General features: G+C 40.9%; 4 protein-coding genes across 8 annotated transcripts; 2 read left to right on the top strand and 2 right to left on the bottom strand.

The window, feature by feature from the left end:
- The first annotated feature begins 11,279 nt into the window (after nt 1–11,279).
- On the top strand, nt 11,280–14,576 carry LOC120727892. The gene is made up of 7 exons (XM_040022499.1): nt 11,280–11,440; nt 11,906–11,979; nt 12,170–12,225; nt 12,560–12,723; nt 12,819–12,991; nt 13,320–13,453; nt 13,792–14,576. Exons 2-7 carry the CDS (start codon nt 11,913–11,915, stop codon nt 13,966–13,968), a joined length of 771 nt encoding a protein of 256 aa, XP_039878433.1. The 5' UTR covers nt 11,280–11,440; nt 11,906–11,912; the 3' UTR covers nt 13,969–14,576.
- A 13,047-nt stretch (nt 14,577–27,623) lies between these two features.
- Nucleotides 27,624–32,202, top strand: LOC120727890 (interleukin-5 receptor subunit alpha-like). 2 transcript variants are annotated; one of them, XM_040022498.1, is made up of 10 exons: nt 27,624–27,747; nt 28,232–28,305; nt 28,611–28,663; nt 28,771–28,928; nt 29,013–29,182; nt 29,914–30,047; nt 30,625–30,781; nt 30,895–31,000; nt 31,347–31,428; nt 31,542–32,202. In XM_040022498.1, the coding sequence occupies exons 2-10, from the start codon at nt 28,239–28,241 to the stop codon at nt 31,620–31,622; spliced, it is 1,008 nt and encodes a 335-aa protein (XP_039878432.1). In that variant the 5' UTR covers nt 27,624–27,747; nt 28,232–28,238; the 3' UTR covers nt 31,623–32,202. The 2 variants fall into 2 exon arrangements, with proteins under 2 accessions (XP_039878432.1, XP_039878431.1); XM_040022497.1 differs by having other exon boundaries at nt 27,625–27,747; nt 28,608–28,663.
- A 4,095-nt stretch (nt 32,203–36,297) lies between these two features.
- On the bottom strand, nt 36,298–44,551 carry LOC120727889 (SH2 domain-containing protein 1A-like). Of its 3 annotated transcripts, none has more exons than XM_040022494.1 (6): nt 44,310–44,551; nt 44,165–44,209; nt 41,712–42,111; nt 37,553–37,613; nt 37,319–37,457; nt 36,298–37,154 (listed from the first exon to the last, which is right to left on the bottom strand). In XM_040022494.1, the coding sequence occupies exons 3-6, from the start codon at nt 41,861–41,863 to the stop codon at nt 37,105–37,107; spliced, it is 402 nt and encodes a 133-aa protein (XP_039878428.1). In that variant the 5' UTR covers nt 41,864–42,111; nt 44,165–44,209; nt 44,310–44,551; the 3' UTR covers nt 36,298–37,104. The 3 variants fall into 3 exon arrangements, with proteins under 3 accessions (XP_039878428.1, XP_039878430.1, XP_039878429.1); XM_040022496.1 differs by having other exon boundaries at nt 37,319–37,454; nt 44,310–44,545; XM_040022495.1 differs by lacking the exons at nt 44,165–44,209; nt 44,310–44,551 and adding an exon at nt 42,706–42,790.
- A 728-nt stretch (nt 44,552–45,279) lies between these two features.
- On the bottom strand, nt 45,280–50,749 carry LOC120727888 (uncharacterized protein CXorf38-like). 2 transcript variants are annotated; one of them, XM_040022492.1, is made up of 6 exons: nt 50,512–50,749; nt 50,158–50,289; nt 48,029–48,151; nt 47,677–47,826; nt 47,365–47,565; nt 45,280–47,259 (listed from the first exon to the last, which is right to left on the bottom strand). In XM_040022492.1, the coding sequence occupies exons 1-6, from the start codon at nt 50,713–50,715 to the stop codon at nt 47,128–47,130; spliced, it is 942 nt and encodes a 313-aa protein (XP_039878426.1). In that variant the 5' UTR covers nt 50,716–50,749; the 3' UTR covers nt 45,280–47,127. The 2 variants fall into 2 exon arrangements, with proteins under 2 accessions (XP_039878426.1, XP_039878427.1); XM_040022493.1 differs by having other exon boundaries at nt 50,457–50,559.
- Nucleotides 50,750–59,952: the final 9,203 nt, after the last annotated feature.

Here is a 59,952-nt window from a genome sequence, read left to right as displayed (position 1 = left end):
TGAATGACAGCAAGCTCACAGTTCATTTGTTTCACTAGTTTTTTCACATCGGCTGTGAGATGGGCACGCATAGAGTCACAGACAACAAGCGATGGTGATGCGTGGAAAAAACCACCTGGTCTCCTTACTACACCTCCCTCAGCCAGTCTTTCATCATTTCCTCATCCATCCAGCCCTTTTCATTTGCCTTATGATGTTCTGCTGGAAACTTCTCTTTAGGCAAAGTCTTTCGCTTAAAAATCACCATAGGCGCTTTCTGTCCATTAGCATGGCAGCCAAGCACAACAGTAAAAGAAGACTTTTCATACCCCGTTGTGCGTATCGCACCGTGCTGGTCCCCTTCTTTCTCCACAGTGTGACTCACCGGGATGTCAAATGAGGGCGGACCTCGTCCATGTTTGTGATGTGGCTGGGCTGGATTTTTTTGTCGCCGATGTGTTGCTGCAGTAGGAGCGGAAGATGGCCAGCTTTTCCTTATAATCCGCTGGAAGTTGCTGCGCTACCGTTCCTGGTCCGGATGGAAATGGCACCGTTTCATAAAACGAAAGCACCAAGACGGACCTCCTTGGAAATGTTCAATGTTCATCTCTTCAGCTAGTGAAACTGCTTTTAGCCGAATGGTGACCGTCGAAACGCTTCTCCGCTCGCTCTTTGCTCGATGATCCACCGCTCGAGTCTTTCCTCCAACTCGAGCCACCTCGCCTTATGTCCGCGGAACTCAGCTGCGTTTTCTTGACCTGCCGGAGCTTGTTTTCAGCTTCCTCCATTTGCGAACCATCGATTCGTTATCTTAAATTCTCTCGCCGCTGCTCGATTTCCATTTTCCTCCGCGTAGCTGATGGCCTTCAGTTTAAACTGTGCTTCGTAAGCGTGTCTCTTTGCCATTTTCAGGGTTGTTAAAAACGATGTCCTGCATAATGCACATACCTGTTCTTTTATACAGGTATGTGGATGTCCCGGTATATAAGTCAACGCCACACTTCACCCTTTAACGTTCTCATGGTGTTCTCTACTACGTCCTCCTTACAACACATAGGGCGCACCGCGCTATAGGGCGCGCTGCACTTTTTGAAGAAAATCTAAGACTTTTAAGTGCGCCTTATGGTCGTGAAAATACGGTAGACGTCATATGTTAATGAACCTATGCTTATTCATGTAACCTCAATAAAAGAGCAGTGTTACGGGGGAGCAGATGAGAGCAACTGGGGTCGAGCGAAGGAACGGCATTTGTCCAGTTCTCTCCCGTGCACGAGAAACATAAAGAACTTTGCCTACTCGTGTCTTGCTTTACTGTGTAATTAAATTATCTTGAACGTTCCAGCGAATAGGTTTAAGCTACAAACCTATCATTCTGTATCTCATTGTACAACTGTATAGTGACAATAAAGGCATTCTATTCTATTCTATTCTTTGAGCGAGCACTTTGTTGACAGAGGGGAAGGGAAAACTCCCTTTTAACAGGAAGAAACCTCCGGCAGAACCAGGCTCAGGGAGGGGCGGCTATCTGCTGCAACCGGCTGGGATCAGAGAAGGAAGACAGGATAAAAGACATGCTGTGGGACAGAGGCAGTGAAATAACAAGTATGATTCAATGCAGAGAGGTCTATTAACATGTATTGAGTGAGAAAGGCGAAGTGCTCTAATAGGGTGATATGATCCGAAACCATTTTTGGTCCTCCCCTCTTTTTCCCTCTTTTCTTTTTAAGTGTACGTAAGATAAGATTGGGGGCATGATTATTGTAAGAACTTAGTTCTGTGAGGAGAAAGATTTGGGAATGAAAATGAGGGAGGGAAATAGTGGTAGCAAAGTGAAGGGAAGAATACGATAGGAGGAAAGAGGAGAGCGAAGGGATGAACTGGAAGGAATTCCGGGAGGCCTGACAAAGGAACTCCAACCGCTGGACATCGGTGTGAACCGCCCGTTCAAAGTAAGGCTGCGAGCGGCCTGGGAGCGATGGATGACCGGTGGAGACCACAGTTTCACTAAGAGTGGAAGGCAGCGCCGGGCGAGTTACGCCACAATTTGCCAATGGATTGTAGATGCTTGGGCTAACATGTCTGCTGGCACTGTTGTTCGAGCTTTCGCAAAAGCCGGCATCGTTTCCGAGGAGCCGCACGGCACGGAAAGTGACTCTGACGATGAAGACAGTGAACCTGGCATGTTTGATGGAGATTTAGCGCAGCTATTCAATTCAGACACAGAGGATGAGGACTTCGATGGGTTTGATTGATGATAAAAATGTGAGTACCAAACTCAGTTTTGCTCCTGCTTTATTTTTAAATACGCACACTTGTATGCTTGTGTGTTGTTGATGATGACGATTACCGGCAATAGAAATGTGAGTACCAAACTCAGTTTTGCTCCTGCTTTATTTTTAAATATGCACACTTGTATGCTTGTGTGTTGTTGATGATGACGATTACCGGCAATAGAAATGTGAGTAAGGTACCGAATTCAGGTTTGCTCCCGCTTTATTTTTAAATACGCATACGGTACTTGTATGCGCCCTATGGTCCAGTGCGCCTTATGTGTGTGTTAAATACAGTAAGGGCACACATAACTGAGACTGCGCCTTTTAGCACAGTGCGCCTTATGGTCGTGAAAATACGGTACATACAAACAAAGTGTACCTTGCCTGTGTGTGTGTGCGTGTGGGGGGGGGGGTCAGAGTGTGACCCCATAAACGACTTCCCTAAACCTGCTGGTCTAGAAGTCCAGCAGTTCATCTAAACAAAAGGCACTTAGCCTAAAACAGATATAGCTATGTTTATCCTACCATAAAACAATAAGAGAAGGTATACCCTCTCCCATGCTCCCAGAATGTGGGTATGAATGCCAGAACACCCTGGAATGCGCACAAAGCCTTTGCAGACTGTTAAGGATCACACATCCTATCACTACACAATCGATTATACCCCTCTAAGCATATATGGTTAAACATTTCTAAGCATAAATGACAATAAACAATACAAATCTAACACAGAACATCTCCTACTCAGTGCAAACATGCTGGGGGGGGGGGCACAGTTCTGCAGCGCTATATACATATGGATAGTATTAACAGAGGGAAAAGATATATATATATATATATATATAAAAAATGTACAAATATACAAGCCGGTTTTAAAAAAAAAAGTAATATGTAATAAATAGTGTTGTGTATATAAAGTTGGGTTATTGCACATAGAATTGGTATTGCACAGTGGTGGTCCATAGAGGAAGTGGGGAGAAAAGGAAAAAAAGAAGGGGGGGGGGGGGGGCTGTGTTATCGGTGCATGTGTGAGTTCAGGGTGATTATGGCTTTGGGGAAGAAACTGTTTTTGAGTCTGTGGGTTTTTGTGTTGATGCAGCTGTAGCGCTTCCCTGAGGGAAGCAGGCTGAACATGTTGAAACCAGGGTGGGAGCTGTCCTTGATAATGTTTGCTGCTCTGTTGAGGCAGCGGGAGGAATAAATGTCCATCAGGGAGGGGAGAGGGCAGCCGATGATCTTTTGTGCTGTCTTGACCACACTCTGAAGCCTCACTCTATCCGTCTTGGTGCAGCTGCCGTACCATACCATGATGCAGTAGGTTAGCAGGCTCTCAATGGACGAGCGGTAGAAGGTCAGCAGCAGGTTGGAGTTCAGCTTATACTTCCTGAGGACTCTCAGGAAGTGCAGTCGCTGTTGGGCCTTCTTGACGACCGCTAAAATGTTGTCTGTCCAGGAGATGTCAGCAGAGATGAGGACACCAAGGACCCGGAAGGTGTGGACCCTCTCCACACACTCCCCGTTGATGTAAAGGGGGGCCAAGTCAGTGCTGTGTCTCCTGAAGTCAACAATGAGCTCTTTGGTTTTCTTACTGTTCAGTGCCAGGTTGTTTTCTGAACACCATGCTGCCAGCTTCAGAACTTCCTCTCTGTAGTCTGCCTCGTCTCCCTTTGAGATGAGTCCGACTACCGTGGTGTCATCAGCAAACTTGATGATGAGATTGTTGTTGTGGGTCGGACTGCAGTCGTGGGTGTAGAGAGAATACAGGAGGGGGCTCAGCACACAGCCCTGTGGGGAGCCGGTGCTCAGTGTGCGAGTGGAGGAGAGATGACGGCCGAGTTTTACAGTCTGGGGCCGGTTTGTGAGAAAGTCCTTTATCCAGGCGCATGTGAGAGGAGGGATGCCAAGAGTGACCAGTTTGGTGATGAGGATGTCCGGGATGATTGTATTAAAGGCTGAGCTGTAGTCCACGAAGAGCATTTGGACGTAGCTCTGCCGCTGCTCTAGGTGACTCAGCACAGCGTGGAGGGCTGTGGCGATGGCGTCTTCTGTGGATCTGTTTGCGCGGCATGCAAACTAGTGGGGGTTGAATTCTGGGGGGAGGTAATCCTTGATGTGCTGAAGGACTAGTCTCTCAAAGCATTTCATTGTGAGGGCCACAGGGCGGTAATCATTCAGGCTGGAGATGGGAGACTTCTTTGGCCCTGGGATGATTGTGGCTGATTTTAGACAGGATGGGATGGCTGCCTGATCCAGTGAGAGGTTGAAGAGTCTGGTGAAGATGAGGGTGAGCTGGTGTGCGCATGCTCTTAGTACCTTGCCAGGTACTCCGTCTGGACCGGCCGCCTTCCTGGGGTTCACTGCTAGGAGCACACGTCTGACATCGTGCTCTGTTACAGTGAGTGAAGCGGTGCAGGAACCATCACAACCAGAGTGCTGCTGTTGTGATGTTTCAAAGCGGGCGAAGAAGCTGTTTATTTCCTCTGCCAGCTGCACACTCAGGTTTTCTGTTTCCGCAGTGCTGCCTCTGTGGTTGATGATGTCTTGCATTCCCTGCCACACCTCCCGTGTGTTGTCGCTGGACAGGTGGGACTTGATGTTTCTTTTGTGGTCTGACTTGGCTTTTTTAATCCCCCTTTTCAGGTCAGCTCGAGCAGCCCTGTACAGAACTCTGTCACCTGACCTGAAGGCAGCATCGCGGGCTTTGAGGAGTGAGCAGACCTCGCTGGTCATCCAGGGTTTTTGGTTTGGGAAAACCCGAATGCTTTTGTCCACAGTCACATTTGCAGTACAGAACTTGATGTAGTCCAGTACTGATCCTGTGAAACTTTCTAGGTCCTGGTGTTCAAATATGCCCCAGTCTGTCTCTGTGAAGCAGTCCTGTAGTTTGGAGAGAGCATTTTCAGGCCAGGTAGTAACCGTCTTTGTGGTGGGCCTGGCACTGCGCCTGAGGGTGGTGTAGGCAGGGGAGAGCAGGAGGGAGAGGAGGGGGTCATTTGATTGTTGGGTTTTTCTCTGTATGTATTATTGTAGGGTCTACCTTTAAATATAAAGTGCCTTGAGGCAACTGATGCTGTGATTTGGTGCTATGTAAATTGAATTGAATTAAATTGAATTGAATTGAATCCATCTATCCATTTTCTTCCGTTTACCCAGGGCGGGAGTAGCAGCCTAAGTAAAGAAGCCCAGACCTCCCTTTCCCCAGCCACCTCCTCCAGCCTTTCTGGGGGAACACCAAGGTGACATATAATCTTACTAGCATGTCCTGGGTCTGCCCTAGGGCCTCCTCCGGGTGCGACATACCCAAAACACCTCAACCAGGCGGTGCCAGAAGGCATAGTCAGATGCCCGAACTACCTCAACTGGCTGGAGAGAGTTGTCTGGTCCTGGGTGGGGAACCAGACAAAGAGCAATTCAAAATCCCCTATGAGCAGAAGATCGAGGGAACCGTTCACCTGGATGAACAATTATACTGGGCGTACTGACAGTAGCCAGGCCTGGGGAGGGTACCCAACTGTGAGCGTCTGGTGGCTGGGTCTTAGTCCATGGAGCCTGTCTGGGCACAGCTTGAAAAAGGAACACAGACCCACACTTATGTAGGCCCAATGTGTGCTGGGCAGGGGTGGAGACCCTGGGGTGGAGACCCTGGTGGACCAATCCCCAGCTACCAAGACTAGCAATTGGGGCATAATAGTACATTATAATGGTTTGCTGTTGACCCCAGCAGTATATAAGCTGATGGAGCATGGCTCTATCAGTGAGTGGGGCAGCCTTAAGTGGTGAGCTGTAGTGGTATGGTCTGCTTGTGGTAACTGAGCTCTCTGTTTTCTTTGTCCTGTTAGTGAATAGCTGGTATGTGCTGGCAGCACAAGTGAACCTTTAACTTGGTTAACCGTCACCTTTTCTTTTTTCAGCATGCTTTAGTTTGTGGTGGTGTTTTTGTAATCATACCTTTGTTACTCCCATCATCCCCTAGCCCTTATTCAGGAATGTAACAAAGACAAATACAATATTTTTATTAGGGCATATTACTGTTTTAAGGAACACAAAATATAAGAAATTTCATAATGAATGTACATTTAAAAGCAGGTCTTTTAAATGTTTTGTATAAAGATCCATATCATATTGATGTTGAGTCTAACTTTCAAATGTTTCTTTTCATCCAACAGTCTGAAACTTGTTCCCACAAGTTTGTAATAACACTGTAGAACATGCCATTATTTATATTGGTCATATTGGTTGTCAGCTAGTTAGCTGAAGTGAAAACCCTCAGTGTTGCTATCATGGGCCTACGGCAAACCACCCTCCCTTTACTTCCTCACAAGCCAACCACTACAATCTATAAATTTAACACTTAATAAAACAATGACACACTTATGCTGAACTAAGAATTAGCAGTTATATAGAATTAAGTTTCTAATAGTTAAGAAACAGCCTTTAGATAAACTGAGTCTAACATTTTTATTTTTCTTTGTTTTTGTTTAATTAAGTCTATTGTCTGCATTTAATAATCCATCCATTCGCTTCTGCTTATCCTTTTCAGGGTCGCGGGGGGCACTGGAGCCTATCCCAGCTGTCATAGGGCGAGAGGCGGGGTACACCCTGGACAGGTCGCCAGTCTGTCGCAGGGCCAACACACAGGGACAGACAACCATTCGCACACACATTCACTCGTAGTGGCAATTTGGATTATCCAATTAACCTATCCCCACAAGCTGCATGTCTTTGGACGGTGGGAGGAAGCCGGAGTACCCAGAGGGAACCCACGCAAACACAGGGGAGAACATGCAAACTCCACACAGAAAGACCCCGGCCTGATGGTGGAATTGAACTAAGGACCTTCTTGCTGTGCGGCAACAGTGCTAACCACCGTGCCACCGTGCACTGGTTTAAGAATATTTCTGTTAAATTGTAGTTTTTAAAGTATGATGAACTAAGTGTATGGGGTTTTTCCTCAACTGAATAGTTTTTTGTGTGTCTTTTGTTTAGTTTTTTTTGCCATGATAGTATCCTGTTTCTTCTACTGCTAATGAAGTTGTTGTGACACTGAGGAAAAGCAGTGTTGTACTTTATAGATTGCAGAAGGATTTTTAAAACTTCAGAAATATTTCATGTGATCTTTATTCCTAAAGATGAGCATGAAAAGAAAAAATTACAAATTATATCAAAGAATGCTAAAACCCTTTTGTGTTACCTGCATGGGAGGAGCATGATGCCCACTGGGACCGATAGAAACACATGCAGCAGCCAATCAGCGTGTACAGAGAATGCCAGAGCCTGTATCTGATGCAGAGACATGTTGATTACTCACCTGGGGGTTTCAACTTGTCAGGACTGAAACACCATGAAGCATCATTGGCCTACCCTCACAGTTTGGAAGAAAATTATTACCATTTCCCTGAGCCACCAGTTGGCCAGCTAGCCGCACTGCACAGCATCATGATCATGGCTCCCAGTAGCATTCTACTCTGAGACACAATCATGCTGATCACTATATACACCCCAGGTCTCAAACATCAGAGTCCAGTGGGGAGTCAGGAGCATTACTAGAGGGGGCCAGCACCAACCATCCTAGATTTTGTACACCCACACCCACAGGAGTTTGCATGGTTGAGGATTGTTTGTGGAAAATACTCTTTCAGCAGATGCAACAGAACGCTTCAAACTCCAAATATTGGTGGATCATATTAAGGTGAAGGAGGCCCTGCTTGCTGACTTCTATAGCAATTCTAGGTACCCTCATACCCAATGGATGCCAGGAGTATAGACAACCACACCAACTGGCACTCAGCATATTGCAGAGTGATGGATGGGGCATCTGTCATGTAAAGAGATAACCAAGACCTTCAGGATGTTTGCTCTAAAGGTACGCTCACTGGTCAGTTTGCATAGACAGTTAGGGAGGAAAGGAATTGTAGAGCTGGAATGTGGGGCCCAGGTGTCAAGGTTGCTTGAAAAACTGCCACATGGTTTGCGGTCCAGTTTCCATAGATATTGTCAGCCTCAGAGTATTCCCTTTCCTACTGGCTCGAATATGAGCTGCAGGCGCAAGTTGATACTTCACTGTTCACGTCATGATCTGGAGGTATGACTGGAAATTCCATCAGGCATCTGAGTTCCTTGGTCTCCACCCCTGGGCGGAGCCATCATCTCTCCTGCAGTCCTGTACACCTGAAGCCAAATCTGGGTAATCAAGTTGAGGATTTAAGCTTACCTTGTTTTCCTGTGTCACAGTTTCCCTGGACCTTCTTCGCCACTGCCTTCAACCTCAGCTCCTTTTGGATAACCTCCACACTCTGGAAAATACAGAGAACCTCGCCTGCCTGCCCTCCAGCTATCACTCACCACCTCGGATGCAGTGGAACTCAGGTCACCTTTGCCAATACTCACCTGAATTCTCTCCACCTCTCCCTCAAAGCCAAGCTCACCCCAGCTGTCAGTAAAAAATATTAATCATACCCACCTTCCCTAGGTGTCCTGCGCCCACCACCTTCCTAACCACGTTTGCTTCTCTTCCAGATACACCCGCTCCATTCCCATCGCAACTGTCACTTCACAGTTCACTCTCGCTGACCCACGGCCGCATCACTACTCTTTGCTATGAATTAATCTGTTGTCTTAATAAAACACTGTAAAACTTACGAGCCGTCTCTGTTGTGGTTCGCTGCATTTGAGTCTAGTTTAGCTATCGGCCTGTGGCCATTGTGACAATTCAGCTCAAAGAAATCAGTATTTCAGACAGGAGAGGAAAGGAAGAAGTCATCCAGTAAGATAACCACTGCAGTGTTGAAGGGGTAAAAGGGCAGCCTGCAGAATTACCACTGAAAACCATGAGACAAGCTCTCCATGTCCTCTAAGGTGAGGCTGTCTCTTTTAGCATTTCTCTTGTTTTCCACCCAGGATGGATTTTCAAAATCCACCACGCTCTCACTGCCAAGACACTTGGGCTGGCAGAGCACACTCAGCCAGTGAATGCCCTTAAGCAGAAATCTTAAGGATCTGGCACTACAGGATCAGCCCACACACATGTGGTCACCCTGTTAGAGCCTGTCTGACTTGGCCCTACAGGTGTCAAGATGCACCTTGGCTGGACATTACAAGGTCCAGCTCAAGAGGTAATGCAGCAATTCAATTCAATTCATTTTTATTTATACAGGGCCAAATCACAACAACAGTCACTATAATGATAAGGATAAGATTTATTTGTCAGTTGCAGTTGCCTGCAGCTGACCATACAGACAATACCTAAAATATACAAACTTACATTGGGGAGAAAGATCAGGCCAGGCAGCAACAAAGGGATAGACAGTGAGATATGTAACATATAGGGGCAAAACAGGGTTTCTGCCTATGATGACTTCCAACAAGGAAGTCATCATGAGGAGAAAACAAAAAACTCCATAGCATATAAAGAAGCACAAATATCATCACACTATAACACCATGAAACACAGACAAGCCGCTTTACATTGCAAGGTAGATGCTACAATAATACATACAGAGAAAAACCCAACAATCATATGACCCCCTGTGAGCAAGCACTTTGGCGACAGTGGGAAGCAAAAACTCCCTTTTAACAGGAAGAAACCTCCGACAGAACCAGGCTCAGGGAGGGGCGGGGCCATCTGCCACGACCGGGTGGGAAGAGAAAGAAGGAAGACAGGTTAAAAGACATGCTGTGGAAGCGAGCCAGAGATGAATAACTCTTGACTAAGGAGCACTTGACTGAGGACCAGTGTTATTTCACCACCCGTCAGTCCCAGAATGCAAACCTGTTTTGAGATGTTGGAGAGACTATGGCAAATGGATGTGCTACCCTTTTGCACTGCCAAAGCCAGCACCAGGTCGTGACAAGACCAAGAAGCTATTAAGCTTCTTGAGACATTGGTGGAGTTAAGCTGTATGCAACACAGCTCCTACAGGCTTATAATATGTCTACGCTGTCTGCACCTAAGGAGGCAGTACAGAGCGCAGATTGTTGAAGTCACTGGAGCATGTCCTTGCCTACACAACAGAGATTCAAAGACTGGAAAGGGGAAGTTATGTTTTCAAACTATACTGTATCTTTGTAGGGTCTACAATATAAAGCGCTTTGAGGCGACTCCTGTTGTGATTTCCCGCTGTAGAAATAAAATTGAATTGAAATTAAAATTAAAATTGAGCTGAGAATACTCCGACTAGCTGCTATATCCCATGCCACATGGCGCAGCATAACGGCAAGAATTGACTTGTATCAGTGACTACCTTCTCCCTGGATGTACTTTGGGGCCACAACTCCTGGCAGTTCAGTCTCTTCTTCGAGACTGAAGAAGTCACTTGGATGGGTGACAAAACGTTTCTCCCAAAAAACGCTACATCCAGATCAACAGAATCAACTTTTTGGAGATGTACTTTCCTGGATGACTGAGAATGCATCAAGACGATGTTTAAATTATTTCCTACAATTTCAGAACCACTCCCCTACTGGCCAGCTACAGTTTGTGCTTAATGTGTGCCAATGATAAATACAGTTTTCCAGTGCTGTGACATCATCTCTGACTGGACATTATTACAAGAGGACAGCACTGAACAGCGTTCTAGTGATAGTGGGTTATTGTGTCTGCTATAACACCATGTATGAATCACATCATTTCCTGTCACAGTTACCCAAAAGGGGTTTTGGGGTCAGTTTACAAAGTGAGGTACAGTGAGGATTATTAAAAGAATAAAGAAAAGGAAAACACTGCAGTGGAGAAAATGTTCAGATCAAACACCAAACAGTTTTCTGAGGAAGTCTTTAAACCTTCCAAAACAAAGAACATTCCCTAACTCTCACATGTTGGCCTATCTCTCCCTGATAAGGAGAAGGAGTCTCACTATCTGTCTAATGTCACCCATGAACTTACAATGGCCCCACTGTATCAAGTGTGTGTAATGAAAGTGTTACTGGGAAAGGGATGTGTGGAATACTCGGTTCAGTCTGCGGCCATCATGACTGAGCTTTGGATAATTTAAAAATAATGATTGGATAATCAATCAATTGACTTGACTTGCGGTTGCAGCATACATAAGCGAAGCAGAATAAATTCACAGAAAGATTTCCAGGTTTCCTGAAACTACAGTGCGTGACGTCATGCTTCTTCTTTGTTCAGAAACGTGTCATTGTCCTCAGGCAGAGAATCACAGTCATTGACAGTAGAGGGACAACTGAAGGTAACAGTTTTTTATTATTTCTTTTATAGCATTGTTACTATAGCACAACCATGACAGGTGACTTTCTTATTCGATTTGATTCATATGAGAGCTTTAATCCAGAATAGTTAATCATAGTCGAGGCTATTTATCTTCTGAATGTATGAACAAAGCAAACGTATCATGTCCTTTCTTTTCTGTGGATAAAAGTAGTTGGTGGCAATGGAAAATTGCATTTATGTTGTTAAAATTCACAAGTCAGTGTAACTTAGTGAAGACGTAAAACTCGTATGAGGAAAGAAGTTTCTTTGTGTTTGATTATGTGACCACTGAGACGTCCCAACTTCCGTATGTACGCATGTAAAAAGGGGGAAGTAACACAGGAAAATGCTTTTTGAAAAGTGCTACAGCAGCGTCTCTGTGCTTTCTAATGAATGCTGCATGCTTATTGATACATGCGTATATGTGCACATTTGTATCACTCAGATCAGCCATGAAGCTGTTTCCACATCATCCTGTTATTTGGTCCAGTTTGTTGGTTTTGTGGTTCACACAATGTGGTAAGTGAAAGAGTAATCACAATGTACACAGACACTCTGTGAACAAATGGGCTATAAGGAATAGCTATGAAAACATTTGACCTTAAATCATTGGTGTTTTTTTTTAAACAAAAGATTTCCTTTAATATTACTTTAATCAGGGTGGTGTTCAGCCTTATTTCCTTTTCTTCTTCTTCTTCTTTCCCCCAAGAATCTGAGGGCCACACTTTGAATGCCTGTCAAGAGAAAATGGATGACCAGTACGAGGTGAAAATAAACCTATCCTTTTATCTTTGAAAGACCATACAGACATGGTGCTTGTACCATTAGGTCCATAAGTATTTGAACAGTGAGACAGTTATTGTAGTTTTGACTCTGTACACAACTACAGCTGATTTGAAATTAAACAATTAGGAAGTCATTGAAATCCAGACAGGAATTACAATTTTATGTATAAAAATGGCTGTAATGGCTTGCCACTCTTTACTCCAGCACCATTGTGTTGGTGTACAGAGACTGTCCAAAAATGTATGGCTCTAACTAATAAATATAAATATGGTGCGTTTTTTAATGTTTCAATGTTCTGATCTTGTATGTGAAGTTGGGTATGGTTCTCATACGGACTTCAGCTCAGCAGGATTCCTATGAAGACCTTACAGATATAAAGGAGAAGTTTATCTGCCTCCTCTACCCGACAAATGAGCTCAACTGCTCCTGGTCATTCAACACTTTAGAGAAGGATACTAAGCTCTCTGTGTTTATCAGGTATTCTTATTTTTAAATAGAGCTTTATTTACAAATAAGGTACAATAAGCTGAAACACTGCTTTGAGTCTGTATCTCCTCTGTCTCCCCTACCAGCATTTGTGATGATGAAATACTGGTTGAGTCACTAAACTATACTTCTGTGGAAAGAGCTGGATCAGCGTCTTTGATTCTCAGCAATAATATGGCAGAAGTCATCCTTCATTTGAACAAGTCCATGCAGAACAAGTGGACGTCTTACACCTACGTGTATGACATGGACATGCTGGGTAATATTTCAAGACTATTAAGTAGTTATAAATGATAATGCTATAGATCAGATTAAAAAAAAAAATACAAATATCTCTCTCGCTTTTGACTATTTTTCTCCATCAGTAATTTAAAAATTTCTGTCCTTTGAGATCTTGAAGGCTGTGACTAAAACTCGGGGTTAGTGCCAAGTACAGGGGGTATGGAGTGGTAACCTGAAGTTTCAGTTCAGACTCCAGTGTATTTCAGCCACAATCTACAGCAGATGTTCAGAATTAAATGTTTCCAGTTATTTTACTAATTGTGCATGTGTGTCTGTGTGTCTGTGTGTCTGTGTGTGTGAGACAGAGCTCCTTTCTCCACCTCCAAACATCTATGCTTCAGTCAAAGGTGGAGCCCTGGTTGTATCATGGGGTCTGCCTCGCACCAGAGAAGTCGTTAACCCTTATTGTTTTGAATACCAGCTGGACAAAGGTGATCAGGTACAGTATCTCTGATCACGGATCTTTCTCGTGCACATATGACAGGATTAATGAATGAGACAAACTTGGTGGAAAAACTCAACTCAGTGAGGACTAAAGTATTTTTAATGTTTTAATTAGAGAAAAACAAAAATGACTTTTTAAAGTAGAAAATGTGAACATCTTTTGATAAATGCTGGTTACATTTTTTTCCATTCTCAGAAGCAATAAATAACACATTCTGATAGGTTTAGCTGTACTCAATAGAAGTTGAAAGTCAGAGCAGTCTGAGGTACAGAGGAACATTAAGGTAAACCCAAGATTTATTTATTTATTTTTAATGGCTATTTTCAAAACAGGAACAGCCAATATACTTGATCGCCCAGCAGTCTTACAGAGAGCCAGTTTCAGATGCCACACGCACCTACAAACTGAGAATGAGGACACGAATAACAAACACCTGCTCTGGATCATCTCAGTGGAGTGAATGGAGTGATGGTGTTGTCGTGCAGAATGATTCAACCGATGGCTGGTGATCCAGTGTCAGCGACTGGTTGAAGGGCTAGTGTCTGAAAGCCTTAGTAAATGTTATTATTTTTGAAACTTTTCTTTCTTGGTCATATTCTTTCTTGGCCCTGTGAAACTGCATTTCGTTGCCCTGTACCTGTGCATGTGCAATGACAATAAAGTTGAATTCTATTCCAATTCTATTCTATTCTATAGGAATTGACAAAAAGAGATATTTTCTTTAACCATTTCACATATAGTGGCCACTATAATGGACAGCTATTCAAAGACTGTTTTCTTGTATTTGTGTCAGTGTTCATAGTTTACTTGCACATAAACACAACACAGTGTATATTATTTATTCGTTTTTCAAATTCATAACTCAAAACATATGTTGTCCACAGGTGGACATTTTAAAAAACATTTTAAAAAAGTTTAAAAAAAAGTTCAACAATCTTTTTTCATGCCTAAAGATGAATAAAAATACTTAAGAAAACAATCCTGATTGAGGTTGTCATAATTCATGCATGAAAGGGTTAAGCAAAGTTGGATGAAAGCTGCTTCCATGTAATATAATGTTTCTTTCTGTTGGTTTCTAAATACAGATGTATGTAAAGTCTTTCTTATCTTTAAAAATGGCAAGGTCTAAGACCCTCACCGTGCGATACTAATAGCTTAATATTAGGATTGTTATTAAAAAAAATGTGAAAAGCAGGTAGTGCTAGAAACCAAGTAACAGTGTAGTGTCCCCACCAAATAATGTGTTAGGGGGAAAAAACATGCTCCTGATTAAACAATCTTCTTCCCCTTTACTCAGGTAGAGCTTCCAAAGACCGAGAAATTAATTTTGTCTTTTGTGAGGACATGACTCTGAAAACTCTAATTCAAGCACTATTTATGCAATCTACATGAGTCCTACTGTACTGTCAAGAGGTCGTCCTTAGCTTTCCATGGTTGCCACATTTGAGGGGGTTAGACTAACAGAGCAATATTGTTTTCAAAATAATGAGAATTGCAGCTTTTATGGAAGTTCAGTTTTATTTATATAGTACTAAATCACAACAACAGTCACCTTGAGGTGCTTTATATTGTACAGTAAAGACCCTACAATAATACAGAGAAACCCCCAAGAACCAGACCCCAAGAACCCCTTTCAGCACATGACACTCTACATTGTCACACATCATTCAAATCTGACATTTCTCTGTGATGACCCACACCACCTTAACTTCTTTTTGGTCTGCTTGAGTGTCAGGTCTTATTTGCTGGCATTGGAAGGCTGATGTGACATGTTTGTGTGCCAACACTCTATAAAAGACCTCAGAGCTCAGTTGTTTTTATGGCTCTCCTCTCTGAGACACCTTTTTCGATTGTGTTCTTTCTCCAAACAACCTTGCATACACCATTTCTTTGACTGTGTGATGGTTTTGTGTATTGTTTTTGTAATTTGCTATTTCTAGTATTTAATAGAAGTTTAGTTCAGTGCATTTGAGTTTTGGTCTATGGATTTCCTGTTTTATTCTGAAAGTCTGTGTCTCATGTCAATGTCTCTAGTTTTATGTCTCCCTTTTAATTTGTATCAGCTGTGTTCCTCATCTGGTCCTCATTCCCTCATTTTCCTCTGGTATTTATTTTCTGTGTTTCCTTCTGTGCAGGGTCACGTCATTAACGTCTGCTCACCATCGGTCCTGCCTGTGTGTTCTGTTCCTGTGTCATTTTGAGTTTTGTAGTTTTGGTCAGCAATAAAGCTGAGATTATTCTCTGAGTTTACCTCTGCCTTCACTTCTCCGCCTGCCCGCACACAGAGAGCCTTGACAGATCGTTTACAGCACTGCTTGTATTGACTACACACCATGGTTACACTAAATTTTGATGAGAACTCTCTAAAAGAGTTTTTGAGAACTCTCTTAAACAGAATGCAACAAAGAAAGATTCCTTTCACGGGCCGGTGACCTGGGTGGCAGTTGAGGAACCAAATCCCACAGCTTCAGAACTCTAGCTTACACAATACTGCTTACTCATACTTTGGATGTCATCATTTTGTCCCTTCCAAGGCCTCGAGTAGGACTGCACTTTCACAATTCTGAGTAAAATCCTTTCTCACTCAGTCTCCCGTCATATCATCCATGACCATTATTACTACCATGGCGTATCGACCGAGTTGTATCTGACTTATAGGTGTGCAAAAAACCCACATCTCAACAATGAGAATTTATTTGTTAAAATAGTATTTTAGCATTCAGATGTGTTTCTATGCTGCTGTATAGGTGGTAATGATGTAATGATTCAACACCACAGTTACTAAAATCATCTCTGTGTTCACACTTTTCAGTTGTGTGATCTTGTTGAGCACATCATTGGTGCCTTGAGCCAAAGCAGGTTTGAAGGACTAACCTGTCCTAGTGATGCGCAGCAAATGTATTGTATTTGTTAAAATAGTGTTTGAGATGCATACAGTGAGACCCAAAGTTCTATTCTGGACAATAATTTGCATACAAAAGCCAGGTGCAGCAAAAATGAAAACTCATATATGCAAATTGATGTTTAATTTCTTTTTTTTTTTTTTTAATTGTCAGAAGGTTAAATGAAATCGAATTTTCTGGCAATTATTTCATGTTTCGGGCTTCACAGGTTTAAAGCAGATTTTTTAAGACTTTTTGTCATCTGGCATATAAACTTTCATCATTTAAACTTTTAAACTTGTTGCATGAGAAAGCCAAATAACAAAGTTAACCTCAACATCAGCACAAATTTAATGTGAGAAAATAGTTTAGAAAGAAGAAGTGGGGGTGGTTTGGTACCTATTTGTTAGAAAGTCATACCACAGCATCTACTTTAAACTTCCTTAAGCTGCAGACAGAGGTCCTCTGGGATTGGTCGCAAAAAAAGCCAAATAAGGTGAAAATCAAAAGAAAAAGGAAGAACATAAAAATAGATTAAGGGCAGAGGGCACCTTGTGACTCGTCTCTCTGGTTCTTTTACATTAATGTGTTTATTTTAAAATTATATAAGTGTAAACTGTACTATGTGTGTTGTTACTGTGAGTAAAAGAACACAATTTATTAGACTATAATGTGTTAAATTTGCTTAGATGAGAGGGTCCATCAGTAGATCAGAGGAATAGGGAGGGATTTGTCTGTGTGTTTCAGTTTGGCTTAGCTGTAGGCTTGAGAGTGTGTGTAATTGTGTAGAGGGAAAGGAATTTATTGCCACTGGGGGTCTGCCTGTAATGAAAGGAGACAGGAAGCTACAGTTGGGGGATGCTGATGCTGATGCTTGTACCTCATAATTGTTATAAGTTAGAAGTAGGTTTGCAGGAGCCTCTCCACATGCTTATCTGTAAATGTAAGACAAGAAGAAGCCAGTGGCCCAGTGGATGCAGAGTGGGGGTCTCAGTGTTTGTAATCTGTTAACTGTGTTTTGTATGTTTTGTAAAGGAATTTGGTGTAGCTTGGGAGAGAGGAGATTACTTTTATGACCAGCAGAAAGTCACGTACACAGAGACACACATACACAGTGCTTTAACTGTTACGACGCACCCACACTCACTCATGTGCACTCACACATACACACGGGTACGCGCACACACAGACACTCACATGCTCGCACATACGTACACAAACACAGAGTTTGCAACACACCATGGGGGTTTTATGATGGGTCACTTCTGTATAACTGGTTGTAGCAAACAAAGAAGTGGAGATCTGCAAAAACCTATGAAGGAGATTTTGAAAGCAGTTTTGTTTACACATTAAAGATCTTTGTCATTTCTAAATGCATGTGCTGTCAAGCATTTTTATACAATATGGAGTTCAGGAGATACTACAGATATACTGAAGTCATGCAAAGGTTGTGTTGATGTGTGTTTGGGTGGAAATTGTGGTTTGAACGTTGTCCTCGCCTGACTTTGATGACTCTGATAAAATGACCCATTGTAAGACAGCACACACACATCAACTGGAGACATGTTGTTGTTTCATAGTCGCATCACATCATTTACATCTGGATATGATATAAATATTATTCTGCATTTAAAAAACTTCCACCCCCAAAAGTATTTATTGTTCATTTATAAAACAACTGTTCAGCAGTACAAAAATATTCAGAATATAAAACAACTTAAATATATTACTTAAAAACAAGCTATTAAAAAAGAAGTAAAAATTTTATTTTTCCACCCCATGACAGATGTAGTGTGGGAGGATGTGCAGAGAGTTGGTGTGACAGAAGATGGCGTGGGATAGAGGTCGATGATCTGCTGTAACAGGAACAGCTGAAAGAAGATTTGACTTAACCAGTGTTTGTTTCCTCTTTCTTTGTATGTTAAAGAAATTCCAATAAACCCCATTTCATTAAAAAAAAAATCCTAAAATTCCTAGAAAAAAAATGTCATAGAAAAGATGAACTAAGCATTTTTATTACAGACAATGAAATGCCACCCACATACAGACACAAATAAAAGAGTTCTATGTCTGAGAGTTCATTGGAAACGCTAGTTTAATTCATGAAACCCTTTGATACGTCTGCCTTCTATTTACAAGACAGACACTTTTTAGTTAAGCCTTGTTGCTCATAATGCTCGTTAGTGCTTTTGTAACATGCTGGAAACATTCCTCTGAGATTTTGTCTGACTGTGGCAGCATTTAATATAATTACATGTAGATTTTCAATGTAATTTTGTTAGATATGTGTAACGTAAAATGCTAAATTTACTGGTTAGATGAAATGTAACTGTTTGGTATACATTCAGTTTTTGTTATGGCCATTTTCTTTCATGATTATTTGAATAGATAGAAATTGGATTTTATATATTTCAGTTGTATTTTGTTAAAAATGATTGTGTCATGTTTGAAGGTGAAAAGTAATTTCTTTTTGAATGTAGCCTTGGTTTGTTGTTCTAAGCTGCTATGAGTGCCAACTGCAGGTGGCTCCTGGAGTGGTCTTTTACTGCTGTAGCACTGCACCCCTCATCATCAGATCCCTATGATAATGGTGTGTGCTCAGCGATGCTATTCTGGAGAACCTGGTTGTAAACAGTGGTTATCTGAGTCACTGTTGCCTTCCTATCAGCTCACAGCAGCTTGTTCATTCTCTTCTGACATCAACAAAGTATTTTTACCCAGAGAACTGCTGCTTAATAGATACTTTCTCTTTTTCAGACCATTTTCTGTAAACACTAGAGATGGTTGTGCAGAAAATAATTCCAGTAGATCAGCAGTTTCTGAAATACTTAGACCCTACATCAGCAGCCATGGCATGTTCAAACTCAAATCACCTTTCTTTGTTGGTCTGAGGCAAAGTACATGCTTTTCTACATGCTTAAATGCATTGGAATACCTGGCATGTGATTGGCTAATAATACATAAATCAACTACTACAGAGTAAACAGGTGTACTTAATAGAGTTGCCAGTAAGTGTGAACATAAACTATAAACATAAGAATGTTTATATAACTATCAGTAAGTACATTAGCTGAAGTGAAATCTCTTAGTGTCTTGGGTCTATATTAAACCGAGCCTTTCTTCTTCACATAATTAAGCCACTAAATATTAGCCCTTGGTCAGGAAATGGCTGCGTGGAAGGCTGATTAAGACTCGAATGCAGGACGCAGAAGGCAGGAAGTGAACTCAAAGTCAGCTTTAATGCTAGAGACTTTCCAAAAACACAACAATACACCAACTCGTGTAAGATAAAAATCAGGACCTTACAATCTAGAAACCAGGTTATATAGAGAAGTGTATTACCTTTCCAAAAGACTTCTTAGATGCAGATTGACATTGCAACCTTAGCTCATTTGTTCCAGACACTCATCCAAACAGTCAGACACCAGTCATATTGGGAACAAACAGGCTTCGCGCAGATTTTCCTGTAAAACAAAGGGGGGCCTTGCAAAAAAAAGTCTGGGAACCACTACCTTAGTTGAACACCCCTCTCAGTCTTCCTTCCCTGGTGGCCTTTGTGTTAAAACTTGCTCGATAACACATCCTTCCCGAGCTCCACACAAAGTGCCTGTAATGATTACAAATGAAAAAGAACAAAGTGGTGAATCGTCGATTCCACAGGAGTGGAAAGAGAGGATAACCAAGCAACTCAGTGATATCCAGGAAGTATTCACTTTCAATATCTTGAGTTTGGCTGTACGAGCAAAGTGAAAGATTCCACCAAACTTAATGATCCAACTCCCTTCAAGCACAGTGCATGCCCTATACACCAATGTCAGTTCACCATAGTTACAGATAGTAACCCACTCACATACATATTGACCTCTGATAAGTTAGACACCCCTGGCTTTAGGTGGCCTGCAACTTTGGCTACATCCACACGTACCCAGGTATTTTTGAAAACGCAGATTTTTCTATGCATTTGCACCTTTCCTCCACACGTAAACGCCGTTTTCGGTCACTGAAAACGGAGATTTTTTAAAATTCCTGCCAGGGTGGATATTTTCGTAAACTCCGTTTTTGCATTTACGTGTGGACGAGGAAAACGGAGAAAACACAGCATCAAAGGTGTGCACCTTTTTTGACGCTACACTGTGCGCCACGTTATTGTTTCGGTGAAATGAATTTCTACAATGGGGGACTTAGACAAAACACTGTTACTGTTAATTGTACTCTCTACAGTCTTTAAATGCTTACATATACACACAAAGTTACTGTCCCTCCACACATAGAACTCAGTTCTGCTTCTATGCCCCATCTTTGTTTACTATTTCCCACCGAGGCTTCTAGACTTCTGATTGGCCAACATTTCTAGACATTTTTAAACACCTGGACCTCATCAAGGCCGCTGGATCGTTGTTAAACTCTCGTCAGTAACAAGTTCAAGCCAAGGTTTCTCTTGCCTGCGTGCTAGATATTAACGTGTGTGTCTTTGTACCTAGATTCCCTGACCCATCCCTGTGTTTCCTCGAGCAGTGTGTGGAAGGAGCGACTGGTCACTAGTGGAGAGAGAGGCCAGAGTGGAGCGTGTGTGTGATTCCCCTTTCCCCCGGAGCCCTGCCCACCTTACGTCTTGTATACAGCACTATCCCCCCACAGCCTGTAAATACACTTGGTGAAGAAATTGTAAATAAACTTTCATTGTTAACTCGCAACTCAAGAGTCCTGCGTGTGGATCCTCAAGGGCAACCCATGACAGCAGGAGCCTGTAAGCCGTTTTATAGAGCATCACCTAGCCGACACTGACACCATAAGGCTTGTAGGTAGTGATGTTGTCCAAGCGATCTGTCGAAACCACCTTGTTAAAATCAGACATGATAGTCAGGATAGTGGTGTTACACTTCTAGACCCTCTCAGCTGACATGATGCCAGACATCTATGTTTTAGAAGAACACCACGGCTTAACAATCATTCCTGCCTTGTCCCAATCGTAAATTTAGAACAAAGAGCGGACTCGACAGTCGGCCAAATTATCAAAAAAAAATTGAACATGGCCAGACACCCCCACCAGCTGTTGGAAAAGAACTTCCAGATCTCCCTTTTTTGCAACTCAGGGAACTCAGTCAATTGGAGAGTCACAATGAGGTGTTGTACAAGATGGAGACCAAATGACCCACCAGCTTGTTCTTCTGGAGGAGCTCAGAGATCCAGTGCTCCAAAGCTTGCACAATGATATGGGCCACTTAAGCACTGACAGAACCCTTGATCCTGTCAGAACATGATTCTATCGGCCACGTATGGCATGGTGATCGCTACATATGGAGAAAGAGTACTTCTGAAAAAGCAGCTAGACTGGTCAACATAACAGCCACCTGACCTTTAGAGATGGTCTGCATGGATTGTCTCAGTCTGACACCAGACAGCAGTAACACGCGTGACATCCTCGTAATAACTGATCATTTAACTAAATTTGCGCTTGCATTGCCTAACCCTAATCAAAAGTCAAGAACGGTCGCCTTGTGCCTATGGGACCAATTCATTGTCAACTACAGCATACCTAAGCGCCTGCACAGTGATCAGGGTCCTGATTTTGAGGCAAATTTAATAAAGGACCTGTGTGAGATCTGTGGGATAAATCCCATACCACCCACTTGGTAAACCCACTGAAGGATTCAACAGAACATTACTTAGTATGTTAGGAACGCATAATTCAAACAAAAGTCTCACAGGAAAGATTCTGTTATGCCATTAGTACATGCAAGCAAATGCACCCATAGTGATGTAACAGGTTCTACGCCCTACAAATTGATGTTTTGCAGAAAAGCCAGATTGACAGTTGATCTTGCATACAAACTTCTGTCAACAAAGATCAAAAAGTGACACATTTGCAAGCTGTTAAAAGTCTCAAGAATTGGCTAGAGGAAAGCTATAAGTTAGCTTCTCAAACCGCACAGAAAATGGGTTTGTCGGGGCAGTGAGCCTTTATTTATACTTTCCATGTAAACTTCTTTTAGGAAAGGGGTTAAGATATTGGAATTTTTTTTGGCTCATCAGTGATTGAGCCATACATTTTTAAATACTGAATTGAGTTATTTCTTGACTGATGCCTTTCTAACCTAAAAACGTAAGCAGAATTTAGCTCACGTTCTTCAAGCCATTGCCTGCGCGACCTGACAAAAGCTCCCTCAGCTCTTCGCTTGTAAATCTCATCAAGCCTATGCTGCTGCACAACAAGCTGAAATTTTTCAGACTCATTGAGAGCAAAGAGCTTGCTTATTACTTCCTGCTCTTCTTCTTTTCTCATTTTTGGCTAAATCACTACAGTACTTCCTTAGGAATTTTGCAATTTCATATTTTAACAGTTCCCAGTCAAGACCAAAGGAATTTTCGTTTATTGCTTTGCTCCAATACTTTCTGATCTCTGAACATACAGCAGAATGTTTAAGGATACTGCTGTTAAGCTTCCAGTAAGCAGGCTTATGAGAGAGGGGAGAAGATACTACAGGAATAAAAATGCGAATAGATTTGTGATCGGATAGAGGCGATGGTAAGATGTCTGCATCCACATTACTCAGATCTTTAGAGATGAGCCAATAGTCAATTTGAGACTGACTTGATAAAGATTTGTTACACCATGTGTATTCATTCTGACATGGGTGCGTGTCCTTCCAAGTATCCATTAAATACAATGCTCATAAACAGTTTTAGATTAGTCAGAACTTTTAGGAGGCCACCTGTCAAGACGGTTATTTAGTACAGCGTTAAAGTCTGTGCCACAAATAATGTGAGAATCAGGGAGTTTAGTTAACTAGTGAAGCATGAGTTCTTCTAACCTGCCAATAAGTGCATTATTTTCAGTATGGGAATTGAAACCACAGACATTTACAATTACAAAAGTCAGGTTAGCAAGCTCAAGCACTAATAGAATATAATGACCATCCTTGACACAACTCTCCAGGCGAGAGAGTTGTTTCTTTTGTGCTTCACGGGTTTCTTGAAATTTGGCAAGCTGCATCTCAAGGTGGTCAACTTTGTCCTTCACGGATTTAATATCAGCACAGATAAATTCAAAGGACTGTTTGATATATTCGATCTGCTTTGCATTTTCTTTAATGGTATCTTTCACCTCTACGATCACAGCGGAGTTTTGGCTGGCCATCTTTTCCAGGACATCCGACCTGTTGTTGAGCAGCATGGAGAGAGAGGAGAGCTGCGAGAGGACTGCTGTGGATTCTGCGTCATCAACCCTTCATCACTGTTTGATACAGTGATGATCCCATTACAATTCAACCAGTGAGACAATCAAAAAGAATCAAACATCCTTCTAAAAGACTTGATTATCCTGATTCAGGAAACCTTCCAGTGACTGTTGTAAAATCACTTTTCCAGGGTTTGAGCACAGCCTTTTCAGAATCCCTTAATTGCAAAGACAGACAGTATTGGCTACACATGCAACGAGACCTGCGTGGTATTTAGCTGGGGAGGGTGCAACCCAGTAGAGAAAACTTCTTTTTTTAAAATTTTATTTTCTCCCTTTTATTTGTATCAATGCATTTGCACTCTTTTACTTTGAGAAATATTTATTTTGAAAAGAGGAAGTGTAATCCTCTTTCCAATTTTATATGTTCAGAAGCAAAATTAGGCCTGCCTTCCAAGCGGTGGACCACCATCACGTATTAGCTAGTTCTTTTGCACTTTGATAAGTAAACAAGACAGCTACAGACGGTTGTCTTAGTGAGTTTAAATGCAGAAAAAGTGTTGTAAACAAGTGCTTGCACTGTCTGTAAGCTAAGATAAGATCAGATAAGATAACCTTTATTAGTCCCACACATGGGAAATTTGTTTTGTCACAGCAGGAAGTGGACAGTGCAAAAGTTATAAAGCAAAAATTAGAATACAATAAGAATAGATACAGTACACAACTGTACAGAATAGAATAAAATAAAATACTATATACAGTAGAATAAAATAGAATAAAATATACAATAGGATAAAAATAGAATACAAATGCTGTATACAACTGAGTAAAAATACAATGATGCCAGCAAAGAGTATTGCACTTAGTGTTATTGCACATGTGTGGATGTGTGTGTTTGATCAGTTGAAGTCTTTGTTGTGGAGTCTTACAGCAGTGGGGAGGAAAGACCTGCGAAATCTCTCTGTCCCACACCGTGGGTGCCACAGCCTGCCACTGAAGGAGCTGCTCAGTGCTGTCAGAGTCTCCTGCATGGGGTGGGAGATGTTGTCCAACAGGGATGACAGCTTAGCCACCATTCTCCTGTCACTCACCACCTCCACTGGGTCCAGAGAGCATCCCAGAACAGAGCTGGCCCTTCTGATCAGCCTGTTCAGTCTCTTCCTGTCCCCAGCAGAGATGCTGCCACCCCAGCAGACCACACCATAAAAGATGGCTGAGGCCACCACAGAGTCATAGAAGGTTGTTACGGCCCTAGCAGGGCCTCCTCCTGAAGGTGCCTGTGTGGGCGTGTCCCACCACCTCTTTTGCCTGAGGTGCCACCTTTCCCTGTTACACAGCTGACTCACATCAGTAATTAAAAGTATTTAAGCCCAGGGAAAGGTGATCTCTGGGCCAGAGTGCCAGTAGTGTGGTTACAGCTTGTGAGCTGAGTGGGTGGTGTGTTTGCAGCTAGTGAGCTGCTCTCTTTCTTTTTGGCTTACGTTTTACTTTATTGACCAACGCCTGAGTTTTGTTTGTTTTCTTAAATGGTGATAGCGGCTTGTCCGTCTCTTTTAGTTAGTATGAATTGAGACTTTAATAAAACTCTTTAATTTACCCTTTTGCCTCCTTGACTCCTTTTTCTGACCCGGTCACTTTTGTTACTTCCCCCTCCCCGCCTAGACCCCTCAGGGGAACGTAACAAGGTCTTCAGGAGTGGGCCCTCCACTCCAAACGACCTGAGTCTCCACAGCAGGTACAGCCTGCTCTGCCCTTTCCTGTAGAGGGCGTCTGAATTATAAGTCCAGTCCAGTTTGTTGTTCAGATGAACTCCAAGGTACCTGTAGCTGTCCACAGCCTCAATGTCCATACCTTGGATTTTCAGTGGTTGCAGTGGAGGATGTTTGTGCCTGCGGAAGTCTACCACCAGCTCCTTGGTTTTACTAGTGTTGATCTGGAGGTAGTTCAGCTGGCACCAGTCCACAAAGTGTTGGGTCAGTCCTCTGTACTCCCTGTCGTCCCCATCAGTGATGAGGCCGACTATTGCAGAGTCATCAGAGCACTTCTGCAGGAAGCACTGGGTGGAGTTGTGGGAGAAGTCTGCAGTGTAGATGGTGAAGAGAAACGGAGCTAGAACCTTTCCCTGTGGGGCCCCCGTACTGCAGAGGACCCTGTCCGACACACAGCCCTGAGTCCTCACATACTGTGGTCGGTCGGTGAGGTAGTCCAAAATCCAGGTAGTGAGGTGATGGTCCACTCCTGAGTTCTCCAGCTTGTCCTTCAGGACCGTGGGAAGAATGGTGTTGAAGACACTACAGAAATCAAAGAACATGATTCTCACAGTGCTCCCAGCGGTCTCCAGGTGAGCAAGGGAACGATGTAGGAGGTGAATGACGGCATCATCCACTCCAATGCCAGGCTGGTAGGCAAACTGAAGTGGGTCCAATGATGAGCTCACCAGGTGCCGAAGCTGAGCCAGGACCAGTTGCTCCAGGGTCTTCATCAGGTGGGATGTCAGAGCCACCGGCCTGTAGCTTAATTTGAAAATTTTAATGTTAAGCTGATGGGAGCACGAGCTAGAGAGGCCACGTGGCTGTGTCCCTTGCCTTGTTCATGCTGATACCTCATCTTGGCTAGGTTTTTTTTATTGTCTGCGTTGATAAAGCAACTGGAACTGATTCCTGAATTCTCTCCGAATGGAGATGGCGAACCTGTGCCCAGACAGCCTGAGCCCTTGTTGAAGAACGTCATTATTCTCTCTTGAAAAAAACCAAAGTGGTAACAACTCAAATCACCAAACCAAAACAAAAAAAGGAACTGAAATTAAAAGAAATCTTGACTTGACGAATGACCAAAAAGGACAAACTGAAATATTGAGCTCAATGGGACTGTGTTTCTTTGGTTTGTTTTTGTTAAGCCGGCTTATTATTAGTGTTATTGTGGATTTTGTAAAATGTGTCTTATTTTATTTTCACTTTTTCACAAAATAATAACTGTTGTCGCTCATTTCCTGCCTCCAGCCACTGTATTTAGCATTAGGTCTATACTTTTGAGTTGTCCTAGACTACTTAATATGTGTCAGGGATTACATGGACTTTAGCACTTATTTAATATACTGCCTCCATCAACAACAAACACTGTCTACAGGGAGATGTGTAGTCAGTGACTGCCTGCAGACTGTCCTCACACTTCCCCTGCTCAGGCATAAAACTGGGTGGGAAAACCCTGACAGGCATCCAACACACCAGTGAATACTTCAGGTATCAGGTGTTGGGAATAAATAATTTTTCAGTGCCTCAATAATGCTATGCTTTTTATTAATAATAAGTGTTATAAAGTTATATAGAGTAGTATTAAGTTGACACAGCCCTGAAAAATAAAGGCATGAAACCATGTTTCCTTGTGGAGTAGATCGCTGCAGACTCTCGCTTACGCTCGCCTGGGAAAAATGTAGATAAGAGGGGACCATCTCTAGTGGAAAGTTACTGAGACACTGTTGTTTAGATTAGAATGAGGGAATAATAAAACTCCGTAATAAAACTGTAATAAAACTGTCAGGGGCACACCACCATTTTGAGATCTGCAGCAACGTGCCTTGCAGGACGCATCTCCCTTCTAGAAGTAATGTGAAAGAGAAATAAAGTGTTAAATGGTCTACTGAGCAGTGTTTTGTCTTCCATCGGATGCCTCTGATGAATCAAAAGAACTTGGTGAAGTGTTGATATTAACACAGGATCTCTGCAGGGTCGGCTGAAGCTGCAGATTGTGAGCTAACTGATTCTAACATATAGAGAAAGAAAAGTGGAGGAAAGACAGAAAAAGCAGACTGAACCAGGGGGACAACATCTTATACAAAAAGATGTTATATGTAATTCTGTCTCGTTATTATATCTAGTTGTTATTGTTTTTACCTCAAATGTGGTTTAACCCAAATAAACTAAAGTAGATCAACATTATGTGGTTTGTATTAGAAAACCACATGATGTTGATCTACTTTAGTTTGTTGATATAGATCTGCTTTACTTTGTTGAAGCTGATAATATTTATGCATTGATGTTGACCTGTTTCACTTTGCTTGATCTGCTTTACGAGCAAATGAAGAAAAAAGAAGAAACAGAAAGAAAGTCTTGGTTTCCTGGATCTGAGTACAGTATGTGACGTCATGCTTCTTCTTTCCCCAGAAATGTGTCATTGTCTTCAGGCAGCGAGAGCACAGAGAGCCACAAGACACAGAGGAGGGACAGCAGAAGGTGAGGCTTTATTATTATTGCTATTTACACAATTTTTAATATAAAATAGCTGGTAGGAAACTTGGGAATTTACCTCAATTCATAAGAGCGCGTTACGCCAGCATAGTGAGTCATAGTTGGGTCCACTTGTCTTTTATTTTTGAGGGAGAAGATATAAACAGAGTGAATAAACCAAACCAAGTCTTTCTTTTTTGTATAAATAAGTGTAAAATGGACAAGTGACTGTAACCTAGTGAAGAATTAAGACTCATCTGAGAAAAGATGTTTCTTTGTGGTTGATTATGTGCCCACTTAGACGCCTTACAAGCACCCACCTTCTACAAGTAAGCATGTAAAAAGGGGAAGTATTAAACACAGGAAATTGCTCATTGTAAAGTGGTACAATGGCGTTCCTGTGTTTACTGTACGGTGGCTGAAGACTTTATGCTCATTAGTGTGTATCTGTGTCTCTGTCTTTCTATGTGTGTGTGTGTAAAACACTCAGGTCGGCCATGGCTGTGTTTCCGATCCGTCTTGTAATTTGGTCCACTTCGTTGGTTTTGTGGTTCCCTCAAAGTGGTAGGTGGATGATTAATCACAATGCAAACATGTCCTCAGGGGAAAAAAACGCTTAAGAAGAATGGCTTTTGGCAATGTGAAAATCAAAATATTTTTGCAGGAAATACCAGGAGCTTTATTTCAACAATGATTTTACTTTAACCTTTTTTAATCTGGGTGGTGTCTGACTTTGTTTCCTGCTTCCTTTACACAGTAAGCTAATCAAAACTGGACTCCTCTAAAACCCAGTTTATAGAAAACAAATACAAAATTCTGATCAGTTAAGAATTTGTGCTGCAGATTAAACGTGTGTTTTCTTATAGCAGCGACTGAAAGCCATGGTTTGGATCTCTGTCAGAAGTTTTCAGACATGGACGAGGTGAAAATGAGAATAAGCTTTTGTATAAACACTTTTGTTTTCTAATGACCTCACAGACGCAGTGCATGGTATTTAAATAAACTGTAAACTGTAAATTTTTGTATTAGATGGTTAACATAAAGAATTCAACAGAGAAGACTTCACATAAAAAGCTTTCAGAAATAAAGGAGACGTTTATCTGCCTCCTCGACTCAACAAATGAGCTCAACTGCTCCTGGTCATTCAACACCTTAGAGAAAGATACTCGGCTCTCTGTGTTTATCAGGTATTATGATTTTTTTAAAGGTTCATTTTAATGTGGAACAATGAACGCTACACATTGTTTTAACTCTGTACTTCTCTCTTCCAGTGTCTGTAATGAGGAAACAGTAATTAAGTCTCTAAGCCGTACTTTTGCGGAAAGAGTTGGATCGATGTCCTTGACTGTCAGTGGGGAAATATCAGGCGTAGTCTTACATTTTAACATGTCCCTGCACAACTGGATATCTTACACCTACGTGTATGACATGGACACACTAGGTAATTCTATACAAACAGTGTTGAGTAGTTATATGAACCCAATTCAAAAAAAGTTGGGATCGAAAGTTGTTGAGTAAAATGTATGTAAAAAAGGATGGAATGTTTGGAAAGCTCATAAACCCATATTTTATTCACAGCAGAGCACAGAAAACATCACATTTTTAAACAGATTTACTATTTCAGGAAAATTATTATCTGATTTTGAATTTGTTACCTGCAACACATCTCAAACTTTGGGATGGGGAAACAAAAGGCTGGAAAAGTAAGGGATAATAAAAAGAAACAGCTGAAAGAACATTTTGTTACTGGCAACAGCTCAGTGACAGGATTGAGCTTCTTAAGAGAGGTAGTGTTTCCCAGAGGTTTAGATGGGCAGAGGTTCACCAATCTGCAAAAAACTTTGTCTACAAAGTTGTGGAACAATTTCAGAATGATGTTCCTCCCAGTGACTTTGAAACACCTCATTATATATGATACATAATATCATCAAAAATTCTGAGAATCGGCCGAAAATCAATATTGGACCCCTGTGGTCCTTGGGCTCTCAGGTCTCTGCAGTGCATTAAAAGCAGGCATTAATTTTAAAATGGACTGAGGAAAAGTGGAAAACTGTTCTGACGTTACACAAATCAAGTCTTTTTAGAACACAAGCTGAGGCTTGAGGTTAGGTTTAGGTTGTGTTGTTGTCAGATACCTTACTGATCATGTGCTTGTATGTGTGTGTGTGACAGAGCATCTTCCTCCACCTGCTAACATCTCTGCATCGTTCAATAATGATAACCTGATTGTAAAATGGGACCTGCCTCGCACCAGAAATGCCGTTAATCCTATCTGTTTTGAAAATGAAGTGGAAATACGTGATCAGGTACAGTACGCTTCACCACAGGCTATCATTATTCCAGATGCAACATTCTGTTTTTGTTTTTTTTCTTTTTGTACGTGTGGCAGGAATAATGAACAAGACAAACTTCTTTTTAACCCTGTGAGGTCTAAGGCTCCATATGTATGGCTATTTTTTTTAAACAAAATAATAATAATGCTGCCCCTGCTTTGAAAAATGTTTCTGTCCATATGAAAACGCAAAAACGGGGGGAAAAAAACCAATGATTAGTGCTGTTAAGGGCATGCCAATGCAGCAGGTGTCAACTTAACCCAGACTGTACAGAAAACCTGCAAAGAATAACCACAATCTGATGCCAAAAAAGGAGATAAAGGTGCAGTCCTTGCAAGATAAAAACTGTGTTTTAATTGTAAGAAACTAAGCTTTAAAAATTGTAAAAGCTCAGTTTTCAGTTTCTTTGTAAAACAATTTAAAAAAGAGGGTTATGATAAGTCATACTTAGACCTCAGAGGGTTAATTGAAGTCCAAAGTCAGAGCAATCTTATCAGTCGGCCTTGTTAAAGTGAGATTAACCATTTTTTGATTAATCTCTTTAAAACAGGAAAAAACAACATCTTGGCTACCCAAACACCATACAAATCATACAGTGGCAAGTGTAGATCCTTCACACAGCTATAGCGTGAGAATGAGGACAAGAATATCATCGCGTTGCTCAGGATCAGATCACTGGAGTGAATGGAGTCCCACTGTCACACCGTGTAAGTCCTCTATGTCTTCTTGCGCAGTAGTTGAAACAGTGGCTGATGATGCAGTGTTATAATTATCAACATGTCAGTTTAATGAACAGTGCTTTTGTGTTGTGTATCTGTAGCGATGGAACAGTCAGATTCTGTGCTCAAGCCTGTGGTGATAGTCTTCATTTGTCTCGGAGTACCCATGGGCCTGCTGGCTTTGCTGCTGTTTGTGCGCTATCAGAGGTATTGTGACTCCTCCTTTTACTGGTTTGTTTTGTTTTAAGCTGTTTGTGTCTCTCTGATCCACTTCGTCATGATTTTTAAATGTGAAACTGGTGAATGTCGGAAAAAGAACAAAGTTGAAAAGGAGAAGTGAGAGAATGGCATCTTTCTTCATACCACAGCATCCACCCTAAAGTTCTTCAACCTACAGGCAAAAATCCCCCGGTCTGACTTGTTAACTAACCAAATAAGGAGAATGCAAAAGGAGATACAAGATAAAACACTTCCTCCCTTGCATCTGTTTTTTTCCCCCTTTTAAAACTAAAAGCGTGTCAAGGATCGTTTTGTGTATACTTGTGTGTTTTAGGGTGACTAAGGTCCTTTTCCCTCCGATTCCTCGCCCCCCAGCAAAGTACAAATATTTCCTGGAAAAAAGCGATGCATTTAATGTGAGTACATTGTGGACTGTGAATACACAAGCTCACATTTCTAACACTTTTCGAACCACAAAGATGTGTGTATACAAAATTTAAAAGCTTTGTTTCCTGTTTTGTGTTGCCAGTTTTTCTATTCTACCCCATCGACTAAGCCTGAAGAAGTGATCACTGAGGTTGAAGACACTGGGAAAAACCCTGGGAAGTAATACAGGATGCACAGGTTGAAGAAGAACAACAACAATGATGACTTTCATTATATCTAAATGTATAGCCTGTCTAGTTTTTCTTATACGATATTTCATTTCAGGAGGCGTATACAGGTGTTAAATACATGCAAAGGTTGTGTTTATGCGTTTCTATGTATAGCCTTGTAATCTAGCCTTTCAGATCTATATATACCTTTTATACCTTTTGATACATATAAAGAGTGCATACCAATGTAACAACAGCACAAAGGTTAACTTTGTATGTCTTTTTTTAATATGTGAAATAAGGTTGGGGGATGAATATTCATTAGCTGTTTTGAATCTCATTCACACAGCCTCATTCGTCTTAAGCCTTCTTTTTAGATGAGTGGTGAATTTGGAGTAGTTTAGCCTCTTAAGTGCATCCCAAGAAAAGCAAATATGGTATATTTAGAGAACTATTAAAAGTGCAAATTAAAATAAAAAGAAGATGAGGACTAAAGGGGACACAAGAACATGGGTCAGCCATGGGAGTCAAGCCAGCCTTGATAAAATGTGAGGATTTTAAACAAAATGTGAATAAAGCCAAGTTAACCTCAAAGAAGAAGTCTGAATTTCTGAACAGGAGATACTTGTTTTCGTATCAGAGATTTACATGCTTAAAACTACAGTTGTGTATGTGAAGCTGTTATACTTACCTTAGCGCACCGTCTAACAGTAACAAAACATTCCATTTTCTCCGAAAAGTAAACAAATGTTGAACCGTTGCAGGCTGAGAAACACAACAGCAGTCTATTGTGTGGTTTTTGCACTTTGGTTATTGTAAAGATTGAAAACAAGATATAGACTGTGATCAACCTGATGACGCTTAGAGGTGCTAAGATGGATTTTCACCACACTTTAAGTTTATCTATCAATGTGTGATCATGGGAAATTGTAGCTCTGTAGAGGCAACCACTACAATGATGGAACTTCTGTGTTGGTATTTTTTGTGAATAGATTTTGTCTAGTGATAGCATGCCAGATAGTTTTGGCTAGTATGTGATCAAAACGAAAGCCAAGTTCAAACTTGTACACAACATAGTCAGTGTATCGCTGAGTATTTGAGCATTAACACGTACTGTATTTTTTGGACTATAAGGCACACTTAAAATCCTTTCATTTTCTCAAAAATGGACAGTGCACCTTATAATCCGGTGTGTCTTATGTATTGTGTTATGTATTATGTATTGTATGTATTATGACCTCTAGCCAATTTTATGTGGTACACGGCACTCATTAATCTGTCAAAAAATGTTTTAGTATGACATTGGTAAGCTACAAAGCCACAGATCTTGATGGATTGTTGGATCATTACGGCTACCGTAGTCAGGAGCCTCGCAGGGTATAACAGACCAAACTTCAGTCAGGAGAACAACTGAGATAATCCATCCACAATACGAGGTTGCATTAATATACTGCAACAACATGGGAATCCGTTCTTTAAGTCTAACGTCACTAGTCGTATCTGGGCTCAAACTCCGCTGCAGGTCCCTAAGTCAAACGATCACTGTGGCATCACTGAGAGTTGAATGATCAGCGTTCTGCTCTACCAAGTGTAACAATTAAGTTTAACATCCAGGCATCCATGAAAACGGAATTTATGACATTTAACGGAGTTAGAAATTAGCAGGAAGTTAGCTCGCTAGCTTCCATCTAAATACAATATAGCATGTCCTGACAGGGAGTTTGGAAACAAATTCAAACGTTCAGCTTTCTTATCACTTCCAACATAAATGAAGACAGAAAACTACACAGCAGTGACGTTTGTAGGGTTACTGAAGTTTGGCTAGCTGGTATATAATGATGTGCTACGTTACCGCTAGCGACACAGCTATGTGAGCATAATATAAACACACTAACTTTTTTCCACTTGATAAAAGTTAACGTGAGGATTCTCGGTGGTCGTGACCAAATGTAATCGCATGGCGGGATGCTGTAAACGGACCAAACTTCAGTCAGGAGAACAACTGAGATAATCCATCCACAATACGAGGTTAGTCATTCATATATTGCTGCATGGGCTGGGCTGTAGTTACATCGTAAGGTTTTAAAAACTGAGCTTAAATAAATGATTAGCGGTAATAAAGCCGAGGGAGGTCAACAGTGATCACTGACTGTTTTTAGGAGCTTTTTGAGATTAAATAGAAGAAAATACATAACATTAAACATGTTAACAACACAAAAGCCATATTAAATGCAGACTACTTTAGGCCCGGAAGCAGGATTCGTCACGTCATCACTTAAAGACCGGATAGAGCAGCTGCAAGAGAATTCAACATTATTGAATCAGTGGTACAGACTTGGAGGAAGCACCAAGAATGAGTCGAGTCAAGTTTGACTTATCTGACTGTTTTGTTTCACTTAATGCGTCTTATAATCCGGTGCACCTTATGGTCCAAAAAATACGCTAAACTATTGCCAGGGGCTAAGGTGAGGCAGCTCTACATTCTGGTGTAGCAGTGTAGCGTGGGAAAATGAGTCACTTAGAAATAAGTCACAAAACCTTTCTACTGTGAACTGTGAGCACCAGTAAATGTGTTTTCTTCATGTGCTTTTTTCTGGTCTTTACTGGTCATGGTGGATTTACTGCATTGTAAAGTATATAGGAAAATGTTATATTAGCTGCCATGGCTGCTGTCCAATTCATAGACATTATAAAGATTTTATAAAGCTGGAATTAGGAAAACAAAACTGTAACTAAAGAATATCATCAGCTTTTTAATTTAGAAATTTGAAATTCTGGACTCCTTCTAGAAGGAAGTCCTGCTGCTCAGCAGCCATGAACCTATTACAAGTATAAGTATTACACAATGTATTACTGATTACTTTTCCACCATGTAGCGTAAATACTGATTGGAGATGTTAATTCTTTACATAACTTTTCTAATCTGTAAAATGACCTTAAATCCACCTTTACATAATTACCAGCTAACAACAGAAAGGCTACAGTTCCACACACCGGCCTAAAGAGATTTCATGGCGATCGCCATAGCGATTCTGCTTTAGAAACATGAGCAGGCAGAAATAAAGGCTGCAAGACTGACTGCTTACATCTGCCTTTATTACATGTTGAAGATCAACCTTTCGCTACTGGGCTTTGAATAGTATTAAGCAGCAATTTTTTTAATTAAAAGATATTTTCAACAAGATATAATCAGATAACTAAGAGCAACTCATCGTGTACAGATCTCCTGTCTTAATGTGGGACATTACACGTAAGCTTTACATTTATCACGTAATTTCCGGAGCAGACCTTTGCTATGTCCCAAAACATAGGCTGCATCCTTCGGATGATCCGGCCTTCGCGGCCTACGTGGGCCAGGTCCTCCGAAGACCGAGATTCAGATTTGCATCACCGCTGTGTCAGTAGAGTTTAATAAACTTGTCTGTCTGCTCCTTGCTATCTAAAATATAACAGGACACTGGCGTAAATTCTCGACCGTCTCACACTTTTGTGTAATCAGTTTTCTGTTTGACATTTATTCAGCTGTGTGAAAATCCCGGAGAAACCCACGCGATGGATTAATAAAGTTATATTTAATATAATAATCTAATAACTTTGATCTCAGCCAAACCGATTTACTCTGGAACAAAAAAAACACAGAAAAAAGCCAAAAAATTACATTTTTAAGGTATCTGAGTGACTTATATATCATGTTTAACCTGAGTAGCGAAAGACAGCGGGGATCTGAAAACGATGAAGCCGGGAGTCTGCTGCTCTTGCCGGCTTGAGTGACCATTGAACCCCCCGGCAAGCTATTGAGCGGGTGGGTAACAGACGTCTCCCAAAACATCGGCGCACTTTTGCAAATATGCGATGTCTTGATAAACCAAGCAGATATCTGAAGTTTACACAGCTACTTTCTCGCCTGAAAATAAGTTAAAAGTTTATTTTGTGACCCAGAAAGATTAATAAGAGTAATATTAAAACTTAGTAGCAGCCACCATCGTTGGAAACTGAAATTGGCCGGGCCGCGCTATGAATTCTGGGATATGGTGGGCCACAAAGGACACACCCGACCCATCCTTCAAATTCGGGGAAATGAAGGACGCATTTGAAGGAGTCGACGAATTGGGACAGCCTTCGTCACCTGGCTGTGACGTAATCGGCCATCAAATGCAGCCTCCGAAGGATGCAGCCTACATTTGGGACACAGCTCTTGTGTCCGCTTTCTTTCAGCTTTTGTCATCCCTCAGATTACATTTATTACACATTAACCTTACTTTTCTCCCTTAAAGACACAACAACTGTATCTTTAGCTAGCAAAAACACTGCTTGCTAATCTGTACAGGAACCATTTGAGTGGATGCTAATATTTTTTGAGCTGTTTGAAATTACTTGTCATACTTACATGTTTTTTTTAATTACCTCATTTATGCTTGCCCCTCCTCTGTTACACTTTTTTTACGTGTTTATGTTACTCAGCTTTTGCAGCATGAATGTCTGACAGGAACAAGAAAGTGTGCAGGCTTGTCCACAGCATCAGTGGGAAAAACCACTGGCAGAATAGCTGTATTAGCTTTAAAGCATCTTGTTTTAAACTGCCCTTAATGAATGAAGGTGTTGGCAAGAGTTGCAGCTGATTCACGCAAGACGAGAAGCTCTGTTTGTTTTATTATCCATCTTCTACCTGTCCATAAGAAAAGAAATTTCCACATTTCCACCCAGAATTTACTGTTTGTATACATTTCACAGTCACAGAATTCTATACAAAACTCCTATAACTGATCTGAGATAGTTTTTAAATATATTAACATTTAATTAGTAGCATAAGTTTAACAGATTTCACACCATAAAGTCATTTTCAGACCTGCTATCACATGTTGTCAGTTATTGAGATGTGTGAAAATGAAAAAAAATAAATGAACAATTAAAGTCGGTGCGCCAGAAAGTTTGGTGCTCACAATAGATTTCACGGTCTGCCTTTCCTGCTCTGCTGCGTTTGCTACGTCGTTACAATGAGCGAGCATAAACCGATAAACCAGAAATCAAACAGTTCACTGTACACGACTTTCTCAACGAGACAGAATGCAAAGAAACGTCAACAATCTTGATCCAAATACAGCACTTGTCAAAACTTCTACAATATAAAACATTACATTAAGCCTGACACCATTTGGACAGAAATCATTGATGTATGCACCCAAAAAGGTACAAACATCGATGAACGTAGGTCTGATGAAAAAGACACTGCATAAAATTTAAAAAAACAAAAACAAAAGAAAACTCAAAAAACCAGCAACAAAAAAGTGCTCCCACTCATGGCGTGTGTTAAAATATTTAAATATCTTTCAGTAGCAGTTTGCGGGCTACTAAAAATATGTCTTAAACCATGACTAAATCAACACAAAAACTGAAAATAAATACACAAAGAAATTGAGAAACAGGGGCAGACGAGATGAGTGAGGCGCTGTGGTTTCTGTCGGTTTGATCGTCTGAGAGATTAAGAGCACGATGGCCTCAGTACACAGAGCTGCTGCTGCTGTTGTTCATTTCCATGTAAAGAAACTCTGTGGTGGAGATCAGTGAGACTGTGTTAGAGGTGACTAAATAGATTATGAGTCAACATAGACATTTTAAATGAGTTTACGGGTGTGCTTTTGCCTCCGTGGGTGAATGGGCCGTGTGTGTAAGCAGGGAAAAATATGCGCATGTGTGCATTTGTGTGTCATACCTTCGCCCAAGCTGTTCCGTACTCGTGTTTTGTCCAGGGGATCTGTGAGCGGGGCTATTCCAACTACAGCAGTCCTCCTGTAGCCTTCTATTAGTGCCTCCAGAGTCCTAAATGTTGGTGATCTGACTGTTGAATCCTGCTAATCAAAGAAACAATCCCACATACACAAAACTATAAATTCCCGCCTTATGTTGTGTTTGTGTGTGTGTGATCTATATCTGTGTGTACCCCCACCTGAAGGCACCAGCCATCGGCAGAGCGTAGGAGCCTGTAGGTGTGAACAAACGGTGCTTTCCTGTAAAAAACAACAACACAAAAAACGACAATTCTTAAGTCCGAATGACTTTCTTTAAAATCTGGTGTATCTGAAAGTGCATATCTGAAAGAGACACAAAATGTGGTTTGGGGTGGAGGATGATTCAGTGATTTCAGATGTGTGTTTCACAACCTGAAACGAGTTGCCAGAGCAAATCTGATTGATGTGTATAGTCATATTTTCCTTTTTTTGTTGCTTATCGTATTATCACCCTGCAAAACAAAGGTTGCAGTCTGAATTATTGTGTCACGGCATGTGGCAAATATATTTTTAATAGAGGGCGTTGTTAAAGGCTTATTGTATTGTGCACTTCTGACACGTAACGCCCTCCACATGTACTCAGCTTTTGTTACATTTCTACATACGCAGTATGGGACACCAGCCACACTGCAGAGAACAGCCCAGTCTGGACAACATTTATGCTGGCTGCCTGTATAAGAGAGCTACCAGCATTACTAAGGACTCAATGTCAGGGCCTGTGACCCGGCATTTTGAATTCACTTTTTATTTTTTGATTTGTTATATGATATTGAATATATGCTTAGTTCTGGTGTTGCCATTATTAGTTAGGATTTAGTTGAGTTTTATTCTAGTTTAGGTTCCCATCTATGTCCCCTTCTGTGAGTCTGTTCTTGTCTTCTGTGCTAGTTGTCATGTCATGTCATGTCTACATCTCTCAGTGTTTCCTGTTTTATTTTGAAAGTCTTGTTTCTATGTTTACTGTGTTTAATGTACCTTACCCTGTTGTGTCATGATGTTCAATTGTGTCAGCTGTTTTCCCCATATGTTTCCACTTCCCCTAATCACCTCTGTGTGTATTTGGTCTTTGTGTTTTCTTTTAGTCATCGTCGGGTCATCTGTATTCCTTCATCATGTATTCTGCTCAGGTCGTGTTCAGGTTTCATGTTCTTGTACATCATATTTTCTCGCACGTCCCTGTTTAATGCTCGTGTCAGTTATCATCAGTGTTGGTCAAGTTACTTGAAAAAAGTAATCAGTAATTGATTACTTCCCCCAAAAAGTAATCCCGTTACTTTACTGATTACTTATTTTCAAAAGTAATTAATTACTTAGTTACTTTTTAAAAACACGATTTACAACCTGAATAGGTGATAAAGCGATAGATCTTTCAGTCCAATTCTACTTTTTCTACATAATCCATCATACAAAATGTAATCCAATGGAAAAGTCCCTTTTTAAAACTTGTTTTATTAGTTTTAATCTTTTAACTTTATGCATCAAGCAAAAATTTTATTATATGCAACATTCTCTGACTGGAAGAAATTTGTTTAATATTTAAACCTATTTTCTGCACATTCCAGCACATAATTTTTTTTGTGTGTGTGTTTACACTCACTCTTTCAAATAGATGCAAGTAAAACACAGCAGAAAATAAATAAAATCAAAGACTAGTGGTCCTTTTGCTCTATTTTCACCTGTAAAGCAGGAGTGGGGTAGGCGGAGGTTTACCCTGGTGCAGGTGTGCCGCAGCAGTCAGTGGAAGAATCCGCGAGTTTCTCTGTGAATTTCCCATTACGTCGTAGCGCACTCTGTGCTTGCTCGGAAGTTTAGGGGTTTTTTTCGCTGTAAAAAGAAGTTTTCTTCCCACGGACAACGGACACTAATGTTTTTGTCACTTTTTATGGAATCAAACTCAAAATAAGGTCAGTACTTCCACGCTTTAAACGCTGCACGCTCATACTCTCTCCCGCACTCGATATGTTATCCATTGTTGATCTGCACGCAGCTGTTGCCATGAATGTCGCACTTGCTTACGTCACTGTCATGAGACATTCTCGCAAAAAAATCACGGTTTTAGTAACGCAGTAACGCAGCGTTCCTACGGGAAAGTAACTGTAATCTAATTACCGTTTTTGCAATAGTAATCCCTTACTTTACTCGTTACTTAAAAAAAGTAATCGGATTACAGTAACAAGTTACAAGTAACGCGTTACTGCCCATCTCTGGTTATCATAGTTATCACAGATTGGTCATAGTTCAGTTTTTCCAGTTTGGGTTTTACTTTAGTTTTTGCCCTGCTCGCCTCTGATTTGTTTTGGTCTTCGTGTTTAATCAGTCTGGCTCATTTTTTTTAAAGACACAGTTCTGTCTCCTTCCCTGTCTGCACTTGGGTCCACTTCATCATCACACCGCTGTGCCCTGCCGTGACACTCAGTGTCTCAGATTTGGCAAAAGATTGCTGTATTTTTGTTTGTTTGTTTGTGGGGTTTTTTTGTTTTTTTAAAAGGCTCTAACAAAACTGCACTTTGTACCCCACCCCGAACGCAACAATGTGGATGCTTTTCTGATTTAACAAAGATCGCTTCAGGTTCTGCGTAACTGAGATGACATTGTGAAAATTTTAGTCCAATAAGAACTCATCCACAGTCAAGTATAAGAATAAAATACTGCTTAAACATTGGTGCAACAGCGATATCGATCTGTGTAAAATATCAGTATATTAATCAGAGGGGCCAATTTTAGCTTGTGGGTAAAGTTTTAAAGCAGGAAGTACTTTTTTTTTTATTTATATTATTTTACTTATGTTTTCATACAGGGCTTATAATGTATTTTTAAATGGGGGCAGAAGTTCTTTCACCTAAGTATAACTTAAATACTTCCTGTCATAATTTTCAAGTACTACATAATAGCAGTTATAACTTCACTGGAGATTATGAAATTTTTCATTTCATTACACAGTGGGACTTAAGTCGTGGTTATAATCAAGATAAGATTAAATAAATAAATTGATTTAATAATATTTTTTTATTATCAATAATCCAGGTACTTTTATTTATCCAGGTAATTTTATTTATGCCACATTTAGCATAAAATAAAATAACATAAAATATTAGAAATGTTCTATTTAAATGCAACATTTATCAAATGACGTAGTGTCACAAATTGTCGAGTGTAACAAGCATCGTTTTAACAGTTTTAGAAAAATGGTCAATTATTTCCTACTTACATAGTGGGGCTGCAGGCTGCATCCTAACTATCCTAAATAAGCATTATTTTTGGTGTACTCTATTCTGCGTAGTGTTCTGTTGTTTAGTAGGAAATTACTATTCCTAATTTTTAATATACAGCATGGAAAAATATGAAATTTTAAAAGACTGAAGACGAGGGAGGACACAACCTTTCAGTCTGTGACTCCAAGGACCTCTAGAACAGTTCATTATTCCAGGTCAGTTAAGCTGACTCAGTGGAGCTTTCTAAAAAACAGTTAAAAACTTTTTTGTTTAATCGGGACTCCTGTTGATGTTCTTTTATTGTGTATGTTTTTCTTTTCTTCTGTTTTAACCTAGTTCTCTATCGATATTGATTGTGTTTTCATTGTTGTGCAGCGCTCTGTGACTCTCATGTCTGTGAAAAGCACACTACAAATAAGCTTTACTTACCTTGTTACACTCTCTAAAAGCTTTCCTTACCTTTAAACACATATCACTGAAATGCATAACAACCAGCAGCCCAAAAACCCAGTGTAAGAAACGGGGATTAAGATACTCGATAATAGACCCCACACCCCCTAAAAATACTGAGTCATTACAACAACTGAGAAAACAACAACTGAGCATTTCTCCTTTAATCTAAAATATCAGAAATTGTAGATTTATATTGCTTCACTTTGTTTTTCACAGAGCATTTGCACATTTCAGTCTAGTTGTGTGAAAATGTGTCCCAGTTGTGGGACTACGGCTTTTCTGTGTGCACGCTTGTCTACACGCACTCCCAGTGTCTGTGTGAGTTTTTTCTGGTTTCTTTTTTTCTTGTAAACCAATCCAACAGTAATCATTAATTATAATAAGTAAAGCATCATTTGTGTAGTTTTTATTTTAAAATACCAAGAAGGTATTTGTTACAGCGTAATTAGTATCTCCTCATTCGAGACTGTCAGTTGTTACTCCCTTGTATCTGCAGTGTGAAATACAAAGTTAATATCACAGCGCTCTGTATATGTACTCATAAATACATACATAATTAAATCAAAAATATCCTAGCAAACTCATAAGTTTGCACAACTACGAGAAAACTGGCACTTTGGGTCACACTTGTACCGCTCCTCCGGCAGCTCACCTCACACACAGACAGTAGGCCCCCCGCACTGTGCTGCTGTCTCTCAGTAGAAAGCTGCCATCATACCCGAATCTCTCCAGCAGCCGCTCTGTGTCCTGACTTCCAATACTCCCATAGTAAATTGACTGTACCAGCCTCCCCTCAGTCTCCATGTTGGCTCAGTGGCAGAAACCCATCTGAGCCTTTTTTGCCAAAGTGCAGCAGACACCAGCAGCAGAGGAGTGTGTGAAAGGCTATGAGGCAGGAAAAGCCTTTCTGGTTTTCACACTTTTGTGTCATGCAGCTGCACTTCGCACGTTCTTGCACTTTTTTTAACCTGAATCATGCCTTTTATCTGTTGAAAAGCGAAAGTTTGTTTTCTCCTTTGCTGTTCGGCCCCTTTCGAATTGTTGTTCTTGTTCTGCAAGTCACAAAAGAGAGAAACAGAGGAAAATACTAATCAGCCGTGTTCCACCGCTTTAGGAGTATTTCTAATGCTACTGTATATACAGATGAAATGAACTGACACACATGTGTGCATGTGCATGAGCCACAACTGGGACTGAAAGAAAAAAGGTTTAAGCAGACAGTTTATATATGTCTGAAAATATATAAACCACACACATAACGCACACACGTATGCATACACAGGTTCAAACTCAAAATCTCAATCACAGGTGTGGTTTGGCACTACCATGTTTATTTGTGGAAAAAAACTTAAAAATGGAGCTGAAGTGCGTTTTTATTTTTTTAATAATAAAGAAAAGCTTCGAAGAAATGTTCATATTCACATTAAACAGCAGCATGAAGGAGCAGCCTAGCTATACCGATTAGCACAAACAACAGCACAGCAACACAACTGTAATAGATCCAGTAATTCTATTAAGAGTAATGACCTTAACTTTTTCATGAAACGTGGTGTAAATCAGCTGTATATCACCACATGTTTTTTTGGACGTTTATCTTATAATAATCACGCATAGTTAATTATGTCAAAGAACAGAATGGGACTCACCAAGCACTTTAAATGTGTGAACCTGATTAGCTTCATTGGCCCCTTTTTCACTCCAGATTTGAGCATTTTCCTTGTTGGATTTTCCCGTTTTTATATTTAAAAAAATTATCGCCTGTATATACTCCCATGTTAGTTGCTTTTATTGTTTTAACGCTCCCCTTTAACGATAATAATCGAAACATCTATAAAAAAAAAATTTTTAAAAAGCAGCAGCAAAAGGGATTTGTGGGGTTTACTGCATGTGATAACTATCTCCACCAGGTGTCGCTGGTGTCGCACTAAGGAACAGCAGCCACCATTAAACCGCTGGAGAAGAAGTCAATTTCTTCGTTTATTTCCCCTCGCCTCACTGGGCGTGACTGCTTCTGGGCAAATAATGATTAACCGTAAAAATTTGACCCGTTGAATCGACTGTGTTGTTCCGCCTCAGACTGAAAAACATAAAGCAGCCACATAAAACTGTGCAACCCGCATTTCAGCAGCAGCATTCAGGTTTGCACCACATCACAGGGAGGAGGACCTTCACGTTTGAAGCCTGTGTGGGAACTGGAGGAGATGGTTTCAGTGGTTGATGTGGACCGGTGTTGTGCCAAAAACTGACTTCCGGTTCTTGGCAAGAAGTGGCTGTCCATATTTGAAGTGTCACAAATAACACGTTGGCATGTAATATGTGAAATATATGTCAAATGTGGCCCTTGTGAATGATATGAAGTCTCCTTGGGCCACAAACAACATTTCTGCCACAAGGTAGAAGCCCCAATCAGTTTTTAGCAAAGTGATTTTTATTTATCTTTTATTTATACAGTCTAAAAGTCTGGTTGACATTTTTTTAAATGTGTTTTTAAGAGTAATCTGGCCAAGAGGGCTTTTCTACTCTACCTGAGCGCTCTATACAACTTGCCTTCTATGTAAGTGCTTTCTATCTAACATTCATACTCCTATGGATGCATCACATAACAACTTGGGCTTCGATGTCTTGCCCAATGAAATTTGGCATGTAGACTGGAATCGAACCACCAACTTTCCAATTAGTAGATGTTCTACTTCCTGAGCTACAGCCACCTCTACATTATGATTTCTAAAAACATCATAATGCTGAAAAAAAGCTTAATAATTTTGAGCTGTCATCATAATAATAATAATAATAATAATGGATTGCATTTATATAGCGCTTTTCGAGACCCTCAAAGCACTTTACACTTCCACTATTCATTCACTCTCACATTCACACACTGGTGGAGGCAGCTACAGTTGTAGCCACAGCTGCCCTGGGGCAGACTGACAGAAGCGAGGGTGCCACATCGCGCCATCGGCCCCTCTGGCCACCACCAGTAGGCGGTAGGTGACGTGTCTTGCCCAAGGACACAACGACCGAGACTGTCCGAGCCGGGGCTCGAACCGGCAACCTTCCGATTACAAGACGAGCTGCCAACTCTTGAGCCACGATCGCCCTCATCACCTGGTTCAAACAGCAGATCAGCATCACCAGTCCTCTCACTGCAGCCTGTAGCACACATCAAAGAACAGCAAGCATACGGAGTGATTGTTGGATACGTCATATTAAAGATGCTAATGTTTTTGTTTTTCATTTAAACTGTAATTACAGCAAGCAGTGCAGTGGTTAGAACTGCTGGCTCATGGCAAAAAGGTTCTGGGTTTGAATCCAGCTGGGGCCTTTTGTGTGCAGTTTTCATGTTCTCCCCATCTCTGCGTTGGTTCTTTCAGCCCTGTGATAGATCCAGTGTGCACCCCACCATTTACCTAATGACAGAAAATAAATGGATGGATTTGTCTTTTATTTATATAGCACCAATTCACAACAGTTTCCTTAAGATGCTTTACTGGTCAAAAAAATGAATTTCCTGGGGGGGTTGTCTCATTGTTGCCCCTCTGGTGCACCTGTTGTTAATTTCATTAACCTCGAAGCAGCTGAAACTGATTAACAACCCTCTGAAGCAGCAGTAAAGCAAGATGTTCTTGGACCTTATTGGAGGTGAGCATGTCACTAGCATGTGCATGCACAGTAAAGACAATGAATCTGATCTCTTATATGAGAACCACCTGTATATTTTCATCTCATTTTAATTCACTTTTGCATACATTTGTTTCAGCCGCTGAATTCACTCAGCTCATGTTGGTGAAATATTTTCCTGCAGTTTGCACTCCTCACTTTCTATGGGTCACCAGAAGAGCACATGCATTATATATATACTGAATATATTTTCTTCACTGCTTGTTACAAGTAAAAATGACATCGGGTCCAGTGGGATAATGACTCAATATTTTTTTCCAATCTCCTCTTTATGTGTGCTCCCAAAGTCCCCACAGTTCCCCGTCTGTCCCAGAAGATATGTGAATCGTCTCAACATAATCCACTGTCAGTGGCATCCTAAAAAAAAAATCATCTCATTTTTATCTTCCTGTCAGACTCCTCCCATCAATGACTGTCTTTGTCAAAACTCCTACAGATATCTTCCTAAATCCCATCAGGGGTAATTATATGTAAATCCATCTCTCATTTCACTTCGTGATGCTGTGTGAGCTGTGCATGGCACATGTTTATCATTTAGAAAATACTTTTCAGTATTTTATTACTTTACACATATTATGGCATTTAACATGTTCATGGGGTTTAAAACAGAGAAAAAAGAGAAACCTGCCATCGCCTGACGTGAATAGTTTAAAATAATGCCTGGTAAAAAATCCTCTACCTAGGACCACCGGATGAGTATTTGGACTCTTGCTGAATCAGCAACATGTCAGATGGTACAGACCTCACTTTCACCTTTTCACTGGTCCCCACACAAGTTTTCCTGTTTAGATTACCCATGTACTGGACGGCTACAGCGTGCATATCTGCACTCTCTGGAGGGTTTGTGAGTGATAGAGAGATTTTTAGGCCTGTCATACCTCTCCTGTCCCCAGCATAGCTGTCATGATTAAAAAGCGTTTCCCAATAGAAGAAGAAGAAAGTTCACTAGCCACCCTCTCAACCTGAAAGAGCCAGGTGCCAGTGGAGACGTTATTTAGGAGGTTCCAAGAAAACAACCCCCTCGCTCTCAAGCAGCCCGGATTAGTTGTTTACAACTGCTTTTACCTCCTGTGCTACGAGTGGTCTCCTGGCCACAAAGTAGAAACAGGAAATCTGTATGTGGTTTCTAACCACAGTCTTATTTTCATTCGCTACTCATATCTCAGGCCCACACTCAGAGCCTCACTCACATTAAAGCATAAATATAAACACATTAGAAAAAAGTAGTTTTTACTTCGCATGCATGTGTCAACACACAGGGCGCACAGCTGACAGCAGAGCCATCATAAAGCACACGCTTATGAAACAAATAGAATAAAAGATTAAAAGAGCAGGTGGTGGCTGTCGGCTGCTCTGTGCTGGCGTCGTCCTGAGTGCACTGATACCCGAGTTTGAGATAAACCTGGATCCATAAATATCACTTTTGATTAAGTACAGTTTGAATTTGGCAAATTACAAACCAAGTCTCTCTCTAAAGTCTTTACCATCCATTTTTTAAGTCAATTTGCAGATTTGGGTTGGAATTTCTTTTTTCTTCTGATGTTTTGTCTGCCATCTAGTGGGGGCCTTAAAAATAAAGTTCTGTCTGGGTACTCCGTCTTCCTCCCTTCCTTCCTTTTTTAAATTGTTTTTCCAGTTTACTGGTGAGAGAGAATATCAACCAAAAATCCAGAAAAACACAAGTTATAAAATACAAAGATTTGTATCCTGTCGCAAGTGGCAGCATATATCCAAACAAGCACTCTGACTGCACTTTAATACTATTTTATGTACGTATATACACATTCCAGAGAGAAAAGACTAGCAGCTAGCAGCTCTACCCCTCAGCCTCCTGGTAGATGCAAACTATGTTATTAATTTAATAATTAAAATCCTACGTCTCTCCTTGGTTTGTCTACACCAACCTCCTGCCCAGCTGGGTCATGACAATACTGCATCAGCCTTTCACAGTTGAGGGTTAAAAACTATTGTTTTATTTAGATTTTACTTCTGTACATCTTTTAAAGTTATGGCTTAAAATAGAAAAAGAGCTCAAATGACCTAAGACACCAAATAAACTAATGTTCCCTTGCCCAGCTGCCAGCTGTTTTTAGCTTAGACAGGAAGAGAACACTTATTCGTCATGTGAACTACAGCTTTCCATTTCTGTATTTCCGTTTTGACAATGACTCATAAGGTGCCCATTTTTTATTACAATCAACTGAAAGTTAAGACTGAAAAATGTGCAAAAAACCGGAAAGACTTCAAAAGACTTTTTTCAAATATTATAATATAACATTTTTAAAAATAAAGCCCCACTGTGCTTAGATATAAAGCCCTCATCCTTCAGATTAAGTTCTGAAGTTAAACTATTTTAAGTATATACACGGACACAGAACACAAAGTGCTCCTCATTCACTTCCTCCTCTTCCTTTTTCTTTGGCCATTAGAGAGTTGATGGTTTGCAGCTCTGCAGAGAACCTCTCATTAAGATCTTTGTTGGTTTGCAGGAACCCTCCCAGACTCTTCAGCCGCTCTGTGTCCTAAAGAAGAAGCAGTCAGCAGAAGTCATGAAACATACTCCTTTTATGCATTATGTGTAAAATGCATAAACAGAAATGAAGGAAGGCCTTCTTTCCTTTTCCCACCTGTGTCTGGCTATCAGTATCCTCATCAGCAGCATGCAGCAGCTCCTGCAGCATCTCTTCTAGCAACTCAGCTTCCCATTGGCCGACATCAGCACCAGACTCCTTATGGCTGACAAAATCAGCCTCTAATCCATCGCCCAAGCCACCAGAATCCATTTGATCCAAACCAGATACATATATTGACAAATTGAGGGTCAGCATCTAGGAAAAAAAAAATACACAGAAACTGTTACAGAACACAAACACACACAGACAATAGTTCGCTTCTATCACAGGGCATTTCCAGCGGTGGCGCTACACAAACACGCTTACCTCGTCTATTTTGTTTCCAACTGTTGCCATCTCAGGTACGTGTCTGAACTGATTCACAAAGTGGTTCAGAGCGGTCCAGTAGTGTTGCATCCAATCATCTGTCACACGGTACTCAGAAGAATGCATCAGCTCGTTCCTGCATCGGATCACCTGGAAGCAAACGAACACGTTACAGAGTACCGGTTAAAACTATCATCACACCCTTTCAAATCAATCTGACCAGCCATAGCAGGAATACAACTCTGGAAAATTATAAGACAACAACTGAATTAAATTGGAAAAAAGTATAACGTTTTTACATGACTAACAGAAAACGTGAAAAGTGCCCGTTTGAACAAAAATCAGTGAGTACCTCTCTGACCAGTTTTGGATCCACGAATGAGAAATACGTGCAGTAGTTGATCAGGTTAAGCAGAGCAGGGGCGTCGCATTTATCCGCACCCTTCACCTTCGCCTGACCTCGTGGCATGAAGGCCTGCAGACAGAGAGAAAGAGGCTGCCATTAGCTCCATGCACTCTGCATCTTTTTACAAAATGCAATGTTTACATTTTTTTTTTACTTTTAAAGTCAATTGTTGTTATTACATAGTACTTCAAGATATAACAAGAATAATGTTGTTAAGCAGCTCCAATCCAACGAATGGTTCGCAAAGACATTGAAACTCACCATCTTCTCTTTGCTCTGGTGGCTCCTGACTGCAGACTTTGACAGTAGGGCCGATATATATCGGATGACGATATAAAAACGTCTATCGTTTCATTTTACGCTATCGTTTGTTTCGTGGTGTCGCAAAATAAACTGTTTATGGCAATATTTTTTCATCGTTTTGATGGTCACTGTAGTGGCTATATTAATTTCTTAAAGTTCCCTCTTTCTCTTATATTTAATATAACCACACTACAGACGGACAAGCGCCTGTTTTTATGCATTGTGGTTAGCAACAATGACAGTAACACAATCGCGTGTCCGCTTGTTTATGTTCCACATAAACCTTTCACAATAAAGCTCAAGATCCTGTTGAGACTTTTCAAAATAAACTGAATAACGTGAAAGAGCAGATTATTTACGGATGAGAAGTAAAAAGGAGCCGCCAGGTGCTAAAAAATAAACCTTAGACTTAAACGTCAGAACAGGCTTTTCCCTGCAGCACGCTGTGTAATAAATACTCACAAAGTAAACGGCCGGAGTTACAACTTATGTCTAATAATGTATAGTTTCATGCATCGGTTAAAACACTCGACTCCAGCTACATGACGCGCAGCTGGAAACACTTCCTGCAAGTCGAGCTGCCCGAGATTCACAGAATTTACAGAAAATGTTACATTTTTGTGATTTATATCGTTATCGAACGATAGATGTCTTAATATCGGGATATGAGATTTTGGTCATATCGCACAGCCCTATTTTACAGTGATGTGTAATCAATGACGAGCTGCAAGTTCAGTTACAAAAATGCCTTTTTGACTGTAAATTTCAAGTTCCTATGAACAGCTGCCCAATGCAAAAATCCATGTCAGAACTTTTGCCTCCTAATGTGGTCATAAACTAACAAGAAAACATCATGCAGGACATGTTCATCACACACAAAAGAGCCTGTGTGACGCTCGGAAAGAGTTCCTGATGCCTTCAGCGATCACCGGCTACATGTATAATTACTATGGTGAACTGTCTGCAGTACAGCGGCAAACTTTGGCTATGTGTCAGAAAATAAAACCATTTATCAAACAACTTCAAATCCTTTGTCTAAGCTGGAGCAAAAGTGCATTTTACTACAAAAGCAAATCAATAAAGCTGATTTCCTGTACATTCAAAGGGGTGAAAAGGAAAAACAGCACACAATACATTTATTAAACTTCTTAAATTAAATCTGAAAGCCTGCACTTCAGCAACATTAGAACTGTGTCATTGTTAAACACTGTGAGTCTGTATGTTTTTGCCCTGCGCTGGCACAGTTATTATAGCTTTGTATTTTCTAATTAGTTTTCGTTTTTTTTTTTCATTTCGAAGTTTTGTTTTGAAGTCACTTTCATTTCAGTTACTTTCCGTTTCGCTTTTTATTGTTTGAAAATGCTTAAAGTTTTAGTTGTCATTAGTTTCAGTTTCTAGTCCTTTTAATTATTTAATAAGCTGACTAAGTCTTGTTAACATCAGGAATCTCACAAACACATCCAGCAAAGCCTCATCAGGGAAGTTGTGATAAGATTTTTTTTAAGCCAAACTAACCAAAAAATAAAGCTTCCTCTATATTTTTTATTTTTATCTTAGTTAGCAGGTCAAAGTTCCACCAAGACTCAATTTTATTTTACTTACTTTTTTTTAAGTTACGCTTTTCACACAGTTTTAGTTTTTTGTTTACTTTTAAGTTTTACTGTTAGATACCAGAAACATGCACCTCACAGATTCTGCACAGATTTCTAAGTTGGGGCAGCAGCTCATATTACAGCTGCGTCTCATAACGCTGGCTGTTATGTGCTTCCTACCTTTGCCACCTCCCAATGGTCTGTCCTCCAGTATGGAGGGAAACAGTTGTCCCAGTTGACTGTAACATCAGGCTGCCTGTGGTGTCTCAGGATCGCCTTCTGCCACTCTGAACACACCTTGCATCCCGACAGCTACACAAACATAAACATACTTGCTGTTTAAAACCTATGTGAGTTAGTGCGACAACAACAACAACAACAATAATAATAATAATAATAAAAATAAGCTGAAGATCTACTGAGAGCACACGGCCTATAATAAAGGTGGCAATAAGCTCATAGTGGTTGTGGTTGATCACCTGCCACAGGTAAGGGCATTTAAGTGGCACCAGCGCATTAAATGACGAAGCACACCTTATTCCCTCTAGGTTTACATGAATCCCTGCACGGGCTCCGGAGCACAGCGCTTTGATTAAGCAGATCTCCGTGGAAAGCCCTCATGTGTCGGTCGGTAAACGGGAGGAGGCCATCCTTCAGTATGAGCAGACAGCGTCCCGCTTTCAGCCAGTTTGTGTACTCTCTGTCGTTCAGACGAGCCGCCAGCTCCGCGCGGACCATCTTCAACTTTCTTCCTGTACACGACACAGAAGCAGCGCGAGTTCGCCTTCGTCATTAGCGCCGCCCACTTTGTGCAAACAAGCCACTGGCCGCAAGATGGCGCCATTTACTTTGCTACTGCTAACCTAGCGGCTTTCAAGAAATATGGCTCTATTCAAAGGTCCTAAAGTGCTGTGTTTTAGGAATAGGTGTTGTGATTTATCCGTGTGTCTGTCACACAGAGTTCAAATGCCTGCAGAGAACTACTGGGAGGGACTTGAGGGCATGCTGGGGTGTGGACTGCTTTCTGGCAGACATTTGTTTGTCCAGAGTTATAGTGTGAGGGTTTAAAAGAGCCAAAGCTACTCCTGCGCAACAATTAGTGGAATGAGCTGTCACATTTTATCTAAAAGGAGCTCATTTGTGCATTTCTTTCTCCCCCTTAAAGGTTCCCATTGATCCTGTTGGGTTGGTAGCTTTTACTGATACAGATGCAAAGATTAAAGGCTGACTCATGAGCACTGCAGCTGATGCTTCATGACAGAGTCGAGATTATTACTGATGATAGCCCATAGAAACATAACAGCAGCAGCTCCACGCACAGCAGCATTACAGGAGCGAAAAATAGGTTGAGCTGACGAGTAAGAAGCTGTAGTTTGATCAAATCACGGGGACAGCTATTTAAAAATGCATTCTAAATGTAAAAAGATGATAAATATTTGACGTTACAGGGCCAATTTATCCTCATTACAAATAAATAATGAATGCATCATAGGAGCAAACATATTTTGCCAGGTATTTGGATGAACAAGATGGGATTTCTACTGCCACCTTAATGTCCTTTGATGTTAGCGCCTTGAAGCACCAACTGCAGCAGTATGAGAAGCTGAGGAAGAACAGTCCTCGTTTACAGTGCGATCAAGTCAGCATTAGCAGGTCGAACGGGTGATGCTGAAGTAAGTTTTGATCACTCTCTATTCCAGTGTGTTTCGCACTTTGTGTTGCTTTGTTTTCACAACCGGATTTATTTTCTTTATCACTTGCTTTATGGTCAGGTTTAAGCACCAAGGCTTAGTTAAGTTTACACACCAAAAACAAAAGATCGTGACTGGGTTAAAACGTACACATTAAAAATACAGTTTTTAACACTGCACCACTAGATGTCAGTAGATTGTTGATTGCAGGTGACTGAATTGTTTTCTTACTACTCCAATTTCAAGTAGGCCTACATAATCCTAGCTACGTAGACGCTGTAGGACATGGCGGGTCCACAAACTGGAGCCCATACCTGAGCCCCGTGAATGTTTGCTCTCCTGTAAGCTTTGCTTTGGTCTCCTTTGCAGAGAGGAGTAGCTGGCTCTGCACTGCTGCATGACCTGCTTTGTTCACTAGCGAGTTTCCAACTGTGTGGGGGCTTTTTCACCAAAACTGTCTGGCCAGTGCATCTAAAAAACACACACACTGATGATAGCTTGCAAGAGCTATAGACTGTAAATAAAAGGTGCATGTTGCCTCTTGCTGAAAAGTGCAACTAATGAATAAAGTCTTTTAAACTTCTAAAATTAACTAAAGCTTGCAGGAGATTAAAACAAACAGACTTTGTACTGAAGATATCAACTAAAGTTGAACTAAAGCTAGACTGCACTTTAATATAACATCCGATTAGTACCACAACATGAAAGTCAGGTAATCCTTTATTTAACTAGGCAACACAATGAAAAACTTTCTTTTTTACAAGTCTCCTGAGGAAACAGTGGAAGGGATCAACTGTTAAAACAGTGCTCCATTTGTGGTGAAGGTTTTAGTTCAAATTTGCAGAGCATTATTACAAATGGTACTTTTAAAGCTGCAGTCTTTCTGATGGCCACCAGGGGGCATTGGATGAAGAAAGAAATCTCTTTGTATAGAAGTGAGTGAGAACGCAACCTTACTTCTCCCTTCATTTATGACTCGAGTAAACATTTTCCTGATGACTTTACAATCTCAATATAGTCTCAAGCATTATTTAATATAGTCTGATGTTTATTTTGTCAATTATGTATATGTATTTATAGTAAAAACAAAAGCAAGAACACAGGATATGACCATAGGCAATATAAAAACATTGGAGTAGTTTCATAGTTTCCAGGTTGGGAGAATGAAGCCAGTGAAACTGCATGCTTGTGGAATAATGAGTTGTCAACCGTAAGTCATGAGCCAATGAGCATTGACCTTCTCATCACATATGGGTTTTTGTTATTGTTGTTTTGTTTTCTAACCAAGATGCTTACAGCATAACATGTTCAGTTTCAAAATACCAAGATGGTGACGTGCTCAACAAAATCCAACAAAACAATAAAGTTGTAGAATAAAACAAAACAAATAACAGCACAGTAAGGAGACAAAGTGGGTTTCCTACGACAAGCTACACTTTTTCCCAGTTAGATTTTCAATTGAAAATCTAATTTTTCCAGCTTTATATCTGACAAGATGACGACATCGATACCATATCTAGCTCTAAGCAGGTCAGATCATCTTATACCTATGTGTAACGTATTACCAAGTGTGATTCCATAATGTGCTGGAGCTGCTACATTGTGCCAGTCCCTTATGAGAGGTGGCATCAGCAAGCTGCTACATCTGCTGCCTGAAAAAAGCAAGACTTGGATACCCAGAAGAGCCTGGCCAGCAGCTGCATGCGCTGACGTCCCTGAGGCTGCTGCTGGAGGTGTTCATCAGGGAGGAGCTGACAGATACCATGTATCAACTGAGACTTGGGGCTTGCCGGGGGAAAGAAACTTCTAACCCCTTGCTATTTCAAGCCTGAGCAGTACGGAGAAACATCCTGTGTCAAAAGAAAATACTCCCAAAAACACTTGTGCTTAACATTGCACCTTCCGTTTTTTAGAAATATTGTGATTTCTGGTGATGTGTTTCCCCACACTGCTGTAAATAACTGTCCAAACTCAGACATCATCACCATATTTTGAGCCAAGTTGTGGTTTCACACCATAGTATTTTTTTTTCCTATTCTCTTTAGCTATCTAGAGCTTCTGCAGCATCAACAGCAAATGTCAGCTTTTACCATTAGTATTAAAGGAAAATAAGCTAATTTTTCAAAAACTGGCAATCGATATTGTATTTATGTAAGGGGTAATTGTAGAAATGACTAAGATGCTGGTTTACCAAACAATCAGTTTATTCATATCCAGTCGAGGTTTATTACAAACAGAAATATGAGCTGACTGCAGACCAAGGGGGAAAAAAAGAAATTAAAAACTGAAACTTGTCTCAAGCACAAGTGAATAGATTGCCATGAAACTTTGAAATAAGTAGGTCACCACATGGAGCATTTATCAACCTAATTTACTGAATCATTTCTGGTTCCAACAAGATTGCACTGTAGCATGCAAGAGTCGACTAACACAAAGCTCTGCTTTCATATTACAGGAAAATCAGATCCAAGAGCAAAAAAGCCAGGGACACTCCAAATGAGAAGTGTATCAGGAAAAAACATCACTGGTTTGTCACTTGCTACACTATTTTGACTAGGGTGACCAAATCCCGGCAAGCTAACTGTGCGGCAGAGAATATGTTTGTGTGGGGAAGTTTGCTAATGCTCAGAAGCATTTAGAATGTAAAATAAATATGTGAATCCGGACATACTATAGGCATAAACAGAAGCAAAAATTTTACTGTAGTCTTCTTTCTGTCATCTAGGTTTTTTGTCCCAATAACCTTTAAAACTGTTGTTATTTCATTTGCTGTTGTGGCTCGTAGTTGGGTCAGTTGGGTTTCAGTGGGGGTGCATCCAGCAACGGTCACGTTTCTTTCTGAGCTGCTGGTTTCTTGTGAGATGCTGACAAAAACATTAAAAAACAGAAAGAACGAAAACTCTCGGCGAATCGACCTCCACCAGTTTCAACCACTTTCAACAAGTTTCAGTTTTCACTATATGTGTGTTCCTTTTATTTGGGGTATTTTCTTTTTCATTTGTGTATTGTGACTTTCTGGTAGCTTGCAATTTCCACTGTGGGTATAGCGTAGGCAGCAAATACAGTGAAATCTTAACCTGCAGGAAACCCTTGATGACTGGCTTTCTTCACACCCATTAGATACAAGGCAGACTTTAGAAAAAGTACCTGTTTTTCAGGGTTGATTTTTGAAAACTAGAGCCAGTAAAATGTGGAACATTGTATCAATATGTGGGACAGGTGTACTAGGGATAAAAAAAAAAATGCTGTACAGTCCCACACCAGGTCACTCTAGTCCAGACTTTAACAAAAAAAATCAAAGACAACTATACTCTCACCACCAGCTTCTGGAAGAGGCTATTTCTTTAAACCAGGAATGAAGCTGAACTGCAGCAGAGCGTCCTTAAGAAGATATTGTAGTTTGGTCAACTATAATTAGAAGACTAAAGACTGAAGTTAGAAAACATAGTTCAAATGACTTTGCAAGTCAAAACAAGAATCAGTCGGAGAGCGTACACCTCCACCAAGGCAGTTCACTCTCTGGGCAGTATTTACTTTTCAGGGAATAGCATTTAAATTTGTATACATTCATTTTTTTCTTTGTCCTTTTTAAATGTACTTTAAAAGTGTGTAGTGGAGTAAAAGAAGTGCAATGTGCAGGCTTTTGTTAATTGCCCTGCTTAAACCCATTTCAATATATTTAGCATAAATATATTGCATAAATTTCATTATTTAGAAAAATTCACTTCAAGTGAAAGACATTTTTGATTAAAATTTTTTTAGCCTTCCCCCCTTGAAAGAAAGGGTGGTCAGAGGTCAAATGGGACATTGGATGCAAACTATAATGTGATATTTAAAACCCTATACCAGTATTATCTGAGTCAAATTTGAAGCAAAGTTTATCAATAAAAGACATCTTAAGAAAGTTTGGCCTTATTTGACTTTAAAGAAGAGGTCGGGGGTCCAAAGTAATGTGATCTTTAGAATCCCCACATTAGTGATGGGATTTCCGGCTCTTTTTAGAGAACCGGCTCTTTCGGCCCGGCTCACTAGAAAGACCCGGCTCTTTCGGCTCCGAACCGGCTCTTCAGGTTGTTTTGTTGCTTTAATTAATTTATTATTAACAATAATATAAAATTATGCACAAAAGGAATTACTAATGTAAAAAAAAAGTGGTTTTATTTATATATGTTTATATGTGGTGGCCCCTACAGACAAAGTACGTACAAACTCCAAAACACATTCTTAGAGTTAACTGAACTTCCAAAACAGAGCTACCTAGATTATTTGTAATTTGCCAATTACAAATAATGGCAGCAAGAAGCATAGTTTAGCTCGATATAGCATTAGCAGAATTCATTCAAAACTGTTTGAGCTATACAGACAGAATAACAAGCACGCATGTAAATACTATTAACGCATAATCTCCTCAGCGGATGTAAGTACTTGTAGTTTAATATTGTCAGACGGCATATTACTACACAAAAATACCGACTAAATATCAGTACCTAGCAAGTTTGTTATGAATATGTTAGCATGCTAGTGATGTTAGCTGTTATCCTAATTAAAGCCCCACAGCAATACAAGCATGCATGACTGTAGACTCTAATGACTTTGCTCTATGTCCTTTTCAGACTCAGGAAAGAAATGAAAGACAAACAACTCAGAAAATTCTTTTTTTTTTCTTTTTTGTTGTTAGAGGATTTGATTGCTCCTGTCCTTAGTTACTAACAGGAGGTGATTGACTGCCTCCTGCCTAGTGCATGCTGGGATATGCTCTAGCCCCCATGACCCTGACTTTGAATAATGATGGAAGTGTAGAGGAAAAAAAAGAGCAAGGTAAGAAGAGTAAATCATGATTCTGTGTGGGTGCGTGCAAGTAAGCGCCGCACAGGTTAACGGGCCTACAAATGAAGCTGAAATAGGCAGAAACAGTCACAGGAATCCCAATTAAAAGATATCACGTTACAATTATGAAAATGAAAAGACGTTTGTGTTATATCAAATAATTTCATCTTTACATGAAAATTTAATTAGTCTTTTAGGATGTACAGAGAAAAACAAATATCCCTCTATCTTTGTAATTGGATCTCTATGGATTTGATTATAGTTAAAGTAGATTAGACACCCTGGAGTATGTGTGTGTGTGGGTGTGTGCGTGGGTGTGTGTGCATAAATGAGCTGGGACAGTTGCGGGGACGCAACAATATTAATGTGGCTATGTGTGTGCTCGTAGGTAGAGTGTGTATATAAATACATATATGCATTTGTGTGCACGTGTCAGAGTGTGTGCGTGTGTGTGTGCATACAGTCCCAGCAGGGTGTTTTTTTTAAAGCGGTGGAGATCAAAGAGACATTAGTATTCTGAAATAAATCACATGCTCAGGCCTCACTGTGTGGGTCCCCAAACACATACACAGGAGACACACACACTCTCTGTCTCATTCTTTCCATCTCCTCCTCTCTCTTTCCCCTTACCATCTCTCTCTTCAAAAGACACCACCACGAGCACACACCTCCATCACCACCAGCACCTCCACCACCACCCCTACCCCTACCCTCTACCTCATCCCCCCCGTCCCCCTTCTCTCCCCTGGCCCCTAGCGGCCTTCAGAGCTATCTGCTTACTGGCTCTGAATCCTTTGTTACATCCTTTCAGTTTCTCACGTTCCAACTTGAGCCCCGTCTCCTCCCTCCGTCTGCAAACAAGCAGGAAAATGCTTTGTCAGAGAAAACTGTTGTTCATTGCCGAAAAAGTCAGAAACGCAAAGTAGGGGGTTTTGACAAGTATATCCTAAGGGAGAGACTTCTCATTCCCCCCCACCCACCTCCCTCTTTCTCCTTTTCTTCTCCCCAATCCCTCCTTCGTTCACACCTCTGCCTCTCTTTCTCCCACTCGCTTCCAGGCTCAGGAGCAGAATCATATGAGGCAATGGTAATTTATTTCTGTTTTTGGTGCGTGAATATCTTTTGGGTGAAGTGTGAGCACTTCTAAGACTTTTGACAATGTTATAACTCACTCACAAATTCTGAAGTAATGAGAGCTGTTCTGCCGGGCGGCCGGCAGCAGCCGGACTTTGCTTTTCCCTGAAAGATGGCCACTGCTTTTGCCAGCGGGGGAAAAGTAAGGAAGAGAAGTGAAACGAAAAAGAAGAAAAATGATTGACATGGTACAGCTGGGAGAGGAAGAAACTCATTTTTAGCCACAGAATTAGAATGAGTAGAGCATAAATGCCCCCTGTAGCTGCCTGACAGTTACAATATCCATGAGATTTAGGGTTTTTCTTTGTGCTTTGTTGTTTGAGTGTGTGTATGTGTGTGTGTGAGTGCATTTGCATGTATGCGTGCATGTGGGCACGTGTGTGGGATGGATAAGTTTAGGCCAATGTGTACATGCATGTACTTATTTATGTGTGTGCTTGTAACTGTGTGTGTATGTGTGTGTGTCATTTTGATAGCCACCCACATGAATATGCAGATCAGTTTTAGAGAGCGTATGTGCTCAGCATTAAAGCCCACTCTCCACTGCTGACCCAATTTCACACTGCGGTGTATGTGTGTGTGTGTGTGTGTGTGTGTGCATGCGTGCACTCCCTTATCAATGCATTTTGCCGAGCTTTGGAAAATTGTGCGGTTAAGACGGAGGCGTCTGAGTAGGTGTGTGTGTGTGAGAGAAAGAGAGCTGACCTGTGAGTGTTTATAAAGAGAAAACCACATGTGATAAGTCTTGTCAACACGTTCGCATTCCCAGTTAAAAATTCACATTAATGCATGCTGACCAAACCCACAGTCATAAAGCAGCTCAACAACCTGACAACAATTCTGTCTTTATTTCTAACACAAAATCTGCATGTAGTCTTCACGCTTGCCTCACTTTGACTGTAGCCTTTTCAATTTAATAGCTATAATCAAGCTGTAACAGAAATAGTTGGACATCTCTGCAAAATCACTTTACAAGAGCTAGATAAGAATAATACCACGTTGATAGCCGCAGCCAATGGGCAGCTATCTTAGCTTAGCAGACTATCTATATTTAATCATGGCTGAAAAAAACACTTAAAATCTCCTCCCTTTAGCACTGCTAAAGGCTGATAAAACCCATGTTTAATATTGTACACTGCATGTAAAAGGCAGACGTAGGTAAGACTGAAAAGTAAAGCCAGTGGGAAAGTGCTTCAAACCTGCATTCTTTTTTTTACCACCCAGCAGGGTGCGACTCCATTGGTTGCAATCACAGACAGTACAAAAGATGAAAGTAGCTGCCATAATGTCCTTTAGTGCTGGTGCATTGATTCCTCATCTGGACGCAGCATTTTCACATTTACTCATCCAAGTGACTTCGTCAGTCCCAGCTGACTTTCTTTCATTCAGTATGATCCATATCAAATGACTGAGCCCATTAAATCATCAGGAAAGTGTTTACAGAGGTCAGAACAGACAGAAAGTTGTTTTCCCACAGACTTCTATACAACTGGAAGTCTTTTTGCAACCAGAGCTATCTGGAGGTCTGAAGGCCATGTGTTGGATGTGTTGGCCTTCAAACAGAATGCAAGGCACTTCTGTATTTTCTACGGTTTTCTTCACCCAGATAGTGATGGTGTCAGGATCCGAGTAAGCATCTGCTGTTTTTCCACTTCCTTTCTGTGTTTACCTGCACTTGCCTTCTGAGTGGAGCCTTGGTTCCTCACCTGCCCTGCTCACCTGTCATGCATTGACAATGATCAGCGAGGCTAAGGAGATCAACAAGGTTTTGGAAATAAGGTCCGATTCCGTCCCCAGTCAGCCACCTGTTTTAACCACGCAAACCCTGTTTTCAACTCCCAAGGGAGCCCCACCTTCTTTTGCTGCTGCCGTCTCTCCTCAACTCACGCTGGTGCTTTGTGACGCTGTTTCCAGGGTGCCTCAACCCTTTTCCGGGGAACTGGGTCAGTGCAGGGTTTCCTATTACAGTGCTCACTAGTGTCCTCCAGGCAGAGTTTTGCAAGTCCTTATTGATCAAACGAAGGATCAATTAGCCTCTCACGAGCCTTGGTCTCTATCTCGTTCTCTCTCTCAGGATTGCCAATCGCCTAAGAAAGAGAGAGGCAGAAAAGAACTACAAGTGCCATAAAGCCTTGTTGCGCTCCTTTCCAATCTCTGCATCTGCTGCTCCACTTCCCGTGTCAACATCCACTTCAGTTACCTTTCCCTCTTCCCTGAGCCTACGCAAATGGGCTGTTCACGACATTCGCCGGAGGAGAGAGAGAAAGACGCTTTCACTTACGCAAATGATTTTACTGCGGAGCATCGGATCATTTTCTTGCTA

This window comes from Simochromis diagramma, unplaced genomic scaffold (genome assembly GCF_900408965.1).
Source record: "Simochromis diagramma unplaced genomic scaffold, fSimDia1.1 OVJJ01000205.1, whole genome shotgun sequence".
NCBI classification, from domain to species: Eukaryota; Metazoa; Chordata; class Actinopteri; order Cichliformes; family Cichlidae; genus Simochromis; species Simochromis diagramma.
The sequence above is the reverse complement of the archived record's forward strand: the minus strand, read 5'-3'. Positions and strand labels throughout refer to the sequence as shown.

Coding starts and splice junctions, on each gene's coding strand:
- LOC120727892 (XM_040022499.1), top strand. CDS start 11,913: ATGAAGCTGTTTCCACATCATCCTGTTATTTGGTCCAGTTTGTTGGTT. Junction 12,226..12,559: donor AAATGGATGACCAGTACGAG/GTGAAAATAAAC, acceptor TTGTATGTGAAG/TTGGGTATGGTTCTCATACG. Junction 12,724..12,818: donor AAGCTCTCTGTGTTTATCAG/GTATTCTTATTT, acceptor CTCCCCTACCAG/CATTTGTGATGATGAAATAC.
- LOC120727890 (XM_040022497.1), top strand. CDS start 28,239: ATGGCTGTGTTTCCGATCCGTCTTGTAATTTGGTCCACTTCGTTGGTT. Junction 28,664..28,770: donor AGTTTTCAGACATGGACGAG/GTGAAAATGAGA, acceptor TTTTTGTATTAG/ATGGTTAACATAAAGAATTC. Junction 29,183..29,913: donor GTATGACATGGACACACTAG/GTAATTCTATAC, acceptor TGTGTGTGACAG/AGCATCTTCCTCCACCTGCT.
- LOC120727889 (XM_040022494.1), bottom strand. CDS start 41,863: ATGGAGACTGAGGGGAGGCTGGTACAGTCAATTTACTATGGGAGTATT. Junction 37,614..41,711: donor GCCTACTGTCTGTGTGTGAG/GTGAGCTGCCGG, acceptor TGTTTTTTACAG/GAAAGCACCGTTTGTTCACA. Junction 37,155..37,318: donor ACGGAACAGCTTGGGCGAAG/GTATGACACACA, acceptor TCTCCACCACAG/AGTTTCTTTACATGGAAATG.
- LOC120727888 (XM_040022492.1), bottom strand. CDS start 50,715: ATGGTCCGCGCGGAGCTGGCGGCTCGTCTGAACGACAGAGAGTACACA. Junction 47,827..48,028: donor ATCCAAAACTGGTCAGAGAG/GTACTCACTGAT, acceptor GTTTGCTTCCAG/GTGATCCGATGCAGGAACGA. Junction 47,260..47,364: donor ATACTGATAGCCAGACACAG/GTGGGAAAAGGA, acceptor CTTCTTCTTTAG/GACACAGAGCGGCTGAAGAG.